The 55,813-nt window shown below is 40.2% G+C and overlaps 2 protein-coding genes across 10 annotated transcripts; one reads left to right on the forward strand and one right to left on the reverse strand.

The window, feature by feature from the left end:
- Positions 1-1,716: 1,716 nt before the first annotated feature.
- Positions 1,717-32,865, reverse strand: ANKRA2 (ankyrin repeat family A member 2). Of its 5 annotated transcripts, XM_072606334.1 has the most exons (10): positions 16,618-16,762; positions 15,928-16,082; positions 12,688-13,077; positions 10,265-10,423; positions 8,895-8,960; positions 7,740-7,837; positions 6,943-7,068; positions 6,488-6,554; positions 6,319-6,399; positions 1,717-5,499 (listed from the first exon to the last, which is right to left on the reverse strand). In XM_072606334.1, the coding sequence occupies exons 3-10, from the start codon at positions 12,974-12,976 to the stop codon at positions 5,444-5,446; spliced, it is 942 nt and encodes a 313-aa protein (XP_072462435.1). In that variant the 5' UTR covers positions 12,977-13,077; positions 15,928-16,082; positions 16,618-16,762; the 3' UTR covers positions 1,717-5,443. The 5 variants fall into 5 exon arrangements, 4 of the variants coding, with proteins under 4 accessions (XP_072462435.1, XP_072462436.1, XP_072462434.1 ...); XM_072606335.1 differs by lacking the exons at positions 15,928-16,082; positions 16,618-16,762 and adding an exon at positions 32,783-32,865; XM_072606333.1 differs by lacking the exons at positions 15,928-16,082; positions 16,618-16,762 and adding an exon at positions 16,810-16,959.
- Positions 17,234-35,728, forward strand: UTP15 (UTP15 small subunit processome component). Of its 5 annotated transcripts, none has more exons than XM_072606327.1 (13): positions 17,234-17,371; positions 19,621-19,803; positions 20,254-20,346; positions 20,467-20,651; positions 22,442-22,620; positions 23,684-23,809; positions 25,328-25,463; positions 31,189-31,273; positions 32,806-32,955; positions 33,456-33,557; positions 33,727-33,860; positions 34,463-34,521; positions 35,312-35,728. In XM_072606327.1, the coding sequence occupies exons 2-13, from the start codon at positions 19,714-19,716 to the stop codon at positions 35,542-35,544; spliced, it is 1,572 nt and encodes a 523-aa protein (XP_072462428.1). In that variant the 5' UTR covers positions 17,234-17,371; positions 19,621-19,713; the 3' UTR covers positions 35,545-35,728. The 5 variants fall into 5 exon arrangements, with proteins under 5 accessions (XP_072462428.1, XP_072462430.1, XP_072462431.1 ...); XM_072606329.1 differs by lacking the exon at positions 17,234-17,371 and adding an exon at positions 17,695-17,784; XM_072606330.1 differs by lacking the exon at positions 17,234-17,371 and adding an exon at positions 17,779-18,813.
- The last annotated feature ends 20,085 nt before the right edge of the window (positions 35,729-55,813 follow it).

Raw genomic sequence — 55,813 nt, forward strand, 5'->3', positions numbered from 1 at the left:
TTTGCCATTTTCTTCTCCAGCTTATTTTACAGATGAGGAAACTGAGGCAAACAAGGATAGGTGTCTTGCCTAGGGTCATACAGCTAGTAAGTGTCTTGAGGCCAGATTTGAACTCAGGGAGATGAGTCTTTCTGACTTCAGGCTCAAGCACTCTATCCACTGTGCCATCTAGCTGTCCTTAAAGCAATACATTTCATCTGTTGTTTTCAATATCCTAAATCCGTATTGCACTTTCCTCCACAGCTGTTTAACTTCATGATGAGACTGTGGTAGTCATAAGTCAAGGTCATGGCTTTGCCAGATATTACACACCATTAATATAGATAATTAATCAAGAATTATGGGCTGCTTTGCATAAACCCATCACTGTTACCACTGAACTCAAAGCATTCTCTCTCTTGACAATGGATCAGCAGCAGCAGCATCTTCAAAGAGGAATGAAAGATATTATTATTTTCACTTCTGAAGAGTTTCCCTAGAGATTACCACCTTTCACTGAAGTCCTCTTCTGCTGCCTCATGAGGTCAGGGTGGTTAACCAGCAGGCTGTATGGCAGTGAAAAGGCTTTGAGCACATACAAATAGCTGGTATGTATATAACACTTTAAGGCTTACAAAGCACTTTACTTGATCCCAACAATCCTGTGAGGGATTATCACCATCCCCATTTTCCAGATTAGGGAAATTAAGGTTTTGAGGTTAAATGACCCACCCAGGATCATAGTGTGTAAGGCAGAACTGGAACTCAGGTTTTCACATCCCCAAGTCTAACTCATTATCCATTTGGGTTTAACTTTTTTGGTGACAGCAACTCACAAAACCATCTAAGAGCTGCAGTATGTATAAGAAAAGATTGCCTGTAACTACATGAATTGAAATTCCAGATATCTAAAGAATTAAAATATACCCACTTCATTTTTGGGAAGGGTATTCTCATAGTAATTTGAATATAGGGAGAGGTAGCTCTGATTAGTTATTTTACATATGAAGAATTAGAGGTACAGGTCAAATGATCTAGGTCATGGACCCAGCTGTCGAGTCAATCTCTAGTCTATTGCTTTCTTCATTAGATCTGGACAATCAGATTTGCACTGTTTCTTTGAGAGCATTGTAGAGAATTAATCTCTTGGTTTTTTTTTTCTTAGTGAGCATTCTATCCCAGGATCATCACCACAGTATGAGGTACAGAATACTGCTAGATACCTTTGTCAATAAGCCTTACTGATTTAAATATTAATTTCTCCAGAATTTTAATTCAGTGACTCCTTGAAAGCATTGCATAGTTAAGCAGGAGCTCTGGACGCTTCTATTACACGGGAAAGGGCTTTGAGTATGGTAATGGCTACAGACTGGAACCGCTTCTGAGGATCAACCTAGCTACATGTGGTGAAGGAACCTCTGCACCAGTAGGATTTGGGGATAAGTCCTTTGACCTTGGAAAACTAATTAGAAAACAGTCTCCAATGCTATGTAGTCTCCTATTTCTGCAACGTTAAGGGCGAAAGAGGGAGAAAGTGCTAAGACTCAGTTTTTTTAGATAGTTTATACATTTTAATTGCTGGTGCTCTAAATGTAACTCCTTGACCAGTGGCTTGCTGCAGTGGACTTACTGATGAAACAGCTGATTTATATTAATGTTTACATTCTTACTATAAAAGAGACCAAAAGAAGGAAGGCGCAACTGAAAGGAAAGATGACTCCATAAAAACCAAGGAAGTAGTTGTCATAGTTGGTTTACTTGTATACTCAAGGACAAGAAACATTACTTCACTGGACATGTGGTTGTCTAGTATTGCAGTGTTTGTGATTGTTTGCAAAAAGAGCACCATGAAAATAATTGTAGCTTACACACTAACATTGAATGCAGAGGATGAAGAAATAAAGGAATTCTACAACAAGTTTTTAAAGACCTTTCGAATTAAATCACCACAAAAGTTTAATAGTTATGGTGTGGGCCAGGCCTAAATGGCATTTCTGGGGGTTCAGGCTTGGGACTGGATGAATAAAGTTGTTGAATTTACAAACGGTTTACTTAGCCAGCATGGCGAGAACATTCAACAAGGGCACAGCGCTGGTTTAGGCAGATGTAGCCTACTTCTTTTCCAAATGAAAAATGTAGTCAAAAGGATGGGTTGATTCTCATGATGGTGGAATATCCAACAAGTCTGAAGGGTATTGGCTCCTTATGGGCTGGCCTTTTTATGCCTTAATCAAGTGGGAAGTTGTGGCAATGGCTGAAGCCTCATTGGCCAATCTCAGGGATAGCTTCCCTCTTCATGAAAAGTCAGCCCAGGCTACATGACTTGTTTTTAAAAGAAACTAGTCCAGGCTACGTGGCCTCAATAGATGCTGCTTTTGCCATGCTCAGTGACTTTAAAGCAAATTAGGAATAGGTGAGAATGGGAGAAAATAAATGAGAAAATATAGGTAGGAAGGAAAGCTAAGAAAGACTGAACATTTGCAGATTACACAGAAGTTGTATACTTTTACACTGTGAACACTTTTTCAAAAAGGCAATTGGTAGGCACTGGGCATGGTTAACACTGAATAATATCACAAAAATAAAATTAATTTTCATTTTAAACTTGCTATTGATGAGAAGGTAACTGGCTGTCTCTGTATAGTTAGATCACTGAATTGTTAGAGCCAAGTACAAATTAGTAAAACCTAGAGCGAATAAGAAAATTATATGGAATTCAATTGAAACAACTTAATCCTGAATCATCTAAAAAGTAGTTGATAATGAAAAATGAGTACTGGAAAGAAGAAATGACATCAATGCTGATCATAACAATTTTACAGTTTAATTGATGTAAATCAAATGCCATGGAGACCAAAAAAAAAACCTAACAAAGCACCTTAGTTTGCAGATATTTACTTGCCGAGTGAAAAGAGATATGGTGGTGACAGACAAAACTAGGTTAAGACTATCAAGTCATTTCAAAACTCTTATGACAGATGACTATGAGCAATATCACCTTAAAAAGTAGGGAGAAACAAAAGAGGGGGAAACCATTTAAAGTTATAATTGAAAAGCATTCTGTAAACAGTCGCCATCTGTGCACTTCTAAACAACTGCACAACCCAATTTCTCCTTAGATCAAACTAAGCAAAGATTCCCGGTGATATTTAAGGATGAAAATGAATGTATAACAAACAAACAGAAGAAAAAAGGAAGATGGCTTTTTGCCTGTGAGAAGGGAACCACTGCATTTGGTCCCTAACATCACAGTCCCAGATGTGCTTATTTCAGAGATGGCACTGAAGACAACAAAGATGGGAACAACAAGTGGACGGGACCGAGAGGACACAGAGTGAGGGTGTCGTTGAGGAACTGGTTCACACAGGGTAACTGATGAAGGCAACATACCAAGAGTGCGTGAAAAAACATCTCAGACCTTACTAGCATAGAAAAAAAGCAAAATTTGGAGAACACCAAGGATTACTAATAGTAATGTTTACAAAGCAATTGAAGTTTTGCAAATCACTTTACATGATACTTCATCTGATCCCCACAACGACCCTGTGAGGTAGGTGCTGTTGTCCCCAACTTGACAGATGAGGAAATTGAAGCTGAGAGGGTAGGAAGCCCAGGCCAGAACCGAACTCAGATCTTCCTGGCTCAAGGCCCAACAGTATACACTATCTATGTTCTCTATTACATAAAATCTTTATGAGACTCATTTATACACACATCCATCACAGCATTTACAGAGAACAGGCATGTTTGCACTGATATGTCTACTGTGGACCACACTTCTACCATTTTATAACTGACTGAAAGATGCAGAGGACACAGAGTCCCACTGTGCTTACTACTGAGTGAGTTGGTAGAGCAACATTCCACTTTAAAATCTCTTCCAACTCGGTGCCTTTGATCTAGCCATCACAACCATTCAAGATTCCTTGAAAAGCGAAATGAGAAGTAACATTATTTAGCAATTATAAGTCAAGGATCATACACGGGGTGAGACAAGACAGGGAGCCATGTGCTTGCCAAAGATGTCCATCACCGACTGTAAGGCGGAAGATCCAGTTCGGAGTCTAAGTTGAAGAGTGGTTCCTTGTGGATAGTGAGGTGTTCTGGATGCTCCCGTCGTGGATGACATTATGCTGGCTGCATCAAGTTCTGCAACACAGTGGAGCTTCCTTGAAGAGATTCTTAACCATTTAAGAGTGGACAGAGAATGTCTATTGTTCATCCAGTTTCATGTCATAATCTGTGCATTATGTAGACTCTGCCCATCTGTGCGTCCATATGAAAGAGAGAGTACAAAGGAGGAGCCATGCCCAGAATTAAGCAGAAGGAAGGCCATAGGACGCCTTTGCCTTCAGGAAATTGGAAAGCTGCCAAATTTTCTCTAGAAACAAAGGTTCATGTTTTTAAGATCAATATGCTAACAGTGCTACCTTAAGGCTGTGAGAAATGGAACACAATTTTCAGTAGAAGCAAAAATGATATCAAACAGAGAGCAATGGAGAGGCACACGGTGGGAGTGAGCGGGCTGCCATACGTAAGCAGTACACATACGTAACTATGATGAACAGGAATGAAAGCTGTCACTGGAAAAATGTGTGAAAGAAGAGAAGAAGAGCGAGTCACATGGCAAGGGCAAAGGATGACAGGAAGAGACTGAGTGCTCCACTGATATGCTCATGATGTCAGGAAAAAATGAGGAATGACTTCAGCACATTGGGTGGAAGCCCTGAAATCAACTTCTGGGAGGACGTAAGAATTACAAAGCAGACATGGAGAGGTTGAAATGTCATCACTGGAATAAACATCCAGACTGATAAGATCCAAGATCCATTCAAATATTAGAGAACATATATTAAATTTACCTTAATTATATTCAGGTTCATCTAAAACAAGAATGTTGATAAATATTTCAAATCACTAATAGAACAATTTAAACTGAAACCCTAAAGAAATTTCAAAATATATCTTGAATTTTTAAAGACAGCTATACAAACAGACACGTTATTAATAAGTGAACAGCATTCTGTAAACAATCACACTTTGTGCACTTTTAAAAACCTTTAACAACAATATCGGTTTTCTATGGAAATTCACCTAGATTCCACATAAAGTCAATAGGTGAATGCAAGAGAGAAGAGAGGACTGGTTTGAATAAATTCTAGAAATGTAAAACTATCACACTTGATATGAAGGCTTATTTAAACTATGTTGACTACAAACATTTACACGCAACAGAACATTAATTTACATTTTTAAATACACAGTAAAATACATTTAAAAAGAAAACATCCATACTAAGCCTACTATAAACCAGTGAATTACTTAGAGGGAAATTTATTAAAATTTACTAAAAAACAGTAAATATTGTAACTGAGGTAAAGCTTAAAAAAGTAAACAAGTCTTTGTCACTTATTGGGACTAAAAAGCAAATTTTTTTACAGAACATTTCTTGTTGATCACAAGTTTATTCCTTGATATTTTGCAGAAGCCTCAACAAATGTGCCTCAATAACCTGTTGAACTAAAATAAAGAAACAATCAGGATCATTTTAAGTGTAAATATGTTATATCACATGTAAGAAACATGACCTCATCCCTGAAAAACACTGGTTTCCAAGCAGCAGTGCATCATATGAAGTACACAGCTTGGTAGATAAGGAAACTAGGCACTTGAAACCCAAGTCTGACATTGACTATGTAACATACAAAGTCGAGTGGACTTTTTGTGTTTGTTACCACAATGCTGATCTGCAGACCACACTTCTAAAATGAGAACTCCTTTTAAAGGAAAAAGAGTTTTTCAGTGTATACTTACATAACTTCTTAGAGGGGACATTCAGGTTTCACATAGGTTAGATGATCAAGAATAGTACAACTATATTCAGATCAACAATGTATTTCCTTTGCAAAACTGAGATATCTGTTCTGACTAACAGGCATTATAAGGAATGATGAAAACAAAAATAAATACAATTTGTGAATGAAATGCTAAAAGCACCTTGTAAACAAGCAGGTACTTACACACTTGTATCTGCTAAGAAACTTAAGCTGGAAAAGAGTGACATGAACTGTGCAGAGATTTGTAATTCTCTATACTCATATTTTTTTCTACTATTTCTATAAAGAGATATTAATAGTAAATCATACTCATATTTTTTAATATTTCTGTAAAGACATATTACTAGCAAATCATACTTATTCAAGTTAGTGTTTATGCCGGAAGCTGGGTGTTTTATGACAAAATCTTCTAGAATTTGGGCAGGATAAATATTGGTGGGATAATTTTTATTGAAAAACTTGTAAGATTTAGCTAAATAGGATGGAATTCTAAAGTACTTACCACCTCTATAGCCCAAAGCAACAGATAAATCCATAGAATTATATCCAGAATCTGTTTCAATAGTTGGGTCTGCTCCATTTTCTGAATAATAATTTGTGAAGAAGGAAAAAGAGAAAGTTAATGTCACACATGGTAATTTCTCACTAGTGCTGATTTTTATTTGGCTTACCTAGTAGAATTTTTACACATTTCACATGATTTCCATGTACAGCATAAAGTAAAGGTGTCCCTCCATTCTGAGAAAAAAGGGAAGGAAAAAGTTAATCTAGAGTCATTTGATATTACTCTAGAAATATTTTTTAAAAACTGTTGATTTGAGAAGAGTCAATAAGAACTAAACTAAAAGCAATTAAAAATAATTTATTTTCAACCACCTCTAAAGTTTAAATAAAATTAATATGCAAAGACAAATAAATTTCAGTATTCGATAAAGTCAACAGTTCTCAGATTCAATAGTCAGCCTATAACTCATAAAGCCTCATGCTCCGATTACTCTTATCATTATAATAAATGTCGCTTACATAATTCCTTAAGACTTCCAAGAAAGAGGAGAGTGAAATACAAGTCACATAATATTCCCACAACTTGAAAGTCAGAGGCGACGACTTGCCTTACCACACTTACCCAATCATATTCATTAACATCTACTCCACAATCTAGCAGCATTTTGACAATGTCTGTGTATCCTTTACTAGAGGCCAATGACAGGGCACTTTCTCGTCCTTTTCCCAAAATCTGTGGATCTGCACCCTAGAAGAAAAAAACTAGATAAAATGTCCTTTTCAGTTCCATCAAAATTTAAAGATCATTACTGTCGTTATCACTTATTAGTAATAGCACAAAGAACAATAAATAATAACACAGGCATTTTCTTTCATGAAGTCACAGTATATGTGCTTTTTGCACTTATAAGAGAACCTTAAACTTACATTTTTCCCTCTGTCTGTAATACTCCTTCCATTTGCCCACCTAAATCTTGCCCACCCTTCAAGATCCTGCTCATCCCATCTTTACAAAGAAACATTCTCCAGCTTACACAAAACTCTCCCTTCTTTCAACTCTGCTACATCTTTTATATGGAGAAGCAAGAAAAACTTTCTAAAACTAGAGCAAAACTAGAGGCTGAAGAACTCGTGAGTGCTCCGTCACTGGAGAGCTCCAAGTAGAGGCAAGACAAACGCTTGTCAAGATTCTTGCAGAGGGACCTGCTGTTCATCCAGCGGCTGGATTACAGGGACACCATGATTCTTTGTTTTCGTATGTATTGGTGCGGTTCCCTTGACTAGGCTGCAACATCCCTGAGGCCAGGGAGGACATCCCTTACCCCATGGGATTAGCACAGTTTGGGATACACAGTGCACATTTAATAACTGCTGATGATTCCATCTGAAAGTTATCAATTTGGCAAAACATTTCCTTACATTCTGAAGCAGAAACTCTACCACGGCTATTTGCCCGTGGGCAGCAGCCCACATCAGAGGTGTGAATCCTTCTTCATCTGTGTGGTTGATTACATTTTCTGTTCAAAAGAAGAACAATTTCAGTGTCTAACACAACAACTATGGCACACTTGTTACTCTTTGTTCATGAGTTGAATTAAGCAGTGACATAAACGATATCATTCAGAAAACACGTGATGAGAAAAGGTCAAGGAGTACAGACAGTCTGAGTGTGGCCTTGGCTCTCATGCAATGTTAGGACCTGGAGAAAGGTCTGGGTTTGTACAGAGACATTATGGAGGATTTACGAAAAATAATAGTATAGGGCTTAGGAAGCCTTTAAGGTGCTATATAAATGCCAATTATCATTATTTATTGGATGATATGGACAAAAATCAATCACAGAGAATAAGAAAGTATGTAGAGGGGTTATTATCTGTACCACTGAAGTAATATGGCACTATTTGTTACACAAATCCAGCCACCCTAAAAGGGTAATGTATGTAAGGGAGGATTTCTATTTTAAGCTCAAATCTGATCCATGAAATCATCTTGAAAATTATTTGAATTTATTAAAATATGTCCAATGTACAGCTGACTTTGTTCATATGCCACATTTTTAAATAAAATATTTTAAAAATCTAAACACTAGATAGATTATAAAATACTAGATATGAGATGAGACTATCTTAGGAGGGAAGTCATTTTGTTATAGCTTCCATCTTAAATAACTTTTAACATTTTTACCATCCTTGTGACTTATTAAGATAGCACAATATCAATGCACAATGAATAACTTAGAACAGTGTATTGGAAACCCACCTTGAAGCCACCCCCCACCCCGCCTCCAATCTGCTTACCCCCTAATCTGTAAGCTGTGCGCAACTCTACTGATTTTCACCTTCATTTTCGTGGCCTAGCAACATAGAATGTAATAGTAAAGTTAAAGTCCATAACGTCTTCTCTCTAAATCCATGTCATGGATTGAGATCTAGTGTTTTTTAATAAAGTCAATGGAGTTTTTACCATGTAAAGCCAATCCTATCTGAAGGAACCTCTCTACTATACAGAGCTGTAAATATTAATTATTCCTTCTAAGTGAATAACATGATGAAACAGACTACTCAGTTTTCTCACCTTGTTCAATACGAGTGGCCAAATAGAGCATTTCTCCCTGAGCAGCCAATTGGTGAACAGACAAGGCTGAAACAACAGTGCGAAATGTGTCACAGGTACATGACAAATATACTTCCCTTCAATTCTGATTTTCTTATTTTATGCAATTCTTATTTTCTCAACCTATAAAACCATCTACTATACTGCTTGTACTAGAGATAGTGTCTAATCTGCAATGTAAGATTACTTTGATATTAGCTAAGTGGCAGTATTGAAATATACACCCAAAGGTGACTTAGGATGCAATTTAAAGGTCTTCCTCTGTAACAACAATACAAAGTGGCTGCTTTGTGGCTACTGTATGGAATAGAATTCAAACTTTCCTATCTCTTTATTTCAAGGTTTTGTCATTTTATTTCCCTGGGGTGATCTTATATTACTTTATCTCTTAATCAAGTGAATTTGGAAGTTCATCATTTGAAATTCTTTAATCAAATTGAATTCTTTAATCACAATTACAACAGGAATACTGGAACTAAATCAAGAGCCACCTTTTGTGAACTGGTCCATGTTTTCCAAGAAATGCATGACCTGGCATTCTAAACACTTTATACCTGATGCTCTCTCCTCTCTAGGTTTCCATAACATTCCTTTTCAGACTTCCTTTTGGGATCTTCATTCAGGCCATGTCCACTAACTGTGAGTATCCCAAAGAGGTCTGTCCTAGACCCTCTTTTCTCTTCACTCTATACTACTTCACTCCTCAGCTCCCATGGATTCAATTATTATCTTTATGCTGCTAATTCTGAAATCTTTTTCCAGTCTTTACTTCTCTGCTGACTGCTATTTCGCATCTCCAACTGTCTATTAGGTATCTTAAACTGTATGTCCTATAGACACATTAAACTTACTATGTCCCAAACTTGTTATCATTCTCCTCAAAGATTCCTCACCTTCCAAAATCTTCTCTTGCTGTTGAGGTAAGGTACCACTATCCCATCACCCAGGCTCACATCTTAGGTGCTATTCTCAATTTCTTACTAGCTCTCACCTCCCATAATGATTAAACCTTTGTGTTACCTCTCATACATGCTCCCCTCCTCTCTTGTTTCTGTCATCCCTTGAATTCAGGCTCTGAACCAAGGCCTCCCACCTGGACTATTACAACAGTTTGCTTACTTGTCTCCCTGCCCCATGTCTCTTCCCAGCACAATCGATTCCCCCCAGAAGACCCAAAGTAGTCTTCCTAAAAAACAAGTCTGATTATGCACCCCCACCCTCTGCCCCATAAACTACTGTCCCTCTCATCTCCACAATCAAATATATTTGATATTACTTCAAAGTTAAATTTGTGAAATGACTAGGCAAACATACCCCTGAGAAATACTTACAATTCACTAGCAGAGGTGTTGTCGATACCTCATTTCCTCTGTGTTTGTTTGTTAACGTAGTTGACTGTTTTATGGGTGAAAAATGTTTAGTTGTTGAAGGAGTATAGACATGCCTTACTTGAATTCCAGGAGAAGGGGAGGTGTGGATGTTGCATTCAGCTAAATTAGACAAGTTAAAACAGACGAAAAGAAGTCTTTCAACAGGAGTGAGCTTATTATAACAACAGACATTCAACTGATACTAGTAGCCTGATTACTTAAATGGATAAAAAAACTTTCAACTTTGTTTTATATACAAATGATTTATTATCAAAGTGTCTATTTATTTCTTCAGTCCATCACAATGAAAACTTTATAGGAACAGACTTAACTGCAAAGATACTTAGTAATTTCCATTATTCCATGAACACAGGCCTCAGCTTTTTTTTTCTAATTGGACACATTGTAACTATGAGGCAAGAAAACAGTGAAAGGCAAAATGGACAGTTCTCCTGGATTCAGGAAGATGTGTCTGACATCTACCTGCTATGTGACCAAGGACAAGCTGTTTAACTTCTCAGTGCCCAAGTGATTTTATAAAACTCTAAATTGTTCATCTGCGTTGCTGAAAGGAATTTCCATGCTAAGAGTTTTTCAAAGTGATGAAATCATAAGTACCAAACAACCACCGATACAGCCACATGCACACATACATAATATGTGTGTGTATATAAATAAAATCATATATGTAAATAAAATCGTGTGTATATAAATAAATGTGTACACACATAAAAATACACATATGTGGACACATGACATTACTGACTTTAAAAAGCTGATGCATACTTAAATGGTTTCATTTGAATGCCCATCCATAACCCTAAAGGTTTTAAAAATGATTACTGCTCTGATGTCAATTTTTCCCTAACAGAAGAAAAAAGAAATATCCTTGGTCACAAAGATGGATCATGATTATTTTAAATTAAATGACCAAACAAATGTTAAATATAACGGCAGACAAGTATTTTGATATTACTTCAAAGTTAAATATATGAAACTGCTGTATTAGTGAGTCAATACATCACTATAGACAATATTTATTTGTATATAAAAGTATACACACAAATAAATGTATAAACATATGTGCATATTTGAAATTTTTCATTTTCCTACCAGAAACTTGTTCTTTAACAGAGCGTATTTTTTGGAGGATGTGGAGGGTGGGCAAGAGAACAAATCATTCATAAAGAATGACAGATGAATTAAAAACATTGATTAAGCTTTAAGTCTTAGATCGCTGCCTGGAGCACTGAGAAGTCGGGTAACTTCCTCAGGGTCACAGGGCTACTGTCAGAGGTGGTACCTGAATTCAGGTGTGTTCCTGACTCTTAGAGGCTAGCCTTCTATCCACTACCCAAGCTGTCTAGGAGTTACTTTCAAACGTCACTCAACGTTGTTAGACGACAAGTCAAAATTCTATTTTAATTTCAGCAATTTTTTTGTCTTTTACAAAGGAATGAAAAACTTCTGCCAGATCCAGAGATGATTTCACTGTATCCTGAATCTTACTATCTAATTCACCGTATTAGAGTAACTACTCATTCCTCAGCAATAGGGAAAGCAATATTCTATAGCATGAATGTGATTGGAGTGGCAATATCTTTCTTGAGAAATTATAAAGTACTTAAATTATAAGCCACTACATAGCTACTTGGTTGCACCGAAGCTTTAATTCAATGGAAAATGACTGAATTGTGTGTGTGTGTGTGTGTGTGTGTGTATTCACAGAAGCTCTAAATGATTTTGCTCATGACTAGCAAGACTAGTTTCCTAATTTTCTTATTTTTAAGAAGCATCAGATGATGAGTGGAAAAGGAGATTTGTATCATTCAAGGAGGTTACACAGCACTGTTAAGTTAATACAAGTTAAATATTTGCAGACTAAGGTGTATTAGAGTGATTCACTGCAAACAGTATTAAGATTTTATTTTAATTTACTATTTTGGAACACTAGGGAAGTAACTAAAAGGGAGATCTGACAAAGAATATTAGAATATTTAGGGTCTTGACAAAGAGCATTAAAAATATAGATAGACAGAAAGATAGATACACACACATACATATTTCTTTTATATCTGACCTAAAGAATTTAATATTGGTTTCAGAATAGTTCTAGAAAAGAAAGTGATGTTAAAAGATGACCCAGGGCCCTCTTCCCATTAAATACACACGCACACACACACGTACACATAGGTACATATAACATATGTGCGTGTGTTTATGCACACACTTATTATACACATACACATATACTTAAACACACATATGTATACATATCTATATATCTATATATATATATACACATATGCACGTGTGTAAAACAAATTTCACAATGAGAATGGAAAGACAAAACAAATGCAACAACTTATACCATAAATTTCAACCTTTAAATAGGACAGATGCCACCTCAAGGTCTGAGTTAACTTGATCCTGAATATTTTTACTATCCTCTTCATTTAAGGACTTCACAAATCTAGAGCACACGTTCATATCAAATCTATTCGGCAAAATGAATTTCATCCCCATTGCATCACTCTGGGCGGAGCCTTCTTCAGGATTTGGGTCCAGTGGATGCTCAGCTTTAACGTCTGTCATGTCTGATAGACTATAGCTGTTGCTGCATTCTTCCGCAATCAGCTGGGCTCCCACATCCAGATTTGCTGATGAGGCCATGGTTTTAATTTTAATAGCAATACTTAAAATGTTTCTTCATGGTTTCTAGTTGGTTGAATTTTAAGATTAGCTTATTCTTGTGATCTGTGTATTACAATAATCTGCAATAATAAAGAAAAATAACATTTAAACTTTTAAGGTGAGTTTATTCAATTCAGCAAATATTTATTAAGCACAAGGCACTATAAACACACATTTCAGAGACAGTATGTAGAATATAAGCCACTTTAATCAGATACCAAACTCTGAATGTATTACATAGATATGCCTGAATGCTGCCAAATAGGATGCAAAACAAGACAAATAATGACAATATAATTTAATTAACCTTTGACCTGAAATTTCTTATTTTTGCTTTGCTTTAATGAAACAAGTAGCATTATTTCAGCTTGGCATTAAAGAAAATATTACTAATTTACCTGTCTTGTACTCAAATTAATTCTTAATTATATGTAAAAATTAATTTCAAGCCAATAACCACTGGCTTCAAATGCTTTAAATTCTCATCAACAGGAAGAACAACCATCGATGCTTATATAATGTATCAGTAACTTGAGCAGCTGTCAGTTCCTATGGGCAATAAAGCCGTCCAAGAATAATTAAATCCATATCTCTGCACAAGTCAACATTATTACAACCTTAGGGATAGTACAGCTCCTAAATCTGAATCTTTGGAGAAAGAGCCAAGGAATGTGATTTGAAACAAAGTTTCAGAAGAAAAGATGGTTTGCAAAGAAAGACCGGGATAATTCATTACCTTTAGTTAATAAAAACCAACGTTCAAAGTGTGCATCTTACAATCAACACTTTAAAAATTATCTTAATTCTTTTCTTTAGTAGTTCACACTAGGATGTTATCATTGGCATTGCCTCCTAGACTTAAATGTAAGGTCAAGAGAAATGTTTTCCTGAAGCTAAAATTACATAAAATAATCAAAACAAAGTAAGATATAAAATGTCTTAAGAGAAGCAATGAGGAAAAAGCAAAATCTTATTTAATTTTCCTCCATTTGGTGTTGCCAAATTCTGCTACAAATTTTGAGGGAGTGGAATTTTATGATGGAGAAAATATTAAATTGTATTAAAAAGGAAAGTGGCTTGGATTTACAGCAAAGGCCACGCAAATCCTACTTAAGGTTATATGTTATCTTCTCAGGCCAAATCTTGGCTGATATTGATCATAAAAGAGAAGGAAACGGAACAAGGTTAGTGCACTTCTAGAAAATAAATTATAATGGTATATGAAGAAATGAAAGGAGTGATTCCAATGAAGAGCAATGATAGGATACTAATAAAGACACATCCTCATGTTACGTATTGCAAGCTTTGAGGGTAGGGCCTGTATTTTCTATCTCATATAGTATCTGGTACAGTGGTGGTTTATATTTGCACACAAGAGATACCAGCTGGTTAAGATTTCTGGGTTCTAGATCTGCCCTGTCACTACCTGTGATTTAAGGGAAGCTGTTTAATCTCTTTGGGTCACTTTTTCTTCATCTGTAAAACAAGAGAATTGAATGAAATAAAATACCGATTGACACCAGCCTCTACACCTTCACAGAAGCTGCCTTCCATGCCTGACCGTCAGTCACTTGTTACATACCTATTATGTACCAGGGGTGATGCTAAGTGCTGGAGATTCAAAACAAAGTCTCAAGTCATTCACAGTCTAGTCGGGGAGACGAGATACAAACAGCTACGTACAAACAAGGGATGATCAACGATAATCAACAAAAGGCAAAGTCCTAGGAGGAAGGAAGGCTGCCACAGAACAGACATCAAACCCACTGCCTAACTAGATCAAAATGTAATTGAGAAGTGCTTAACAAAATGAATACAAATGCAATACAACACAACACAGACAACGTTCATTTGTGGTCTTCTAAGTCACTATGTGACAGCAAGAATTCCTTTATATTCTAGTCTGACTCCACTGAGGTGGAAGGTGAGATTAGGTTCCAGACCAGGGGAGTGGCAGAGGTAAATGTTATGGATATGTTATGGAGGTAGAATAAGGACAGGCCTTGGCAGAGGACTGGACATGGAGGGTCAAAGTGAGGAGGTGTGGATGACAGTGATAGGGAAGTTAAGGAGGGGGAGAGACTGGGGAGAAGGATCACAAAATCAGTTATGGACATGTTTAATTTTAGTTATCTATAGGACATCCAGTCCCAGATAAGCAGTTGGAGATGTGAGACTGAAGGTAGGAATGAATCATTAGCACAGAGAAGGTCCTTCAATCCAGGGAGCTGAGGAGCTCACCAAGTGAAACAGGTCCAGAGGACTGCCCAGGACAGAGCCCGCGGACACCATAGGGCATGACCTGCATGAAGGTCCAGCAAAAGGAGAGCTCTCTGGGAGCCAGGAAAACTGACTTTTCTATTTGTCTGTCTGAATCCCAGCTCTGCTGCTCTTTGTGTGTGTTCGTCCTTTGCTGCTGAAGAAGACCATGCCATCAGAGAAATAATGACATGGCTTGCACTTGACTTTGTATTCAGTGAGGGAGGGCTGTGCAGGTCACCAGCCGCACTTCTCCTCCAGAGCCATCTGAATCCAGTGACCACATATTCATCAGGATGACTGGAGATGACCCAGGATGAGGCAGTTGGGGTTAAGTGACTTGCCCAAGGTCACACAGCTATGTCTGAGGTGAGATTTAAAGTCAGGTCCTCCTGACTCCTGCATGGTGCTCTATCCACTGCCCCACCTAGCTGTCCCCTCCCCCCCCCCCATGACCTCAGCGTTTCTGGGTTTCAATTTCTTTATCTGTAATGAGGCTGGCCTGAGGGCCTTTCGGATTCCACACACCATACTACAGAGCAATTAGGGCTGGGGTCAGTAGTAGAGATCAGTAATAGGAATCGGGCACAGCGCTCTCTCAGGCGGGTCATCATCTCCACTTTGTGGATGGCGTGTTCGGGGGCAGGGACTGGTCACAGGGAGTCACACACCTGGTTAAGTGGCCGGATTGGAGCTTAGGTCTACAAGTGAGATCAATCAGCACCCATAAAGCGCGGGCCAACAACTACGGACTAACAAGACTAACCAGGCACAGTCCCAGAGGGTGGCAAAGGCTTCTCCGAGAAAACGGGGCTTTCAGCTGAGCCTTGAGAGAAGCCAGAGAGGGCATAAGGACGGCAGGGAGGAGGGGGCAGGGGCGCGAGGGGGGCATGAGGACGGCAGGGGAGGGAGGGGGCAGGAGGGGGCATGAGGATGGCAGAGGAAGGGGGCAGGGGCGCGAGGGGGCATGAGGATGGCAGAGGGAGAGGGCAGGGGCGCGAGGGGGCATGAGGATGGCAGAGGGAGAGGGCAGGGGCGCGAGGGGGCATGAGGATGGCAGAGGGAGAGGGCAGGGGCGCGAGGGCGGCATGAGGACGGCAGAGGGAGGGGGCAGGGGCGCGAGGGGGGCGTGAGGATGGCAGGGGAAGGGGGCAGGAGGGGGCATGAGGACGGCAGAGGGAGGGGGCAGGGGCGCGAGGGGGCATGAGGATGGCAGAGGGAGAGGGCAGGGGCGCGAGGGGGCATGAGGATGGCAGGGGAAGGGGGCAGGAGGGGGGGTGAGGACGGCAGGGGCGAGGGGGCAGGGGCGCGAGGGGGCAGGGGCGCGAAGGGGACCGGGGGAAAGGGGCGAGAGGGGCAACCTGGAGAGGGGGCACGGGATGGAGGAGCTCCGACAGGCCCTTCTCCTCGGGCTCCCCTGCTCCGTGAGCCCCGCCATCCTTCACCTGCTGCCGGGACCCGCCGCCTCCAGACCAGGTTGTTGTGACGGATGCGTCACTTCCTATTCGTTCCCCGAGGCCCAGACCTTAGGAAAGCGGGCTGTTCCCTCTTACCTTCCGAACGAACCGGACGGTTTCTTCTCTACGTCGCCCCGCGTTTTCGGCCCGAGGCCAGGGACCCAAAAGACATTCGAGGCGGAAACCCGCAGCCCGGCTCCAGCTTCCGCTAGCTCCCCTCCGCCATCCTCCCCCGCGGCGCCCGGCCCCGCCTCCCCCGCGGCGCCCGGCCCCGCCTCCCCCGCGGCGCCCGGCCCCGCCTCCCCCGCGGCGCCCGGCCCCGCCTCCCCCGCGGCGCCCGGCCCCGCCTCCCCCGCGGCGCCCGGCCCCGCCTCCCCCGCGGCGCCCGGCCCCGCCTCCCCCGCGGCGCCCGGCCCCGCCTCCCCTACGTCAGTCAGTCAGCGCCCGGGTCGCGGATGACGCGCACTTTGTGCGACGGACCCGGAAGAGGACCCGGCCGCTGGATGCAGACTCGTGGGCCCGGACTACACGTGAATCCTCGAGGCTGAACCGTGGTTCGGCTGCATGGTGTCCTGACGAGCCGAAGCAGCTGGAGCGGCCGCCGAAGGACTCCGGGAGGCTCCCCCTGCGAGCAGAAGCGCCGCAGGCTCCGGGGGAGGTAAGGGAGGAGGCGGTCAGGGGAAGCCAGGTGCTTGCCTTGGCCCAGCTCCCCCGCCGGTGGCCTGCGTCTCTGCGGCCTCGTGGGGTGACAGGCCCCGGGTCGGGGCGGACTTCCCCCGGCACGCTTCGTGCGGTGACAGAGCTGGAGCACCCCTCCCGAGCACCGAGGAAGGCAGTTCCTGAAGTGCTCGGCGATGCGGCACGTCCGCATGTACACACGTCCGTCCGTCCGTAAGCCCTTCCCGGGGCCGCAGACCTTTAAACCTCTAAGTCCTCAGGCAGACGTGGGGCGCAGCTCCCGTCGGAGGAGGCGGGAGAGGAGGACGGGAGTGAGCGTGTGGTCCTTAAAAGCCATTTCATGGGCTCCTCCGCTTCTTTCCTAAAATTCGCTTTTCAGTTTCGAAACTTCAGGTGAGTTGCCAAGTTCAGTATGTCTCCCTACGTGGGAACGTGTTTTCCAAAATTAATTGCGGGGTACAAGAGCTTCATTGATTGGTTTTAATCTGACTGGATTTATTCATTGATAAATGGCGTTTACTTGTACAGTGGATTCTCTTCGGCGTTTCTCAGTTTCGGCCCCCTGTGGCGGGGGCTGCAGATCACGTGCTTCTGCTGGAGAGCGTGCCCCCCCCCCTTTGTGGGGCTCAGCGCCGTCTGCGGGCGTCGACTTGGTGTACACTGGGGAGGGGAGATGCTTTCCATAAAGGTCGCCCCGATTTCTCCAGCGTGAGGAGTGCTCACCGAGGACGCTTCTGCTGATGCAGAGCTGTCACCGGTTGGCAGCCTGCGGTGTGGACGCTGAGGCGGCAGAGCTGTCACCGGTTGGCAGCCTGCGGTGTGGACGCTGAGGCGGCAGAGCTGTCACCGGTTGGCAGCCTGCGGTGTGGACGCTGAGGCGGCAGAGCTGTCACCGGTTGGCAGCCTGCGGTGTGGACGCTGAGGCGGCAGAGCTGTCATCGGCTGGCAGCCTGCGGTGTGGACGCTGAGGCGGCAGAGCTGTCACCGGCTGGCAGCCTGCGGTGTGGACGCTGAGGCGGCAGAGCTGTCACCGGCTGGCAGCCTGCGGTGTGGACGCTGAGGCGGCAGAGCTGTCACCGGCTGGCAGCCTGCGGTGTGGACGCTGAGGCGGCAGAGCTGTCACCGGCTGGCAGCCTGCGGTGTGGACGCTGAGGCGGCAGAGCTGTCACCGGCTGGCAGCCTGCGGTGTGGACGCTGAGGCGGCAGAGCTGTCACCGGCTGGCAGCCTGCGGTGTGGACGCTGAGGCGGCAGAGCTGTCACCGGCTGGCAGCCTGCGGTGTGGACGCTGAGGCGGCAGAGCTGTTACCGGTTGGCAGCCTGCAGTGTAGACACGGGCGGTGTGACTTCTCCAGTGCCAGAGACCCCAGCTCGAGCTCCTCGAGCTTCTGCTTAAAATCGGAATTTACCAATTTAATGTTGTGGTGAGGTTCTAGAAACAGACCCACATGTTCTAGGGAGCCCCTGCTTGGTTACCTTGTGCATGCCCTTGACCTCCCCTGACAGGTGGGGACAAGCCCGGCCCGCCTCACCAGGGGGTTGGAGGGCCAGGCGGGAAGGTGTGCCTTGTAGATCCTAAGGCTCCGGTCCCAGCGTGAGTCCGGCGGGACTCCGGGTTCAGGAGGGAGGGGGAGGTGAGCAGGGTTGGCCGGGCGTCTTATCTCCGTTTAGTGGCTGGCACTTGAGTGATCAGATTTACGGAACACAGGGCCCGTCCCCAGCAGCCGTTAGAGGAGGTGAGACAGCCTCCTGTCCTTCTGTCGGGCCCGCAGCCCTCGTCTGTGCGGTGAGACCCTTAGAAAGCAGACTTCCCGGTCTGGAAGGGTCCGTGACTGAGCCTGACTTCTTATTGTGCCTCTTCCTTCCTGGAGAATGGATGGGAGAGCCTTCACCTGAGCAGCATTTCTGTGTCCTCTGTAAGGTCATTTAGAGCTTGACGTCTTCTCTACAGATGAGTGTCGGTGTCCCCTGCTCTGCTCCCTCCCTGCTGTTCTTTTTACCTTAGCTGCCAGAAAACAGACCCAAACTTACTGCAAGGAGGAACCTTCCAAACCAGGTGCCTGAAAGTAACGGTGCTCTCTTTGGGTGGATTCCTTTGCTTAGTACTCAGATGGCTCCTTGACACCATTTTGTTATTGAGTAAGCTGCTCCAAGGTCTTTGGAAAGGGGGAGGAACAGACTTTAAATAGGTATTGAATCCATGTATAAAAATCATATTTCCTGTTTTTCAGATTAAAGAAGGGGACACTAAAAATATTAAAGGACACTGCTTTAATACCCAAGGATTATCCTTTTGGGAGGTGATAGTTCAGTTGTAAAGAACAATGGCTGGTTATAAGCCTGTGGTTATTCAGACATTACCCAGACTTGGTGAGAAGATAACTCAAGATACATTGTATTGGAAAAACTACAAGGTAAGGACCGGAGATAATTAATAGAAAGTAATTTTTCATTTATATTAATTTTTCCAGTACACAGTTAAATTTTGGTTTGATTTTCTATATCAAGTTAATATGGTCTAAATAATCTAAAAATTTGAAAACAATTCAGAAACTAACTTAGCAAATGACTTGAAGATTAGGCTAATAATTTGATTGCCTGTTCTTATCTCTGAATATTTTATGTCAGTTGTTCAGTGAAATTTCTGTATCAATCCCTACTTGTTAATCTGTAGACTCTTTGCTTTTCCTCATTATAATATAAAACATTTGTTACTTTAAAAAATTGGTTTTTGATAAGTCTTAAAGATTTCTTTATAAGATGAAGCACGCAAGTAGTTCTTAGGAATTATTTATAAGAAATGTATACAGATGTTAATCCACTAATGCTAAAGGGATTCTAATATGACATTGTTTTTCATTTAGACTCCTGTTCAGATAAAAGAGTTTGGTGCAGTGACAAAAATAGACTTTTCTCCAGAGCCTCCATATAATTATGCTGTCACAGCTTCTTCAAGGGTAAGGCTTGATATCATCAGATCTGGTTTTATGTGGTTTATCTTTAACTTTTGATTCATGTACTCTGTGGTGAAAACAATTCATGAAATTCTTTTGCCGTATCTTTGCTATTTGTGATAGATTCATATTTATGGCCGATACTCCCAAGAACCGATAAAAACCTTTTCCCGCTTCAAGGACACTGCGTACTGTGCTACGTATCGACAAGATGGTAGGCTGCTCGTTGCTGGCAGTGAAGATGGTGCTGTCCAACTCTTTGATGTGACCGGAAGGGCACCACTCAGACAATTTGACGGCCATTCAAAGTAAGAATTGCATCTGATTTCCATTGGTACATTTTTTCAATTCTATGTTCTAACCTTGAAAAAACTGATGGATACAGTCTTGGAGGTTTGGGTGTTGTGTAAAAGCTTCAGTACCATGTGCTGAGGGTAGCCTTGGAGTAGGTTGGAGGAGGCATTTAGGAACCTGAATAAGTAAGTGGATGTTCAAACCAGTGAGGAGTAGCTGACTGGATCTCTGTTAAAAGTGAACTATATCAGGGAATTGTTTTTCCTTTTTTCTTAGTTCTGTTGAACATTTTGCTATTTGATGAACTGCTTGATAAGACATAGTTTTTTCTGGTAATTGTAAGCATTTTATTAAAATTACTTATGACTCAAATATTAATTTAAAACAGAAGTGTGTTCTTCAGTATATTTTTCACTATTATTTGACACTAATTCAACAAGAATGTACTGTGTCTACAGTGTGCCAACCATTGTTAGGTGCTGAGTGGGATAGAGTTCAGATAAGACTTGGTCCCTGATGTCGTGGAGTTGTTGGTCTAGTAGAGGCATAAGGTGAAAACACAGATGATTTAAGTGCATTAATACAGTTCAGAGCAAAATTCTGTGGTAGGTCTGAAGGGGAAAGTCATTCCTTATCATGAAGATCCAGACAGAATTAGAGAGGAATGCATAGAGAGAATGTGGACATTGGAGGCACAGAGAATTTCATCTGCACAGCATTGGGAGGTTCAGAGAAGAAAATCCTAGTTTTAAGCAAGGGAGAATGAATGGGAGAGGGTTAGTACCCAGTGATGAAGGACTTTGAATGCCAAGTAAAAAAGAGTGAATTTAATTCATTAGTTGGCAAGGGGGAGCAAATGAAGTGTTTTGGACTATACTTATACAGGGGAAAAATTATTCTAACAGTGGCAGGAAGGATAAAGAGGGTGCTATCGCAATAATCCAAATAGATGATTGACTACCAGTGAAACAAATATTTAAGATTAAATTAATTTAATAGAGACTGAATTGAAGATATTAAGACATGAACTAACTTTTTCTATTGAAGTTTACCCAGATGCAAAAGTACCTGTTATTTCTTCTTGTTTTGCAAATTCCCTCCACACCATGAAAGTAGATGGCAACCCATCTTTGCCCTAAGATGTAGTTGGTCCTAAGTTGTAAGAGACACATAGAAAGTGTCAGCCACAGAACTTAGACTGAGGTCTTCCTGATATCAAACTCCACATTCTGGGCATTATTTATTCATGCTGCCTCTCTACCTGTGGAAATGTAAGCATATCATAAGGGCAGTGATGTCCCCAAAGGTTCGCATTTCTGCCCTCTGAAATTTTCAGTGTTTTGGCTGAACCTCTTCTTAGAATTTATGCTCCCTTTTATAATGTTATTTGTGTAAGCATCTTCCCTCCCTATTAGATTGCAAACTTCTTGCAGTATAAATCTGTGTTGTTTGTTTGTATACAAGCTCCCAGCAGAGTTTCTTGCAAATGGTAAATGCCTAATAAGTGTTTGTTGAACTGAATTAAGGTGTCAGTTTACGGATACTGCTTCATTAATCTTTTGTTCTATGACAGCCTAATCATGATGTGGAAGTTTAAATATCCAAACTGAATTGGGGCAGACAGGCATTTGGACAGCCTTCGCTTTCTTTTCCTCAGTTCTGACCCCACAGCTTCTTCACCTCTAGTCATCCACTCAAGCTTTTCACAATTTTTTTTATAGATAGTGCAAATTGTCCTTGTGAGAATATTCCAGAAATAAAATTCCTGCTAAAATCTCATGCTTTACCATTTCTTATCTTTCAGAGCCGTTCATATGGTAGACTTTACCGCTGACAAATACCGCATCCTCTCTGGAGCAGATGATTATACAACTAAGTTATGGGACATCCCGAATGCCACTGAAATTTTGTCCTTCAGTGAGCATACGGATTATGTGAGATGCGGCTGTGCTAGCAGACTTAACGCAGATCTCCTTGTAACAGGTTAGCTTCATCTTTTTCTGAGGCAGATGATTAGACAGCAGTGTACTTTTTGCTCTTTGGGGGAGGGAGCAATTTTTCAATTTCATAATGGAATTACATTTGTTTCCTCTCCTTTTTACATATTATCCTTTGCTTCTACCTTCACCCCTTCCCCAACCTCCTCATATTATTTTCTTTGGAGCCAGTGTGGTACAAACGACCTCTTTGGGATTTAGTCTCATCTGTAAATTGAGGAGATTTGTAGATAGATGGTCACTGAGGTCCCTTGTGACCGAAAGCCTATAATGATAAGTGTGTGTATGTCAGTAGCAAACTGCCTTCCAAATTCTCAAGTCGACTGGCCATTTCGGTACCTCTGCCAAGTAAATCAATGTCATACCAAGTTCAGTTACATTTGTTTTTATTGCTGCATTTTGTTTTGAGATATCAGTCACTTCCTAATGAACAATTCTCCTTCTCTCATAGTAACTTGCTTTTAAACGTGACTGCCTAATGGAGGGATGGCTCCGCACTCTTCATGTTATTTTCCATTTTTGTAGTTTAATGATGTGTGCTCTAACATGGTAGACTGTGTGGTGGCTTCGGTGGTAGTTGAGGGTCAGAGGTGGTGAGTTACATTTTTGTGGTTGCCTCTAACCAGGGTTTTACAAACTGTTTAGTAAACTAACATAGACTCTGAAGGCAGGAGCAATGGAAAATCAAGGAAAGCATAATGTGCACATATGTGGAGCGTGAGAATTTGAGAGTTGGATTATCTCATGCAACTCTCACTAGACAGATGGGGCAGGGGAGCTCAGAGTGGGCAAGGGACTGGCCCAAGGACACATGGGCAGCAGTGAGGTCTGGCTTCCAGTCCTAGACCTTCTGACTCCAAAGCCTTCTTTCCCACTGTACTGTCTGCAGTGCGCACTTAGTGCTCAGCTTGGACACACAGATGTCCTTGGGGATCCTTTGTGCTGTTAGCCATGCCTTTTGACTTTGTGAACTGAACTTTTGTAAATTGTTGTTTGTGGCTGTTTTAAAAAGACAGCCAATTTCATAAAAGCATAAACTGATGTTTTAGGTTCGTACGACCATACTGTAAAAATGTTTGATGCCCGAGTGAAGAAAAGTGTGCTGACTGTGGAGCATGGACAGCCTGTGGAGAGCGTTCTGCTCTTTCCCTCTGGAGGCCTTCTGGTATCTGCAGGTATCCGTTTTCAGTTTTTTTTAAGAGGTTTAATATTGGCCTCATTATATACCTAGCATTTCCTTTCTGAATCTGAGTAATCTGCCTTTTATAACCTCTTTGGGTATCTGAATGTATATTTCAGGTTGGTGAAAGAGTAGGGAGAATTGGACAGATGTTAAAAGGAACATGAAAGGGATATTTGAACATAAATTACCATTATTGTTATTATCTAAGAAAGGGTTATTCTTGACCTTAAAGTTTTAGGTAAATACCTGATACTTTTTATGAAGACCATAGTTATTTTTAAGAAGGAAAAATGCCTCCCATACTGACTTAGTGCTTTTGTACCTCTCTCCAGCTTGAAGGGATTGCAGCAGATTTTTGGTCAGAACCAAAGCAATATATAGCAATCTCCAGCTTGATGACCCAGCAGGAAGCTGATGGTTCAGCAGGGCCAGGGAGACTGAGGAAATCCAAGTTTCTGAGACTCTGATGTCAACCTGGACACAATCTACATGGAGTCTGGACAGAGAGTTTCGTTTGCTTATTGTCTTTGGTTTATCCAGCTCAACTTTTCAGCATAATGATGCAAAAATAAGGACCTATTTCTATTTAAGTTAGAAAATTAGTGTAATCCTGAAGTGCTGCAAACTTGTATGCAGTATATACATATGTTATAATATAACAGTTGCTTTCCATAAAGAGAATTCCTGTGTTTGATATAGTAGAACCTAAAGCTTAATGCTTAACATCCTAATGCTTAGTCATTTTTATTTGGAGCTTTTAGGTTTAACATAGCGTCTTCACAGTGTCCTAATTGAATAGGAAGTGTTAAGTTGATTATTCCTATTTTACAGATAAAAAAACAGCCCTAGAGAGGATAAATGATTTAGGATTCTGTGATTCAGATCAAGGAAGAGGCACTTTAGAGATTGTTTGATAGAATCTCCTTATATTACATTTGATAAAAATGGAAGTCAAGAGTAGTAGTTGTGAAAGTTTCATGGTTAGTAAGTGTCAGTTAGCAGTGTTTTGTCGGTTGCATCATATGTCCATCTTATCCCCTACCTCTCAGTTCAGGCTACTCCCTCTACCCCACCTACTCAGAAAAAAAAAATATAGATCTCCCTGAATTTTTTTCCCTCTCTTCCCTTTGTTATACTTCTGAGGAAAGAATACTTGAAATTAAGTTTTCTAGAGAAGGCTTCAGGTTGCCTGCTTACTAAAAAAGAGATCCATATGCAGTCTGGGTTCCTATGTTCATAATTTTGATGAGGTATATTTTCGTTAAGTTAATTGTATTTTACAATTTGTATAAAAATATAAAACTTTTTTCAACACAAATAGGTCTTATGTAATGCAATTTTTTCTTAAGTTTATGGTTTTCATAAGTTTCAAGTGGTTTTTCAAACAAATTGGCTTTGAAATTGAAAGTTAAGAGTAATTCTTCCTTGGTTAATAACAGTAAGAGTGATTTATGTTTCTAAAGCACTTTTGTGCCTCATATTAACATATATTTGATTATTCTTATACCAGGAGGTCGCTATGTTAAAGTCTGGGACATTCTAAAAGGAGGACAGTTGCTAGTATCACTGAGAAATCATCACAAAACCGTCACATGCTTATGTCTAAGCAGCTCTGGACAAAGACTGCTTTCTGGATCACTAGACAGGTCAGTATCTTAATTTGATCAGAGACTTGGCTTTGTCTTGAATTAAGAAAAATATTGCCTGGAGATGAGTATATAGGTCTCAGCTGCTTAGTAAAGTAGATGTGGTTCTCCCTCTCAAAGTTGGCTATAAAGTGAATTACAATAAAATAAATTTTTTTTTGTTCACTGATTCCCATTTCCAAAAATTCAGTTTTTGTGTTGTAATATTTGAACTGTGTCTAGTGCTTTGTAGTTTCCACAGTGTTTTCCTCACAAACCTAGGTTAGGTTGGGCAAGTGGTTTCATCCCTACTTTACCGATATGGAGACTGAGGCTTAAAGAGGCTAAATGGCTTAGACCAGATTATAGGCAAATAAGATGTGAACTATTGGTTATTTGTATATAAGGAGTCTCAGAAGTCTTATTATACTTTAATTATGTTGTCATAAGCTTTTAAAATGCTGCACTAAGACTTCTGATAAACCCTGCATAGGAATACAGTAAATTCTGTGGTTTTTCTTTTATGCCCTGCAACTTTGCTGAACTCTTTAAGTGTTTTTTGGTTTTCCTTAGCTCTTGTTATTATCTACAAAAAGTGATTATTTTAATACTGTGGATAATTTTTTAAAAAATATTCACTTAATGCATTATATTTGCTAAGATATGATTTAGAATATTTATACTCATAAGTAAAATCATAAATGAGTTGGACTGATAATTTACTTTCTTTGGATTTTACTCTTGTTAGGTTTTGGCATTAAAATCTTATTCATCTTATGTAGCCTGCTCTGATCTGCATTTTAAAGTAGATTATGTAATAGAAACTGGAAGTTCAGAGAAATTCAGATATTTTAAAGACAAACAAAATATACGCACTGGGAGCTTAATTTTTCATCACTTTTTACTTTTAAGACATGATCTACTGTAGCAAGTTGGCTGAGAAAATCTTTTCCCATTTTACGTTTTTATCTCTGACGACTTCTCAGAGAGATTTTGGAGGAATGAGCAAGTAGGCATATAGGCTGGTGATTTGTCACTTTTTTTTGAAGAAGTGTAAGTTCATGATTTTGGGGGTAATTTTTAAAGAATTTTTGGGATCTCTTAAAAACTGATCTTAAGTACTTTTAAAATGATGTCTTTTTTTCCATCTGTTTGGTCAAAGTCAAACACTCTTTCCAACTTCTTAAGTGTGTTTGCTTCCTCTTCTGGGACATTAGGTACTGAAATGGTAGAGTCCAAATGTGGTTGCTTATCTGTTGCTGCTGAGAGTAGATCACTATAAAAAAGAATGACTTCAATGTGTTTAATTTTCTAATCTTTTCCTTTATTTCACTAACCTCCAGGACATCAGACTCTGGCTCTCATTGATTGGCCAACAGTAGGACCCAACCCAAGCCTCATTTGGTTATTATTTGGGCTCCTATGGTTCAGAGTGAGTGTAAATAGTAATTGTTTCTGTTTTGGCCAGAAACCCCAATAGTCTTCCCCTGCCAGATTGATTTTTTTTTTTTTTGACTAGGTAAAAGAGGCTGACCTAGGAAAGACCTTAGCTTTAAAAGGCCAAGGTCTCCCACTGCATCCAGTGCCATCTCCAACCAAACTGATCTGGACCCAAATGACTGGAAGAGAAAGTGAGGCTGATGACATTGCATAGCCCTGCCTCACTTAAATCCAGTTCACTTGCAGTTCATGACATCACCTCCCTGATGTCATGGTCCTCTTTGAGAATGAAGGACAAACAACACCAACGTTGTAGTATGTAGGGGACTCTGGGTTTCCAAAGGTTATGCCCACAGAGCAATAAGGTCTGAGAGATTCCTTCAGATTACAGAGTATGGTCTCAGTAGCAGGCTGTCCTGTTTGAAGATTCGCTTTGCTGAGTTTGGAGAGGATCCTAGAATTCCCCATGGGTGATGAATTCTTTGGCCATTGCAACCTATAAAGCAAAGAAAATTATAAAATGGTCTTTGGTCCAGTGTGATCCCTTCGTTTCTCCACTGACAAGGTCAGTGCAGGGAGTACAGGAATCAGAAAGTAATGAGTCACAGTTTTTCAGTCACTTACAGATGTTGACTGTTGGTAGTCTAATGTGAAACCCTTGTCTGGTGGGTGTGCGATTGGAGGAACTGGATCATGTTAATCTTGATATTCTCAATAGTTGAACGGAGGCCAAAAGAGCCTAGAAACAACTTAGCCAGAAAACACTTGTTTTTGCCACAGCAGAGAGTGATGGCAGCCAAGGGCAATACTGACTTAGGATATAAACTGGTCTGTAAACTCTTAGAGTGAAATGGTGGAAATTTATGAGCAACAGCACATAAAAGTGCAAGGAGAAGTGGAGGAAAACAAGTGTTACTGAAAGCTTGGTGAGGGACCTAGAAGAATGAGGGTAACAAACAGATGGAAAATAGAAAGATCTGTCAGAATGTCTGTAACATAGTCCTCTCCATCAATGTTGGCTGAAGTTTTCCACATTTGAACTCATAATATCATGATCTCCAGGGTGATGTATGAAGGCGTAGAAATAATACCAAAGAAAATAAAAATAGAAGAAGTCAAGTATTCACGGAAGGGACAGGGCCCTGTTGGAGGCGCTGGTGTTTGGGGGGTGAGGAGGAATTAACTTTCAAGGTCTCTGAAAGAGGAGATCGTACTAAATCCTTGGGAAAAGATTCAGATTTTACTGCTCCAAAAAGCAGTCCAAAAAAAATGTCAGCAGCTACACTTGTGTGCTTATTTTCCCAAACCTGTAATTCAGGGATTTTTTTGGTGAAAGTATGCAAAAAGAACAGACAGCTTTTGCAAATTATATTCTACAGCAGAATATAATTTTGCAGTCACAAAGTTGATGGAAAGGTATAACAAATGTAAGATCCCAGTTTACATTTTGTTGACTATAAAAAATTTGATGTGGTGGAACACAATTTTCTCCTTGCTGTCTCCAGTGCCTATCTTAAAATCATGTAAAACTGAAAAGTAAAATGACAGTGAACTTTATACAGCCAACTGATTATAAATATTGAGGCAAGGCATAAAACAGAAATATGCGTGTTGGAAGTGTTTGCCCTGTGCATGTCCTAGAGGATGTCCTGTACAGAATCTACAGAAGAGTGAGTCTGTGTAGAAGAGGAATATACTCCTGGTGCTCTCATTTGTGAGTAATACTGTTTAGGTTGTGTCATTCTGAGAATGTTGCAGAGCCTTCTGAATAAGTGTAGTCACTCAAACCTTTTCCTTAATTTTCCATATAGGAAAAAAGTGGATGATGTAGACCTATTGTCTTTAGGTTCTAGGTTCTCATATACATTTGGATGTTCTACAAAGCTCTACATGTTTCTTGGACACGCTCAGAATTGAGTAGGAAATACGCCCAACTGCATGTGGGTATAGTGCCATTAATGACCCCTAGCTTCCCTCTGAGACGAAAAGCCCCTTTTTTAACACCAATATTCTTCCATTGCTGTTATGTGGCTGTGAATGGGGGACCACCGTAATCTGGAAGGAAACAAAATGGCAGATGAGTCAAAGGGCAATGAAGTGATGCATGGTGGATGTGAGTAGATAACAGCATCTTGACAGCAAAGAGTTGTGCCAAGGGAATTGATGTAAACGTGGTCTGGGAATAGTAGTAAGAGGCTGGGCTATGTGATGGCCAGTCCCATTGTGCGCTCCATTGGAGCCCGTTGTTTTCAAGAGAAGTTTCTTCCAGTTCTAAAGCTGTGCGGTCACATGTGACGTTCTCAGGAGTAGGAGAAGGAGTTGAGTGGGTGGAGGGAGTTACGCTACACATCCCCAAGGTCACCTGTTCATTGAGCTACTTTCCTTTTGTTCAGCCACTTCATCTCCTATACTTCTTTTTTGTATTTTATTTTTTCTTCTTGTTCCATGGAGCATAGTAAGTCAGTCAGGAGACTTGTTTCAGATTCTTTAGTTCTTGAAATATTCACCAGTTTTCAGAGATAAGTTGGCTTGCCCAATGAGTATTTATAGCAATCAGTGCATTTCTATGAACTTTTCTCCATCATCCAGGAAGCAGCCTTTGAAGATCATTCTTGCTAAGAATCCTATACCTTAGCAAAACAGATTTTTTCTTTAATCTCAGAAAATTCTTTATTCTTATTATAGTTTCCATCTTAACTGAATTTAGAACAGTTCCTCTGGGTAGCCCTATTATTTTGCAAGCATTTTGGCCTCTTATTTTACTATCATCCCTCCTTGTATTCTAGCTCTGAGTTGGGGTTTGCTGTACTGATATACTTCTACCCTGGCAGTTTATAGTCTCCTTATGTATTCCTCTACAACCTTCACAGGTGTAGAGTCTGTGTTTTGTTTTCATAGGCATTATTTCTTATTAAATCAATAAATGTAAATTTGCTTATTTTTATCTGAATCTTTAGATGCTGTTGGAGTATGGAGCATTTGTTAATTATATCTAAGTGAATATTTTAAATCTGGATTACAGTTTTAGGAAGTTAGAGATAGTATCCAGCATATGCATTGTCCTTGGGGTTATGTTGAAAATGAATGAAAAAATGAATAAAAGTTGCCTGTGAATGTTAATTGGCTTTCTTAAAATGCTGTTACTAAAAACCTATTACTGTGGCTCCTCTTCATGGATAGCAAAGGTGTATTTCAATAAATCCTCAATTTCCTTGTCTTGTCAAACAAGAGAATAAACTAGACAATCTTGGAGGTCTTTTAGTTCTAGGTCTTATAAATCTGATCACAAATAGCTGATGGTATTTTTTGCAGTGTTCCTCTTATTCCTCTACTTAAGGTAGATTTGTTTATTTAGCTGGTACCTGGATCTTCATTGGGAATTTTTCACATTTCATTTGAGTTTATCATTTAATGCAGGCAAATTGTCAAAGTGTTGGAGTGACTTAAGAGGAAGAAGGGTGAATCTTCAGATCCCAAACCCAGTGTTCTTTGCACCCTACCGTGTTACTCCCCTACTGGCCTGGTTCTGGCATGTGTCAGAGCACCCTAGGTCTGGAGGCAGCTGTAGAAGTCTCAGCTGTGCTGCAGCTCCAGCTTGTTGCCTTGCACTGACCCTGAGCCAGGCGGTTTCAGTTTAGTCCAGCAGTCTCAGTGAGGCATAGCCTGCAGCAGAATTGCCTGTTGTTTTGTTCTGCTATTGGCTTTAACCTTGGAAGCACCCTTGTAACCTACAGACATGCCAACGATGATGGCATAGAAGAAAAAGTGCCCGTTGTGAGAGTCAGGGTGGTCTGGTGGGAAGAGGGCTGGACTTGGAGCCAGTGACCCAGGATCTAGTTCTGTCTAGAGTTCAGAGAGTGTTCTGGCTGTTACCTTAAGCAAGACCTCATTTTCCCCATCTGTAAAATGGTTGCAATAATGCTTGCACTGCCTGACTTAGCGAGTGGTGAGGAAAGCCCTTTGTGGATCGTAGACTGATGCCAGCGTGATTTATTTTTGCAGTAAAAACCAGATACAGTCAGGTTATCACAGCAGTCATTACTGTAAGGACTGTCTCCTTCGAAAGAGTGCGTTTAAGAGTGAATGAAGACCCTGTTTTTTTTCGTGGCCTGTAAATAAACATTTAATCAATTTGGGGACTTCTGTGATGAATCGCTTTACAGCTCACATCACTTTTCATGTCGTAATTCAGCTTTGTTAAGTAGGTCTTTATGCTTACACGTTTGTTTCCTTAAACTTTATACATGGTGTACTTCAGGCTGACAAGTTCCGAGGAGAGTTATGACTAAGTATCTCTTCCTGTTAGGAAAGTGAAAGTGTACAGCACGACTTCCTACAAAGTGGTGCACAGCTTTGACTACGCGGCCTCGATCCTAAGCCTGGCCTTGGCAGTAAGTATCTGTGCGGGGCTCCTCTGGGTGCATGTCTGTGTCTTAAAGCTGTCCTTTAGCCAGGTTAGGCAGGTCAGAAACGGGACTTTTTGGGTGTGCAATTTAGTCTGAATAATTTCCTTTTCTTTCTCTTACTGGAAATGTTTGAGAGTCTCTAGAATATATTTTGTCACTTTATAAGTAACTTAATATAGTGTAGTACTTGGGGCAGCTAGTGGGTAGACTCATCTTCATGAGTTCAAATCTGGCCTCACACGCTTACCAGCTATATGACTCTGGACATGTCACTTTATCTGATTTGCCTCAGTTTCCTCATCAGTCAAATGAGCCAGAGAGGGAAATGGCAAACCACTCTAGGATCTGCCAAGAGAACCCCCAAATGGGGTCATTTCTGACTGGACATGACTGAAATGACTCCACAACAGTAATGTAGAATGTGCCAGGATGTCAGGGATGGGAGCTAAAAGAAACAGAAGTTTTAAGCACATTCAACCCAACAGACATTTATTAAATGTTTCCTGTGTGTGGTAAGGACTGTGCTAGGGACTGAGGATACAAAGACATGGATGAAACAGCCTCCTTCCCTCTGCTTATAGTCTAGTGAGGAGAGATAACCTGTATGCCTATAAGTATATTACAGAATGGATGCAAGGTAATTTTGGGGAAAAGGTACTATTAACCCAGAAAGTCTTCATGAAGAAAAGGAGGGAGATAATATGAGAGGCTCGAGAAGTCCTATGTAAGTCAGATAGGGAGCAGTGAAAAAGTTGCCTTGTTGTAGGGTAGGTCTAGTTGAGATGAGATAAACGTGTGGTAGATCCAGTCAGCGTAATTACACCCTTTTCTCTAGCTCTGTTTGCTGGCACATAAATAGGAGCAGAAGGGGTGGATGGTGGGAGTTATCCAGGGTTAGGGTTTGGCAAGGCGTGAGCAGCAACAGGACTGGAGAACAAGGGATTCAAGAGTAAAGGGTAGCATTGAAATTGGTCATCTACAGGGTTGTAATTAGGAAGGTGAATTCACCTAAGAAGGGGAGGATTCCTGGGAAAGTTCTGAGAGCTGGAGGGGTTGAAGGTTGGGACAGAATGACTTTAGGAGTCATCTGTCATCTAGATCTTGTGATCCATTTGCAAAAACTGTAGGGAAGTAGAGCATTTTCTGGAGTCAAGAACAACTGAGGATTTAAGAAGAGTTAGTAGTTTGGCAGAGAAGTAGATATTTTAAGACTCTTCAAAGATGTTGTTAATTCTGTATTCATGTATCTTAAAATTTTTTAATGAAGTTATATGAGTGAATATAATCCATTTACCTTATATATTCATCACAAAGATTATGCTGATAGTAAAATGAAGTTCTCGTTCTTTTCTACTCTCTGGGTTTATATTTTTGCTCACTCGAATGATCTAGCAATATAAGCAGCAGCAGTAAATAATCCTTTAAATAAAATCATTTGAGATAATAGGGGGAGTATCTGATTGTTCCAAAATAGTATGGTTCACCAGTACTTACCAACATTTAAAAATTCATTTCAGCGCGAAGATGAAACTATAGTTGTAGGGATGACCAATGGAGTGCTGAACGTGAAACATCGGAAACCCGAAACAAAGAAAGATCCGTTTCCAAGGAGACGAAGACCTGCATATAGAACCTTTGTTAGAGGAAAAAATTACATGAAAAAACAGGTATTGAAAAGGGAGAAGAGAATAAATCTTTAATTTCTTTCTTTTCAACATAAAATATGCCTCATTAAAGAATGGCCAAACCAGTTCCCAAAGAGCGCTATTTTCTGAGAAAGCATCACCTCTTTAAATGACAAAGTAAGCATGATAATGGGGATTTGATAAGAGGGGAGTACTTTTACAAGGTGTCTCAAGTAAAGAGGGTTGAAATCAGAAGTTATGACTTCTTCATAGGTTTATTTATTTATTATATGTTTATAGTTATAACTTTATAATATCGTTAAAACGTAACTTCTTGAGATTCACTTTTTAGGTATTGATTTAATCATTTTTTCTTCTTTCATACTTTATCTTGTAAGCATAATGGTACTTACAGTATGAATATTTAAAAGTACTCTCTTCTTCCCTATCCTTTCCCTGTCCTGTGGAAAGAGATAATGAAAAAAATCACAAAATGAAAGAAAAGATTTTTATTTTTTCCTGTTTAAAATTTGTCTTTCTAGGATGATGTTTTGGTCAGCAGACCATTAAAGACATACCTTCAGACATATGACAGAGATTTGAAAAGCTTTCAGGTTTCCAAAGCTCTTGATAGAGTCCTTCAGGTGAGCAACATCATTTTTTTTCCTGTAATTTGTTTTATTTGGGGTATAATTATCAGGATTCAAGAACACAAGAGAAAAGCCCTTTTAAAATGTTTTATAATGTGACAACTTTAATCTTGCAGCTGACTGTATTATCTGCTTGGGTTGACTTTTTTCCGTTTTATTTTAGCCCAGGTTTAGAGTCAAACAGCCCGAAGTGACAGTTGCTGTCATTCAAGAGTTAAATCGAAGAGGAACTCTCTCGAATGCCCTTGCAGGAAGAGATGAGAAACAGCTTAGCATTATTCTTAGTTTCTTAATAAGGTATGCTTTGTAGTCCTAAAACAGCAGTGTTTTGAACCCCAAAACCTTATTTCCAAATTAGAGAAATTATTAAAACAGTGAGGGACCATGGTTTAGTAGATAGAGAGTTGGCCTGAAAGCCGGAAGACCTGAATTCAAGTCCCACTTCTGCCCTGTACTGCCTGGTTGAACCCTGGGCCAAGTCATTTAATCCCTCATTGTTCTGGGCAACTTTCTAAAGCTATTAAGTTGCAAAGAAAGTGCCAACCTGCATTGGGAGAAGTTTCCTCACCTGGAAGTTCCATACACCAGTGAAATCACAGGTCTACATCCCCTCTCCCTTTTTGCTTTCCTTATACTAGTCCCATAAGTTTGGTAGTAGAAGTATTAATTACCCTTCCCAATCCCATTAAACAAATGAGGAATCTGAAATGAAGAGATTAAACTTTTAGTGGCACAGTCGTATAGTTAGGAAGGGTCAAAACCAGAGTTTGAACGCATCCAGGCCTCCTGACTTCAAATCCAGAGTGCTGCAAAGTTTGATTTTTATAGAGAGTTGGCATAACAGAAAGGTGACAACTTCCTAAGTTTTGGTTCTGATAAACCAATTTTTTACTTTGTAGGCACCTGGCAGAGCCAAGATTTGCCCCTGTTCTGATCAATGTTGCTGAAATGGTTATTGGTAAGTTGTAAGGGTTTGGTTTTTTGGTGTTTTGGGTTTTTTTTAAGGTTTGTAGTCTTCAAATTTAAGCAGTTTATTAGATATGGTTGTAAAAGTACTAAAAATTAATTTAAAATTCAGCTCATATATGATTATCAATTCAGATTTATCATAATCATAACTGAGTTAGGTTGTTGTTGTGTTCATCCTTCATTTTTGAAGCCCATGACATCAGAGAAATGATGACATGACTTGCACTTGACTTTGTTTTGAGTGAAAGAGGGCTGTGCAGGTCACCAGCCTCACTTCTCCTCCAGAGCCATCTGGGTCCAATGATCAGATATTCATCAGAATGACTGGAGATGACCCAGAATGCAATGGGAGACCTTGGCCTTTTTTAGGCTAGGCCTTTTCACATACTCACTTGGGTGGAGGTAACCATTGAGTGAATAGGCCTCTTTAAGAAGTGATCAGGGAATGGCCCTTTTAATGAACAAAAGAAAAAAAATGACTAAATTAGACTGGGAGGGAAAGAGAAGCTGGTAGCACTTTATCCAAAATGCCTCGCTTCATATACTGTCTTATCTGATCTCTTAGGAGGGACATGACTGTAAAGTTAGATCCTTGTGCAGATCGTTTCTGTATGTATGCCTTCACCATAAAAAGGACAGAGTAACTTTTAAAAAGTAGTGAAGCAAGTGGTTCTTTGTCATGCACTTCAGTTCAAATTCTACCATCTGTAAAATAAATCTTATAGTAGAAAGGAAGTTCTAGTGACTTTGTGTTTTTTCATGTTTGTGCTTTTTTCTAGACATATACCTACCTGTGATTGGACAGTCACCAGTAATTGACAAACAGTTTTTGGTGCTTCAGGAGCTTGTGGAAAAAGAGATTAATTACCAAGGACAGCTATTAGAAGCTTTGGGGATGATGGACATGCTTTTTGCTACCATGATAAGAAAAGAAAGCACTTCTGTGTTCAACAGTAAATCCAACGGTGTTTCCAGGGAACAGGAACAAGATACAGGCAGCGTGCTTGTTTGAGGCCTTGGTTGGTAAATAATACCAACCTTTAAATGAACTTTAGCTTAGTCAGTATTGGAAAGGGAACTGTTTGATGAATGACTCCTTATGGATAGCTTCGTACAAGAAGAAGCCCATCGGAATGGATTTTTCATAAGAGACTGAATAGCGATGTTTGGAAAATAAATATCTCCTTAGGATATGACTTTTGATGAAGTAATTTTATTTCTATATTTTAAATAATTTTATAAAATCTTCAGGTTGGAGGATGATTTTGCTTCTCTGGCTCTTACTGTCCTGGACACTGTTCATTTTAAATGTTCTTAGAATGAGGTGATGTTTTGATTCAGCAGTCATTCTACATCAGAATCTAGGAGGGGGAGAAGCATTCAGAGGATATCATGTTTGTTTTAGGAAGGAGGAGCTCCTATGGATGATGCCTCCACTCCGAGATACCTTTCTTCCAATGAGGTATTTCACATTTTCTCCTATTTTTTTCACTCTTTTGGTTTTGTTTTGTAATTTCTTGGTTTCTCATAGTCATTAGCTTCCATCGACTCCATTTTCTTCAGTGCGCTTTTGAACCTCCTTTTCCATTTGGCTAATTCTGCTTTTTAAAGCCTTCTTCTCCTCATTGGTTTTTTGGGTCTCTTTTGCCATTTCGGTTAGTCTTTTTAAAGCTGTTGTTTTCTTCAGCACTTTTTTGGGTCTCCTTTAGCAAGCTTTGGACCCGCTTTTCATGCTTTTCTTGCATCCCTCTCACTTCCCTTCCCCATTTTTCCTCCACCTCTCTGACTTGATTTTCAAAACCCTTCTTGAGCTCTTCCATGGCCTGAGACCATTGCATATTTATTTTGGAAGTTTTGGAAGCCTTGACTTCCTTTGAAGGTATGTGTTGTTCTTCCTCATCCGAAAGGATGGAAGAAAATACCTGTTCACCCAGAAAGCAACCTTCTCTAGTCTTATTTCCCCTTTTTTTGGCATTTTTCCCAGCCAGTTACTTGACTTTTGAGTCCTTTGTCAAGAGGAGGGTATACTCTGGGGACCTGTAAGTTCTCAGTTCCTCCAAGGTGGCACAATCAAGGGAGAGGACTTAACTCCTTTCCCGGCCTGCACACTGGTCTGGGAGCAACCAAAAACTTTTCTGCCCAGAATCTGTGAGTAGTAGAATTCCCTCCCCTAACATCCTCCAGCTCTGCCTTGCCACTGCTCCTCCTCACCCCAGGGCCGTGCTCAGGGCGGAGATTCTGATCAGCTGTTCAGTTCCCCCAGGGGCTTTGGGTAGAGGGCAGGGCTGCCACTCAGGGCTGAGACCCAGATCAGCGACTCAGTTTCCCCAGGGGCTTCCCCAGGCTCCCCAGATGGACGCTGCTGCTGCTACCATCACCATCTGAGTCCAGGGCTAGGGGAGGACCCTGCTCCCTTCTGACCCAGTTGAAGAAGCCTTCTCATTGACCTTTGAAGTTGTCTTTGGCGTTTGTGCCATAAGGGATCTGAGAACCTCCGCTGCTGCTGGGTATTCTGTCCTGGAGGCCTGTTCTGGTCCTGTTCCTCCCAGTTCCAGGCAACCAAGACTGGACTGTGCTCCTCTCTGCTCCCTGTGCGACAGACCCTTCCTGTTGGCCCTCCAGGCTACCCTTGGCTGGAAATTTCCTTCACTCTGTCATTCTGTGGCTTCTGCTGCTCTAGAATTCGTTGAGCCATTTTTTTACAGGTATTTTATGGGCTGTTGGGGAAGAGCTAGAGTACGTGTGTCTTTCTACTCTGCAATCTTGACCCCACCTCCTGAGATACCTTTCTTAAGACTCAAGGATTTTTCATCCTTTGTACCCAGCAAAACTGATTTCCTACTTTTCCAGCTCTAGAGAGGGCACCTGGCATCCTCAGTCCCCTACCAGACTAGTCATCCCATGCCCTGAAACTATTAGCTAATGGTGAAACTAGCTTTCCTGGGATGTTGGAATCTACACCAATCTTGCCTCAGCATGGAGAAAGCAGTTTACTCTTTGCTAATCCATTGGAATGTATTAACATTAAATGTCTAGAAATGATTACATTTGTACCTGAATATTTTATTAATTTTTCTAGGTAAGGCAATACCATCAGACTCTAGGGGTACCTCCTATGACTTATGGAAAGCTGTGCAGACAAGTGGCAGAGGACAAAAGGGCTTACATGGGTTGTGAGCTACCCATGTGGTTTGCTTATTCTTTTATAGTCTGGAAGTACTCATGTCAGATTTCCTGAGCCTGGCTTTTCTTTAGTCTCAGAAAATAGTCTTCAGATGCTTGCATCTTATTCATTTACCAGTTGGTCTTTTAGAGGGGAGGTGTTAGGGAGGGAATTAAATAATACAAGTTCCATTCATCCTCATAAAGCTTATCTTCTTTTTAAAAGATATTTTATTAATGCTCTTTGTTTTTTATACACTGTTCTCAATAACCATTCATTCCCTTAACAAAAAGTTAAGCAAAACAAACTGTTTTAGAAATTTTATCTGTTTCCTTAGGAGGCCATTGATACCAGGAGGAGGGCACTGGAGAGGACATTGTCTCTGAGGTTCATCCCAGCCCTCCTCTCCCACTTACTATTGGTGTGATCTCAAGCAAATCTTGTAGTCTTAATTTCCTTATTGCTCATGGGTGAAAATTGGAAACTAAGATGAGATGACCTTTAAGGTCTCTTTCTAGTCTTAACTCTATGGTCCTGTGTTAAATGTATTTATCATGGAGTCATTGAATTTCATCTGAATTCCAGTGATTTATTTTAGTATTTTCATTTATATGATTGTGAGATTGATACATATATTGTTCTCTTGGTTCTTCTGCTTTTTTCTTTTGACTCTTCCCCAATTTATCAGGCTTCTCATTTTTCTGAATTCTTAGTAATTTTTTAGAGCTCAATAATATTTTATTACATTCATATACCATAATTTGCTTCCCAATATATAGATGTACCCATTTTCCATTTTTTTGCTTCCACCAAAAGTACTGTTGTGAATATTTTGGCATACATAAGACCTGTTTTTTGACCTTCTTGATAATAGATCTTATTTTGGAGCTCTTTAGTTACTATTTATTTTTGCTTTTGAATCCTTTTCCTTTTTTTTTAATTTTTTTGTGGAGCTCTAAATGTGTGTACCTTGTTTTATGAAAGTTATATTCTTGCAAAACTTAATGTTGATTTAACTCTTACAAGCAGAATCTTAGTTTTATACATTTTGAGATACTATTTTAATTTATTTTAAATTTCTACCCCACTTCAAGTATTTGTTCAAATATTCAGATGGATCTATCATCTTACTGATTTGTGAATCCACAACAAAGAGGTAGCTCCCAACCCATGTAAGCCCTTTTGTCCCCTGCCACTTGTCTGCACAGCTTTCCAAGTCACAGGAGGTACCCCTAGTGTGGTAAAGTTCTTGCTTGCTTGCTTCTACCATCCCAAGAGTACCAGTGAAGAGTGTTCCAGCTGTCCATCTGTCATCCCTTGTCCTTGTCACATGATTAGCCCATTTTACCAGTTTTTTGATATCTTTTATTTTTATTCTTGTGTTCTATGTCTTGGTTGTCACATAGTAACACTAATAGGCCTGAATTCAAAGGAAGCCGAAAAATACCCATAAGTATAAATACTTAGAGGAACTCTTCATAGTCAGCCAAAATTGGAAACTTAGGTGCTATCCTATTGGGAAATGACTGAACATATATGAATGAAGTATATGAATGTAATATTATCATGTCATAAGAAATGGCAAAATGGAGTGTCAGAAGAAACCAGAAAGACTTAAGTGACAGTGACAGAAAAACAACTTTGAAAGATTTAAAAACTGATCAATGACAAATCGAATCCAGAAGACTGATGAGACATACTCTTTACTACCTGTTAGAGAGGTGATGAACTTATGCAGACAGAGGTACACATTTTGGAACTTGACTAATATGGGAATAAAATATTTCTAATAAATGTTTTTCTTTTTGCTCAGTTATAGGAGTGGGACAGTGGGAGATTATAATTATTTTTTTAATAGGAAAACAAAACCATAGGCCTTTGCTTTCATGGAAACTTGGGCTCATTAGAGAAAACTTTAAATTGCCTTAAGGTAATTGAGCCTCTCTTTTTCCTCGTTTAACTCTGGATTCAGTTCATTAGCCATCTTTACCTTCTGTCTTAGATTGTTATCTCTAGCTCTAGGTTGTCTGTTTAGATGCATATTGAAATTTGGCAATAGACTTTCTTTATTCACTTGGTCTTTCTTGTGTGGATGTTTAAACCTAACTCTTTTGAGTGTTGATAGATCTTTCCCTGGAAGCTCATTAACGTGGGGATTGGTGTAATCAGTAGAGGGTCACTGGCAAATAACATCAGGGGGAACCTCACCATCCGTAGGGGATCCATCTTCAACTTGGACTCTGTATGGGATTTTTTCCATCATAGTGGCCAATAACTGGCAAAAGTGTATGTCTTGTTTTCTGTCTCATCTGATTCTTATCAGAGAAATAACATTATTTAAGCTAGTATGGTTATACTAAGTTTTTCATGGAATTAGGTGATTTTGATATGTGAATGGGAGACATTGTGTTGAGGGAATCTGTTTTGCCCTCCCAGATGAATTTTTTTTCATAGTTCACAGCCCAGTGGGATATTTAATTCTCTTCATCATTCAGTCAGTTGTGAAATGGTAAAGATGTGGTCTGTTGATAAATATCATTTGTAAAAACTGTTTCCACTAATGCCTTCTTTAGAATATCCTCAACTTGTGTATATAAACTCATATAGATTCTGTACATGTACGAGAGGAAGGAATATAGGTTGGTAGTTTTTGATCTCTTGGTCACTTTTTTTTTTTGATAATAAGAAGGTTTAAGGTTTCTTTGGTATCTTTCTTTCAGATATCTTGAATATTGATCCTTCAGTGCCCTCCCGATTGTTTACTCTTTTAAATTCCATTTCTGCCTTCTTGATAAGCCCCTCAGACCTTGATATCAAGATCCAAGTATGACTGACAGAATATATAATTTTTATAGATGTCTTCTGTTTTTATTTATTCTTTCATCCTTAAGTATCTTTTAAGTGACTTTCCTTAGTTTGATGTTTTGCCAGACTTTAAAGTTTTTTTACCCTCTATTGCTTCTCTTTGCTTTGTGAGAGAATACTATTCATAATTGTCCTTCATATGATTTTTTCTGGCAAGTTTCTGTTCTAATCCAGTATTAGTAGCCATCTCTGTCTGCTATTTAAGTCAGATGTTTGCAGACTAAGATGCTTACTGGACTCTTTCAGTGTGGTGGCAATTAATTTGCTTTGGTTTAACTTCTAGATAAAATTATTAAATTAGTGTCAATTTAATTTCTATTGTCCATTTCCCATTTGGATTTTTAATTACTTATTCAAAATTGAGTTGGGTAAGTGTATTCCATATCTTTTTTTCTTGTATTCTTTTATTCTGTTCTTAGCTCTGACAATTTAAACCGTACAGAGAGAGCTAACTCAGGAATTACCCCCACATTAATAACATCTTCTTATATCTGTTAAAATATAATCTGTTTTGTTCTTTGTGTTGTTATTTGTTAAGGTACATATACATATGCATTTTTATATACAAATAGTATTTCCTTCTCTGAGCATAAATCAGCAGCTAGTGATCCTGAAAAATGGACATTTCTGGCCTTGGTGGTTACCTCATAAGTCAAAGACTTTGTGAATTAGAAGTTGAACATCATTTGGCCAGAGGGAGAGGATTTCCTTAACAGCTTGCCTAGGGGTAGAGCCAAGATGGCAGAGTAGAAAGATGGACCTACTGTAGCCCTCTCCCCAAAGCCCATAAAATACCTGTAAAAAATGACTAAACAAATTCTAGAGCAGCAGAAGCCACAGAACAACAGAGTGAAAGATATTTCTAGGCCAAGATAGCTTGGAAGGCTGATAGGAAGGAGCTATTGTACCAGGCTCAGAGTGGAGTGCACCCCAGCTTTGGCTACGCATGCAGCACAGACAGGACTAGAGCAGGCTTCAGGGCTCGGAATCATGGGCAGCAGCTGTGGTTCTCAGATTCCTCAACCCACAAATTCCAAAGACAGCTTCAAAGGTCAGTGAGAAAGCTGTTTCACCTGGGTGAGAAGGAACGGGTCTGACCCTGGCCCCAGGGTGTCTGCGGTTGCTTCAGTAGCAGCATCCATTTTAATAGTCCTAAAGACCCTGGGGGAATCAAGCCGCTGATCAGCATTTCAGCCCTGACTGGTGGCCCTGGGGTGAGGAGAAGCACTGGCCTGGTGGAGCTGGAGGTGGTTGTGGAGAGGGAATCCTCCTTGTAGTTGCTGGGCAGAAAAGCTTGTGGTTGCTCCCAGACCAGAGAGGGGTAAACTGAGAACTTCCAGGTCCCTAGAGTGCACCTTCCACTTGACAAAGGACTCAAAAGTCAAGTAACTGACTGGGAAAATGCCCCAAAAAGGGGAAAAAAAAAATAAGATTATAGAAGGTTGCTTTCTTGGTGAACAGGTATTTTCCTCCATCCTTTTGGATGAGGAAGAACAAAGCAAACCATCAGAGGAAGACATAAAAGTCAAGGCTTCTGCGTCCAAAACCTCCAAAATAAATATGCAGTGGTCTCAGGCCATGGAAGCTAAAAAGGATCTTGAAAATCAAATAAGAGAAGTAGAGCAAAAATTGGGAAGAAAAAAAGAGCGATGCAAGAAAATCATGAAAAGCAAGTCAACAACTTGCTAAAGGAGACCCCAAGAAATGCTGAAGAAAATAACACTTTTAAAAATAGACTAACCTATTAGCAAAAGAGGTCCAAAAAGCCAATGAGGAGAAGAATGCTTTAAAAAGCAGAATTAGCCAAATGGAAAAGGAGGTTCAAAAGCTCACTGATGAAAATAGTTCTTTAAAAATTAGAATGGAGTTGATGGAAGCTAATGACTATGAGAAACCAAGAAATTACAGAACAAAACCAAAAGAGTGAAAAAAATAGAAGACAATGTGAAATATCTCATTGGAAAAACAACTGACCTGGAAAATAGATCCAGGAGAGACAATTTAAAAATTATGGGGCTACCTGAAACTCATAATGAAAAAAAAGAGCCTAGACATCAAAGAGCCTAGACATCATCCTTCATGAAATTATCAAGGAAAACTGCCCTGATATTCTAGAGCCAGAGGGTAAAATAAATATTGAAAGAATCCACTGATCACCTCCTGAAAGAGATCTGAAAAAAAAAAACTCCTAGGAATGTTTTAGCCAAATTCCAGAGTTCCCAGGTCAAGGAGAAAATATTGCAAAAAGCCAGAAAGAAACAATTCGAGTACTGTGGAAATACAATCAGGATAATACAAGATCTAGGAGCTTCTGCATTAAGAGATCGAAGGGCTTGGAATATGATATTCCAGAAGTCAAACTAGGATTAAAATCAAGAATCATCTAACAAAACTGAGTAATAGTTCAGGAGCAAAAATGGTCTTTCAATGAAATAGAGGAGTTTCAAGCATTCTTGATGAAAAGACCAGAACTGAAAAGAAAATTTGACTCAAATGCTGTGGTGGATGGCCTGCGTCTCCACGCGTTTCCATGATGTGGTGAAGAAGAAAGACACAGGCAGGCAGAAGAAGATAAACCAACTTCCTTTATTGATCCGAGGGTCAGGGTGTTTACGTGACATTCTGCTTGTCTCCTGTCCTAGAGATTTGGCCAGTCTTATTGTTTTTAAAGGCTGGTAGCCTAGAGGGCATCTATTTTACGTATCCCTTATATTCTGTAATTCTCTTGTTTGTCTCACAGAGACAGCAACATGCAGGGGTGGGGGGGAGGGGGGAGGTTGGCATAGAGAACCATTCCAGATGATAATGACCACAGTCTCAAAGAACAGTTTCCCTGAAGGTCTATTCTGAACTTGTCAACTGCTCTCCATCCCGTTCCTCAACAAAACATGAGAATCAAGAGAAGCATGAAAAGGTAAACAGGAAAGAGAAGTCATAAGAAACTTACTAAAGTTCAACTGTTTACATTCCTACATGGAAAGATAATATTTGTAACTCTTGAGACCGTTCTCAGTATTTGGGTAGTTGGAGGAACTATATGCATATAGACAGAGGGCACAGGGTGAGTTCAATAGGAAGGGATATCTAAAAAAAAAAGGGATGAGAGAAGAATATATTGGGAGGAGAAAGAAATGGAATGGGGCAAATTATCTCATAAAACAGGCAAGAAAAAGCTTTTTCAATGAAGGAGAAATGGGAGGGGAAAAGTGAAGCTTACTCTCATCACATTTGGCTTGTGGGAATAACATGCACACTCAATTTGGTATGAAAATCTATCTTACACTACAGGAAAGTGGGGGGAAGGGGATAAGTGGGGTTTGGGGGAGGATGGTAGAAGGGAGGGCAAATGAGAGGAAGGGGTAATTAGAAGTAAACACTTGAGGAGGGATAAGGTCAAAAGAGAGAATAGAATAAATGGGGGCCAGGATAGGATGGAGGGAAATATAGTTAGTCTTCCACAACATGACTACTGTGGAAGTCTTTAGCAAAACTATACATATATAGCCTATACTGAATTGCTTGCCTTCTCAGTGGGTGTGGGTGGGGAGGGAGGAAGGGAGAGAAGTTAGAAACAAATGGTGAGAATTGTTTTTGCATGCAACTGAGAAATAAGAGATACAAGGTAATGGGGTATAGAAATCTATCTTGCCCTACAAGAAAAGATGGGGAAAAGGGAAAGGAGGGGTGTGATAGAAGGGACGGCAGATTGGAGGAAGGGGTAATCAGATTGCATGGTGTCTTGGGGTTGGGGAGGGGAGAGATGGGGAGAAAATTTGGAACTCAAAATCTTGTGGAAGTGAATGTTGAAAACTAAAAATAATTAATTAAAAAAAAAAAAACCCAAAACAAAACAGCTTGCCTCTCAGAGGAGAAGATAGCCAGGATCTTACTGAAGATAATGAACCACTAGAGGAAGCCATCACCTTAAGGTCCTGGAGATCTGGAATGGGATAATACCTTCCTTTTTTTTGCTTGAATAAAAGTGATATAGAAGTGTGAGGCTTCTGTATTGGTTCTTTCTCATTCCTTCTTCCTCACCCACATGTTTCCTGACCAGGCCACTTCTATGCAGATAAGGCAGCTTGCTTTAGTAGATAGAGGGTTGACCTTCAAGTCAGGAAAACTTGGTGACAAGTTTTGTCTTTTGTGTTGTATGAGTATGGGCAAGTCTTTTCTCAGTGCTCCAGGTGATTCTCTAGGACTGTAAATTACAGACTAGTTATTGATCAGTGGAAAGAGTTTCTACATTGGGAATTCCCTATTCCAGTGCAATCCAGGTCAGGAACTCCCCTCCTCCCAAGAATATACCCTAAACACTAAAAATATTTATTCAAGTTTAGTGATATTGAGATATGACTCCAAAAAGGACCTCAAGAGATGATAGTCCAGTTTTTTCATTTTACACATGAGGAGTTGGAAGGACAGAGAGGATAAGCATTTTTTCCAAGGTTACACAGAAGGATGGCTAGAATTAAAATATATCTCTTTGGGTTCCAAATCTAGGACTTTTTTCACGTTATCAAGCCTCCCTCTCTCAAATTTCACATGAAATCTGAAGGTGGTTTATAATTGGTATCATTTTTTGGTATATTCCCGTGTCTGTTTTACTTTGAGTTGTTTTCAATTTAGATGGATCTAACCTTTAAAGGAAGTCTATTGTACTTTTTTTTCTAGTTTATGTTTTGTAAGTTCACAATTTTTAAATCTCTGAAAATGTACCTATTTTTCAGTAAAGATCTTGCACCATATATTATATGTTAGATGGCTTATACTGTATGATAGGTTTGTTTAAGAAACTGTTTTTGATAAATGAGAAGCGGCAGGAGCATCCCTGGGAAAGGTTGCTGGTAGTGAATACACACAGATGCTCTCACAAGTATAGAATTAACAGATGCTTCAAATTTTTGTTGTTATTTGATTATTTCGGTCATGTCTGATTCTTTGATCCTATTTGAGGTTTTCTTGGCAAAAACATTTGAGTAGTTTGCCACTCATTTCTCCAGCTTATTTTGCAGATGAAGTTACTGGGGCAAGCAGGGTTAAGGGACTTGCCCAGGGTTACTTGGGTAGTAAAGTGTCGGAGGCCGAATTTGAACTGGAGTTATTCCTGACTCCAGGTGCTGCGCCATGTAACTGCCCCAATACTGCAAATTAGGGGATGTCTTTTTCTTTCTTTTTTTTTTTTTTGATACTAGACCTATGATTACATTGCTAGAGGGAACTGCCTGTAAAGAAATTCCCTCCACCAAAGCAGATTCTGATCTTCCACTTTGTCTTAGAGAATTGCCTGGGGGCACTGAGAGGGTTACGGGTTGCATTACCAGAAGGTGTCAAAGTCAGGACTTGCTCAGGTGTTCCAGACTCGAGGCTAACTTTCCATCCACTATGCTCTTTCTTAGGGAGTGTTATTTTAAAGCATTAGTGTTTATCCAAATCCTTTTCCATTTGACTGTGCGCTCTTAACTGTATGAAGAGCTATTAATCTGTCAAAGCAGTAAAAATATGAAGTTGGATATTTTGTCTAAAAGCACAGGCAGAATTTTGATGTAGCTTTTGTGTTGATCAAAGATGTTAAAGGGAGAAAATTTTCTTTTCACAGGCATGTTTCCTAGAACCTGAAGATCTGAGTGAACATATTTAACTGCCTATCTCAGCAGCCAGTTCTAATGGGTACCGTTTGCTGAATAAACACCCCAAACTAGAGGAAATTCCAGAAGCGTCAGGAAAGATTTTGCTCATTAAAAGAGTAGTTTCAAACCATCTGATTCATCTTTTTGTACGTGTGACGCTTGAATAATTCCTAAGCAGTCTGAATGTACAAAAGGAAACAGCCACATAAAAACAGATTCCTCCAGCAGTGTTAGGTGAATTCCAAGTCTGCTCGGCAAGGTATCTATTCTCTTGGCAATTGGATGGAATTCCTCCTACATGTTTCACAGGAAGACGTTGAAACATGGAGAAACAGGAAAAAAGCTTGTGTGTGTTATCGTTACCTTTTTAGGTTACATGTGACGTAGACATAACAAGCATCCTCTCTGAATAGGTTCATTCCTTGGTCCATGGGATAAGATTAATTTTCTAGTATATTAAAAAGTTTGTATCACTTAGCTTTAATTTGAAAGTTGGTAAAAAATGGTAACAAAAATTTTAAAACATGAAAATGAAAATAAACATTTCCCTGGAATAGTCCTACAGTAAATATATGAAGTATAGAAAAGATAGAAACTAAAAGATAGAGGATATTCAAAGTAAGACAGGCAATGGTCTTGGACTCTGGACAGGTTAGTCCCCAGATGAACTACTGTATCCTGGGTGCTGTATTTTTGGAAGTCTAAGGGTCATCTGGACGACCAAGGGGTTGAATCCGTCTGCTTTCCTGGTCTCTAATGCTTTAATAGCTAGCATTTATGTGGTGCATTAAGGGTTGCGAAATGCTTTACAAATATCTCTTTATCCTCACTAGAACCCTGGGAATTAGGTACTATTATTATCCCCATTTTATGGATGAACCTGAGGCAGACCAGCAATCAAGTGATTTAGCCAGGGTCACATGGCTTTTAGATGAAGCTGGTTGTGAACTCAGGTCTTCAAAGTTATGTGCTGTATCCTCTGTGCCATCTGCTTTCCAAAGGAATCCGGACATAGGAAAGCCCACGTAGCCTGGCACATGTACTTCTATTGGACGAGTCATAGGTAGGGTCAGTTTATTGATTAAGTTTCCAAGGAGCTCAGACAGAAACACAAAGCCTTCATGCTCCTAATACTGACAGATCAGAGTCTAACTGTGTCAGCCTTTGAAAGAAAGTAAAAGCAGGTTACAGGTTATAACTGTCCCTTGGGCAAGTTATTCTATAGTGGGATTCCCTGCTGTCTTGGTGAACCATGGGAATCTGCCTCTGTCCTGGGTGTCTTTTTATTCTACAGCCCAAGATCACTCACAGATTCTTGAATTTGTTACCAAAGTTGATGGAGAGGCTAAGGTGTGTTGTCTTACACTACTCTTTATTGATGCAATAAGAGAGTGTGTACCAGCTGGGTCATTTGGTCTTAAAGAGGGGCATACTAGAAGGATTACTTTGCCCTCCCTGGGAAAGAGGACTCTCCGGGGCATTTATGAGGAGACCCTGTCCTCCTCTGGACACCCCTGGAGTGTTCCCTAATTCTCCGTAACCTACCTGTAGGCCAGTTCTTCTAAGGCAAAGGTTCTGAAACTGGGGTCCATCAACTTGTGCATTTTAAAAAATATGCATTTTGATAGCTGTATTTTGAAAGAATTGATTAATACTCATGTATTTTATTTTATGCATTTAAAAGCATTATCCTGAACAAGTTCATAGATCTCACCAAACTGCCAGAAGGGCCCATGAAATATATAAAAAAGTGAAGAACTGCTGTTCTAGGAACTTCTCAGAGTGATGGTGGGAAGTCAAGGCCTTGTTGTGACCACCTGAGTTCTCAGAAAAGCCAAACTCCAGATGCAGGGAGTAGGGGAGGGAAGAAATTGGAGGTTTATCATGGTTTACTTACTTCCTCATCACACACTCTATCTGTCTAGATCAATTTAACAGATTATTTTTTTCTGAAAGGCTTGTGTTGGCCTAAATGCATGAGGCAGACACCCTCTTCCCACCCCTCCTTTAGTCTCCACTTCTTCCCTTTACCCTCACATTGAGTGGTTTTCTCAGTCTCTTTTGGGGCTCCCATGCTATCCCTGTTTGCCTTATGGCTTGAGGATCAGAGTTCAGCCAGTCACTGTGGCTGTGAAGGAACAAAGGCCAGAGGGGTGACCGGGAAGGTGGGGTGATGGGGAAGCATGGTAAGATTAAGTAGACTAGGCTATAAGTCATGTAATGAAATCTAGGTACAGAGGAGCTGCTTATAAGGGGACCTATGATCTTAACTCAGGAAGGCTAAAACCCAAACAGATGTTTGGATAACACAGGGCTCAGAATTTCAGCACAGTCTAGGCACAGGAGCAAGACTGATCTTGGCAACATCATTGTGTTAGAAGGCAAAGATTTGTTTTTTGTTCTTGTTTTTCAATATTCCTCTAGTCTGGGGCCCAAGCTAGTTATATGTGGGCCTGAGCCCATAGGACAAGCCGGTAGGTACGCTAGTCTTAAGATGAGATGCCAAGCAGATCCTTTGTATCAACAACAGGTGTTCTAGGGAGAGAAGCATAGAAAGAATACAGGACTTGGAAGTCAGAGGACCAGGGTTGGAGTGTCTGTATCCAACGTTAACTAGAGTGACTTTGAAAAGGACTTTGCTATTTTTGTTACCAGCTAGACTTTGCCCTTACCTCTCATCCATGCCAGCTATGGCTTATCCACACCCATGCCAACACCATGTATAGCTTTGGTTTTGGGTTCAAATCCCACCTCTGACACATACTGGCTATATTTCCCTGGGCAAGTAAGTTAGGCTGCTAAGTGGTTCAGTTGGTAAAGAGCTGGACTTGGAATAAGGAAGATCTGAATTAGAATTCTGCCTCAGATACTGACTAGCTGTGAGATCCTTGGCTAGTCACTTTTCCTCTGCCTCAGTTTCCTCATCTATAAAATAGGAATAATAATAGCACCTACCTTATGGGATTATTGCAAGGATCCTTATTAAAGCTCATCATCGTCATCATTATCATCATCGCAACCCATATTCTAGGCAACTGTCTCAGACTAAGCTGGAAAATGCTGACCTACATTAATAGATCTTACAGGGTCAGTCTCCAATTCCATTCTTCTCTGCATCTGGTCCATTCAGTCAGCTTCTTCCCATTGGTAATGTTCCCCTACTCGTTTCCTTTCTGAACCTGAATACAGGTCAAGTCCCTCTAGTCCCATCTGTCTCCCCTCCCCCAGCCCCAGCCCTTTCTCTCGGCTGTTTAAGACTTAGATCTTGGAGGTGCAGCCCCTCCTTAGTGTACTCATTTCCTTCCCTGCCAGTCATGGTCATGCATATCATTAAATGTCATCTACTCTGCAAGTCTCATTCGATTAAAAAAGACTACACTCACGTGTGCTCCATTTGTGTGGTTCATGGAGGCTGAGGTGGAGGTGTTTGCTCATAAATCACAGTCATCTACTCAATGCAGAGAAACTGGAGGGGAGGTGGCTTGAGATTTCCCATGTAACCTGTACATATGGGTTATTTACTAGTTATTTACATCTTTTTACGTTATTTACGTTTTGTCTCCTTCATTGGAATGTGAGCTCTGTGAGAACAGAGGCCATTTTTGCCTCTCTTTGTATCCCCAGCTCTCAGCACAGTGCCGAGATCACAGCAATAAGTGCTTGATGTATCACATTCATTGCTATCCTTGTCTAGGCTCTGTTGTTTAGTCATTGTTCATGACCCCACTTGGGGTGGAGTGGTTCATTCTGCAGATGAGGAAACTGAGGCAAACACAGTGAAGTGACTTGCCCAGGGTCACACAGCTAGTAAGTGCCTGAGGCCAGAATTGAACCCCATTCTAATGCACTGTGTTGCCTACCTGCTCCCCTGAGCTCCAAAGTGACTATTGGGAGAGGAGCTCTATGTATTTTTGTCATCATCTCAACACAATTTGCCTATTAGACTATTCTGTTCCTTACCTAGTGACTTATATAAGTAATATGCAGTCATCTCCTACCTATTCCCTTTGCCTCTGAGCTCTCCTCTGACCCATCCTTTACTGTACTGTTCAGCTAATCTTTCTTAAAACTTCATTGCATCATACCTTCACTCTACCCCAAACCTTTAATGGCTCCCTATTGCCTGCCAAAGTCTAGACTCCAGCTTGACATTCAATGTCTCTACCATCTGTGACATGACATTTTTAGTTAAGAAATGCCAATTATTTCCCAAGTACATAACACTCTACCCAAACAGCCCTTCCTTAAATACTTAGACCATGCCTTTCCAATTCTGTACCTTTTTCTGTTCCATTTGTTTCCTTCTGGTACATATTTGCTTCCTCAGTTCTGCCTATTAAAATCCCATTCATTGGTTAAGGCCCAGTTAGTGGCAAGGAAAGAACTCTGGACATGGAGTCAGGAAGACCTGAATTCAAATCTTGCCTCAGATACTGGCTGTGTGACCCTGGGCAAGTCACTTAACCCCTGTTTGTCTCAGTTTCCTCATCTGTAAAATGGAGATAACAGTAGCCCCTACCTCCCAGGCTTGTTGTTGGGATTCAATGAAATAATATTTATGAAGTGCTCAGCACAATGCCTGGCACATAGGTTCTGTATATATCTAACTATTACTATTAGCCCAAAAGCTACCTCCTCCAAGTCTTCCCTGATAACCCCAGCTAGAAATAAATTCTCCCTCCTTTGAATTCATTGCTGTTATACTTTGTTTCTCTCTTTATGTCACTAATCCTGCTTTATGTGATGGAATTTACTGAGCTTTGTGTACATGTTTTATGTCTCCTACTAGACGGGAACGTCCTTGAGGGTGAGACCGATGTTACTATCCTCCAACCTCTATCAAAAAAATTACCTTGTACACACAGTAGGTACAATTAGATTGAAGATTCCTCTATTGGATGGTCACTTCTCAGGAATGTTTTAGACAGGATACTAATTAAGGCGTGGGTTACTTCTAAATGACCTTTGAGATCCTCCTCGCATCCTGAAATCTCCTAGATTGTTTGAGGACAAAAACAATTGACTACTCACCCTGTATCTCCAGGGCCTACCTACCTCAGGGTCCTGAACACACATCATCGAAGGAACAGCTGCAGAATTGAATCAACAAATATTTATTGAATCAATGGTTCGTTTGCATGTGAGCTGCAGTTGGTTGCCATGCATAAGATAAATTATGCAGCTCAAGTAGAAAATGTTCCCCAACACTGGACACACGGCCTATTATGACACATTATTGAAACAGAATTCAAATGGTCAACCAGAAAACCTCACTTCAATAGCAGAACTTGTAAGCATCTATCACCACAAGGTGGCACTATATTTACAAGATTGGAGGGCCTTTTCCTGCGAATTTTTCCCCTAGTTCTAATTGGTATCCCCGAGCAGTTCTGGGAGCTTTGTTAGAAGCTATCTCTGTATTCGCTCATTCATTTAATCAACGAACATTTATGGAACCACCACTTTGTGGAAAAAGGCACTGACTGTGTATGCAAAAGGTCTTGCTATAACAACCAATGCACAATATGGAAGTTGAACAGTTTGGGAAGGATCTTCCTTACTTACAAGTTACTCCATCAGCGGCAGAAACACTGAGGTTTTGTTCAGGGAAAGGATGTTGTTGTCACTGAGTCATTTCAGTCGTGTCTGACTTTCTGTGTTCCCATTTGGGATTTTCTTGGCAAAGATACCAGAATGGTTTGCCATTTCCTTTGCACATTTTACAGATGAGAAAACTGAGGTAAATAGGGTTCAATGACTTGCCCAAGGTCACACAGCTAGTAAGTGTCTGAGGTCACACTTGAACTCAGGTCTTCTTTTGACTCCAGGGCTGGCTCTATATACTGTGCCAAAGGTCTAATCTCATCAGAATTTCAAAGTAAATAAATACATAAGTAAAAGAATTTGGAGTTATAATACTTGGCATAGAGGGGGTAAACTATATAATAGAAGGGGTGGTAAAATAGAAAGAACTCAAGTGATTTTATTTAGTTTTTTCAAACTCTAAAAATCCTCCCCAAAAGAGGAGCTGCTCAGCACTGCTCAAAGGTTACAAAATAGTCTGGGGACTATACTCTAGGGAATCGAAGAGATTTGTCCACAATAAACCTCACCCTCTAATTTGCCATTGGTTATCCCTTCAGGATAGACTTTGTCAAAGTTTACCTTTCCAATAATTTCTTTTTTTTTCAGGTCTAGACCTGCAGTTTCATGGTTCTTCTGATGTGAAAACTTCTTTGGTCATCCTCTAGGCTCTACCCAACATGGCATCTTGCCATCCATTCCCACCCTCTTTTCACCTCTTGCTCTTGGAACAATAATCAAATTAATATTACTAAATTTTTCTGTAGACAAAACTAGTGGAAAGACAGAAGGATGACCCACAGGAACTGCTTGGAAAGACAAAGAAAGGAGTTGGCAGAATATGTTTTGGCATAGACTCAGAGCCATTCAGTCAATAAGAAACATTATTTAATATGATATCTGATCATCATATATTGCAGTACTAACGGTAAAGTAATTAACTCACACAAGGCAAGTGCTCACATGATGTTCAGAAGAAGTGATATAAGGACACTCAAGCTTTCCCTGTAGAACTTTGGGATTGATTGTGAGGCATGGGAGACACTGGCACAGGACTGTCCAGCATGGTGTGCTTACATCAAAGAAGGGGCTATGCTCCGTGAGCAAAGTAGAATTGCAGTAGTTCAAAAGAAATGTGAGATGTGTACATTTAGAGACATCTCCACTCCAAACATTCATTATAGACTATTTGTGCCCAATCCGTGGTAGAGCCTTCCTAGTTTGCATTGTTGTGATCAGCCACAGCTGGACACATTGTAACATTGGCCCCAACACAGTGATGTTATTTTGATCCTGTTTGCATGTGCATCCTTATTAATGATAACTATTTGCCAAAGGGCTACTATGAAAATAATTACAGCTTATATGCCAACATCAAGTGCTGAAGGGCAGAGAAATTCTGTGAAGGACTTGATAAGACTAAATTAAATCAACACCTATTCTGGTACTTGGTGATTCCAAGGCAAAGATGGGCAAAGGTGAGCATGGGAAGAACTATATGGAAAAGTGCTGTTCAGCAGGAAGGAATGAAGCCAGAGACTTGTAGGTTTCACAGAAGCTTCACGTCTCTCAATCATGAACATTTTGAGAAAATTGTGGGTAGGAGCTGGGGACATTTTAAAAGACAGGAAATATTATTAATGTGGGCATAATTCCTGCATCAGCTGTCTATATAGTCAGACCATCAACTTGTCAGAGCTAAGATCAGACTTAGTGAAAAGTAAGACTTTTAATGAGAAAAATATAGGCTTATAATTGAAACAACTTAGTTCTATAGTACCTTAACAATTAATTGACCATCAAAATGGGAAGTAGACAGCAGAAATGACAGCAATTATTATAATTTTATCTGTAAACTAATTGCCTCAACAAGAAGACCAAAAGTATCCAGAAACAGCCGTAGTCAGCAGATATTTGACTGACCAAATACACAGAGAGAGAGCTGCCAAAGACAACACTGAGTTCATATAAATTAGTCTACCAAGTCTCATGAGGAGAGGCTGACAATTGAGCAGTGTCATCTCATAAAGCACTGAAAAGCATTTGGCAAAACATCCACGCCATCCCAAGGCATTCAAGGATGAAATTGTAAAGAAAATGGACAATGGCACCACTAAACTTGTCCTCTACCATCACAGTTCTGTATGTGCTTATATAGAAGGTAGAGATAGCCCTGAAGGGAGCAAAGATGGTAAAATCAGCCAGATTGGACCTTGAGAAGATCAGTGCTGGAGATAATAAAATTGTGAAGAAAGTAAGAGAGATTCAGATAGAAGATATAGAAAAAAAGGAAGGAAAGATGCCAGTGTTGTGGAAAATATATCAGACCTTATTAAAACCCCCCAAAGGAGGCTGACAATATCAATAGATACCCAAATTTATACCTGCTTTTCTGTATATTTGTTCAGTTATTTTAGTCTTTGGGACTAAATTTTTTGTGACCAACTCTTTGTGACTCTATTTGGGTTTGGTTTTGTTTTTTTTGGTGAAGATGCTGGAGTGGTTTGCTATTTCCTTCTCCAGCTCATCTTGTAGATAAGGAAACTATGGTAAACTAAGTGACTTGTCCAGGGTCACACAGTTAGTAAATGTGTGAGGCCAGATTTGAATTCAGGAAGATGTCTTCCTGACTCCAGGCCTAGCACTCTATCCACTGAGCCACCTAGCTTCCCCTATCTATACATATAGATAGATAGATAGACAGATACATAGATGATAGATAGATAGATAGATGTATGTGTATGTGTCTGTATGTGTATACATACACAGTCTTTGTGATAGTAACATATATAAATGTAGGGCATCCTCAATGAGGGCATTAGTAGGGGAAAAAGTAGGATCTGGCCAGTGATATTCAACAATGAACCACATTTTTAGCATCTCATAATTGACTGAGAGACATAGAGAATATAAGATCCCAATGTGCTTACTATTTATTAATTGTGAGAAATCATTTAATATGTTGAAGGGAATGCTGCCTTACATGCCCGTTCTCAATAAGGCATCTCCCATCCATATATCAAAAACATTCCAGATTTCTTGGGAGATGTAACAACAGAAATAACTCTGTTGCATGACCCTCTAATAATAAAAATCAGGGAAAATCATATAACAGGGAGATAATATGCTGCCAAAAATATTTTCTGATGTGACAGAAGAGATCCTGCATGAAGAAGGGTTCCCTGGGGATAATGAAGTCCTCGTGATGTTCCTGTTTTATGGGTGAGGTTATTTTGATTAAATAACAGAAAATTGCAGAACCTCTGGAAGAGATGTTTAATCATTCCAAGGAGTTTTGCCTGATCACCCACATGGTCCAAGCTATGAGGAAGGGCTATTGTCTAGATTTTACCATGCATTTGATTGGACACCATAGAGAGTGCTCCAACAGTATATATATCTGAGACAGACAGTTCAGATGGACACGTTGGGCCCAGATTTGAACAGACAGAAGAGAATAAGCTGAATTGCTTTCAGGAAATTGCAAAACTTCTGTACTGACTTCATGCTTCCCATGAAAGTAAAGGCCCTTTAAAAAAATACTAACATTCTACTAGATATTGCTATATGGCAACAAGACATGCTACAAGTGCCTCTGAAAACTAAAAATAAATATTATGTAGAGGGTATTGGAGAGGCACATGATGGGTTATGAGCAGATGGTAACATATAACCAATGAGGAGGTCTGAAGAAAAGGAGTAAATGACATTTCAAAGATTAATATCAGAGGAGGAAAAGATGGGCAGGTCATGTGGCAAGAATGAGGACAGCTGGATAACCAAGATGCTCCATTGGCACCTTGAGATAGCAAGAGAAAGTGAGGCATGTTTCCCCAAATTAGATGGACCTGTTGGGATGAGTTTAGGGGAGGACACTGCCAAACTGCTGGGTATGAGCTGAAACTTCAGAGTTGTCTTGATGTGTTCATCTTTAAAAACTCAGTTCAAATGTTTCTTCCTCCAACAAAAGGCCTTCCCTGATCCCTAAATCCATGCCCCTATCAAGAATGATCTTTCTTTTCTGGAACTTAGAATAACAC

The sequence above is a fragment of the Notamacropus eugenii genome, chromosome 4, assembly GCF_028372415.1.
Source record: "Notamacropus eugenii isolate mMacEug1 chromosome 4, mMacEug1.pri_v2, whole genome shotgun sequence".
In the NCBI taxonomy this organism is placed as follows: Eukaryota; Metazoa; Chordata; class Mammalia; order Diprotodontia; family Macropodidae; genus Notamacropus; species Notamacropus eugenii.

Coding starts and splice junctions, on each gene's coding strand:
- UTP15 (XM_072606327.1), top strand. CDS start 19,714: ATGGCTGGTTATAAGCCTGTGGTTATTCAGACATTACCCAGACTTGGT. Junction 25,464..31,188: donor CTTTCTGGATCACTAGACAG/GTCAGTATCTTA, acceptor TCTTCCTGTTAG/GAAAGTGAAAGTGTACAGCA. Junction 33,861..34,462: donor ATTCTTAGTTTCTTAATAAG/GTATGCTTTGTA, acceptor TTTACTTTGTAG/GCACCTGGCAGAGCCAAGAT.
- ANKRA2 (XM_072606335.1), bottom strand. CDS start 12,976: ATGGCCTCATCAGCAAATCTGGATGTGGGAGCCCAGCTGATTGCGGAA. Junction 6,555..6,942: donor ATGTTAATGAATATGATTGG/GTAAGTGTGGTA, acceptor CTTTTTTCTCAG/AATGGAGGGACACCTTTACT. Junction 5,500..6,318: donor TGCTTTGGGCTATAGAGGTG/GTAAGTACTTTA, acceptor TCTTTATTTTAG/TTCAACAGGTTATTGAGGCA.